The sequence below is a fragment of the Nansenia antarctica genome, assembly GCF_963989245.1.
Source record: "Nansenia antarctica genome assembly, chromosome: 3".
Classification (NCBI taxonomy): domain Eukaryota; kingdom Metazoa; phylum Chordata; class Actinopteri; order Argentiniformes; family Microstomatidae; genus Nansenia; species Nansenia antarctica.
The window spans coordinates 50,066,914-50,137,084 of NC_137688.1; the positions used below are offsets into that span (position 1 = coordinate 50,066,914).

The 70,171-nt window shown below is 45.2% G+C and overlaps 2 protein-coding genes across 2 annotated transcripts in view; both read right to left on the reverse strand.

The window, feature by feature from the left end:
* hivep1 (HIVEP zinc finger 1) overlaps nt 1–443 on the reverse strand; it is a gene marked incomplete at its 5' end in the record, with an annotated part of 50,899 nt that extends 50,456 nt beyond the window's left edge. Inside the window, one exon of the mRNA XM_080526803.1 lies at nt 404–443. Coding sequence (XP_080382929.1) covers nt 404–443 — 40 coding nt within the window. The remainder of the gene's footprint in view (nt 1–403) is intronic.
* A 35,006-nt stretch (nt 444–35,449) lies between these two features.
* tmem170b (transmembrane protein 170B) lies at nt 35,450–60,744 on the reverse strand (the record flags this gene model as incomplete). Its single annotated transcript, XM_080525901.1, has 3 exons — nt 35,450–35,580; nt 48,913–49,083; nt 60,579–60,744. 3 exons carry the CDS (start codon nt 60,742–60,744, stop codon nt 35,450–35,452), a joined length of 468 nt encoding a protein of 155 aa, XP_080382027.1.
* Nucleotides 60,745–70,171: the final 9,427 nt, after the last annotated feature.

A 70,171-nucleotide genomic window follows, 5' to 3' on the forward strand; every position in this document is an offset into this window, starting at 1 on the left:
CCCACCTCTTCCTAAATGATATTCCCTAAGTCTACTCCCTATTTGTTGTGAATTGTATGCCTGAGATTTACGTTTAAGTCATCTGTGTCTGATTGCTTTCTGTGTTCCTTGTCTTTGTCTTTATCTGTTCCTTTACCCGGGCTGCGCCCCGGGCCGATGTAAAAGTTGGATGGGGGGCGCATTATAAATAAAATGAACATTAACGTTAACATTAACATTAACATTTACCACTTGTGATGTACTCACTGAGGCGACTCAGGCGAGTGTCATAAACTATCCCGTGTTTCCACGTAAATGCTCGGTAAATAAACACCAGGTTAATACAGGCTGTAAAATAAACCCATACCGAGGTCTGCATTAAGAATACAGTAACATTTAACACTTTAAAAACATGTCGACTCACCTTTCAGATTTTTCGGATTGTTCTGCTTAGTGCGCGGCATCTTTCCCCTCCGGTTCAAAGATACATCTTCAGAAAAGTGGTAGAAGTTCTGACGCTGGTGGACCTCGAGAAGAGCCGACTAGATCCACACAGCCAGGAACACTCTGAGTTCATCTACGGACCACACAGCCACCCACCCACACACACAAACACACACACACACACCCAGATACACACAAACACACATACACAGGCACCCACCCACACACACACACACACACACACACACACACACACACAAAAGGGTCAGTCAGCTCAACACACGCACCAGATATCAATAAACATTAAGCAGGCCTTGTGATAAGTGCGGAGTCTCCCAACCTCTCACTTGGCAGGCACTGGAGATGACACTGCTGTTGTTGTGTCTGTCAGTCTAGCAGGTGTCTAGCTGTCTTACTGCTTATTTCAGTAGTCCAAACCCACACAAAAACAATGGCTCCTGTGCTGCACCATTCAAAAGCGTAATGATCTCCTTATAGTGCCCTGGCTGATAGCCTATTGTGGGTAGACACCGGATAGACACAGAGAGACTGAACATGAATGTTCTCTCCTTATAAATACAAGCCCCGCTCCATCAATCTCTAGTCAGATCTGAGCACTGAGGGGATGGTTGTTGTTTTTTGGTCATCAATTGAGTGACAGGTCTATGTCAGATACCCATGCCCTTCCCTTAGGCCTGACGAACACCGGTTTGGATGACGAAAGGTGCAGACAATAAGGCCCTGTGTCGGGCGTGCAGCCAGTGCTAGGGGCTGCTCGGGCTATCAGACTTATCTTCTTGTAAAAGTGAACACCCCATAGATCATAGCATCCTGGCAAACAGAGGAAAGGCCAGTGTGATCTCATTACGCTAGGGGAAACAGGTTCTCATTGTATCGTTATTGATGCCCTTTTTGCTGCGCGTGAGCGGAGACGCATTATAGGGCTTTATGCAAATGGTCGAGCTCTAAAAGAAACAACAGACAAAAAGGGGAATGTTCAAGCTAAATGTTAAAAAAACCTCAACCTTTCAAACCCACGGAAGAGCAGATGATACAGTAGGCTGCTTCATATGCATAATAACTATCAGCAAGAGTATTACAGCCCTCCCTACATGAACTGGCCTACTTCATATTCAACAAGCCTTTTTTTTTTACAATGATAAAAAAAAAAACTATTTGAGAGTTATCTCTGTGTACTTTTGCATAATCATGATCTTATCAAGGATAGGAGCCTAATCATCATAGCAATCAACCTCGTCTAATCCTTTGCACTGAGCATGTTGTGCTCCAAGATTCAGACATTGTTTCATTTGGTAATGTTATATAACAGTTACTACAAACTGTCTGCTTCTCCACCATACAGTGGTACATGTGCGCGCGACAGCAATGACATCATCTCGCTGTGGAATCGGCAGCATTAATGTACACAGCGCATGCACCAGGTCACAGAAACACAGTGAGGACGACGAAAGTCATTGATACAATCAAAGTCAAATATGTTTGAGCTACTACATCCTTCATACAATGAAAGAAAACTGCTGTTGCACAGGAGGCGTATGTAAGGAGAGAAATATTTGAGAAAACACCCTGAAACTGACATGTTGAGGATGCACAATGATGAGCTGAACAAATGATGCAGTGTCGGTCCCAGAGTGGAATGCAGACGCTGATGACTGACTCACGCTTCATTCACACCTCTAGAATGCCATACATGCAGCTTTTTCCAGCAACAACACAAGGTCAAAAAAATCACATCCAGTATTCCGAGATGGATATCCCAATGTGACTGTCATATATAATCAAACAGCCCGTGTCCTTACGAGTAATTATTAACTAATGATATTAAATAACCTGTCCATGTACTAAATGGTGGCTGCAAGTCACATCTGAACGTAAGTTTAATACCGCTCATGTACGCGTGAGTATCCACAAGCCGGGTTACATCATAGTTACTGCTAATTGTGAGGAGAAACAGTCTTACAAGAACAATGCAGAAATGCGTATTTCTATGCATGTAGCAACACATGAACGCGCTGTAACAGAGGGCGGAGTCAGGGAAAACCCCTGTCTCTGCAACAGGACTGGCACTTCCCTAATTCAACAAATATGCAGCATTATTTTTCAACACTTGGTCTGACATGTTTCCCATTACATAAGTAAACTGTCAAATCCTCCATATAGAACAGTCATAGATAAGCTTACCTACGAGCACGAAAGAGAAGCAAATTCTGTAGCCTACACGTTGCGTAGCAAGCAAGATCCGTGTAGCTAGACACATTACACACCACATCAGAATGCTGCAGACGTCCACACACCACAACACCGACTCTGGCAGGCAAAGACATAATACCCAACGGCGCTTCTAAAAAAGCCTGCTAACGTGGTACCAAAATGTAACATTCCCTCGTTGCAAACTAATTAGCACTGGCATTAATATGAAAGGTACAAAACGGTGAGGACATTGAGAAAAGAACAAGCCGAGGCTGTGCTAGAAACGTCCGACAGGCGTTGTACCCGAGCGCCCCAACCACTGACCAGCTAGAACACATCCCCGTGCAGCCCGGAGTGGCCGCGACAAACATCCACAAACTTAATTTATTCATACTTACAAGTGCAGTCTTAAAAATTGTAAGGGGTTTCTGGTGTTACACACCTTAACGGTAGGGGGGAAATGTCTGTTTTTTCCCCCTCTTCTGCCTCTCTCTCTCTCTCACTTTCTATTGCAGGAAACAGACAGGCCCACTGACGTCAACGGGGGTCCCGTCTCCGCCTCCCAAGTACAGGATGTCATATAGGGGAGGTACACGACGACCGCAACGGGACCGAATAAATGTGTAATTGTACTACTATCAGAGCCTTATTTTGTATTATTTTAATACCAATGTATTTAAACGGTATCTCGTCTTAGTCTAGTGCATAATTAGTACTCGTAGAAGTGTAACATTGTGTCCCTTTGAAGTGTCGTCCGTCGTACGCCCCCTTGAAGATCCCCCCTTTGCACATAGTTTAGGACTGACGGTTTTCCCGGAGGTTCCTTGTTGTCAGGTCACGTTGTGTCCCTCCACTACCGACTGGGCTTTCCCATGCAGAGCTCCCAATGCAACTGCAAACCCTATTTCAATGCCCAAAGAAGTTGTCTTTGGGTTTAAGAGCTTGACTGACACTGAGAATAATTTCAACAGTCAAGGTTTTCATAGGTTATGTAACACAAAACGTTAAATAAAGGTACAGGCGGTCTATATTTGAGTACAAAGAAGTTGCACGGAATTTGCAATGCCATTTCATTGACAGTTTGTTGATGATGGTGTCAGCCAAGTTACATTTCATATTATTTTGTTTTATGATTATTTGTCATTATTTAAAACCAACATGAGCAATTCATTTATGCACCTACATTGATCATATCTTCGCAACTTTAATGTAGGCCTATATGTTCAAATGCTTTGTGTTGTTTTGGGTTTCGCTGGAACCTGATACTTTTGCTATGAAAAAAATAATGTGTACTGTACAATATGTTTCCCTCTTGCATAGATTAATTTATATTCAGTAGACTCAAAGTAGAAATAGTTTAAATCACCAATCTTTGGAATTGCACAGTAGCACCTGCAACAGATCATTGGTGGTGCTAAGACCAGAGATGTATAGGTTGTTTTTTTAACCCTCATGTCTGTGTACCTCACATTATGACTGCTGTGAGTTCAGCTATGACACATCACCCCATGAAAAAGGTCATGATATATTTTTGCCAAGAAAACTGATAGAGCACTCTAATGAATGTGGGAGAGGTGACAGTGTTCCTCTGAGAAATAGATTCCTCACACAATAAGTGTTTATGAGATTGTGAATAGATACAGAATAGCATCACACTGAATTAATGCTTTGTTATCATGTTGCTGTTCTCAAGATGAGCTATTTTTGATAATATTGCTACAGATGCTATATAAAAAAAGAAAATCTGGACCAAATCGCAACTTCGAACATATTGACACCTATGCAAATGTCCCATCACTAACATACATTCATAAACATAAAATAAATTCAGATGTGATTCAGGATGTTAACAATGCATACAAGTTTAAATAATAATAATCTTGGTTTCATTGATTATCTCTTTACACAGATGATTACATTATGGTTAAATGTGACATTTAAATACTAAAATGATGTAATACTACTACTACTACTAATAATAATACTACTACTAATAATAATAATAATGTAGGAAGACACTTCTATGGTGAAAGCACTGTAACAAGAAGCCGATCAGATTTTGATTATATTTTTTCTGACACTACACCGGTGTGTTTTTAAATTTTATTTTATTTTTTATCCTATATTTAACAAGGGTAGTCATATTGAGACAGTAGCCTCTTTTTGCAAATGAGCCCTGGCCAAGAAAAGCAGCACTTAATTAAAAAAAGACACCACATACAGTATAAAAACATGCAATAGGCAACATAAAATAACAACAAACAAGCAACAGAAACAGTGAGCAGATACAGGCTATAAAAGATAACCTAAGCACATTTGCATGTACTGAATTGCACTGTGACTTGTCACCGTGCGTGGACACTGCTCCATATAAAGGTCCTCCTCTGACAACGGCCCACCATGGCTTCATAGGCTGCCTGCAGTGGGGCACCCCTGGGTGGCTCAGACACGCTGTATGAGTCACTCCATTCCACTGCCACTAACACACAAAATGGCACCGGCACAACCCCTGTCATGATACATGTGATTCCATTAGCGTCCATTAGAGTTTGTCTATCTATCTATCTATCTATCTATCTATCTGTCCGTCCATCTATCTATCTAACTATCTATCTATCTATCTATCCATCCATCCATCCATCCATCCAACTGCATCCATCCATCCATCCATCCATCTATCTATCATCCATCCATCCATTTATCTATCCATCCACCCATCCATCTATCTATCCATCCACCCATCCACCCATCCATCCATCCATCCATCCATCCATCCATCTGTCTATCTATCCATCAAGGTGCTGAAATATTCCTCAGAGATCAAAGTCAGTTCAAAGTCACTTAAATCACCTTTCTTCTCCTTTCTGATGCTTGGTTTGAACTTGAATTGAGTTGCCTAATATATGCTCTTGGGATAGCCTTCGTTGCCCTCATGCATCGTTGAGCCTTGGGCACCCTGTCGCCGGTTTGTGGTTTGTCCCTCCTCGGACCACTGTCAGTAGGTACTCACCACTGCTGACCGGGAGCACCCCACAAGCCTTGCCGTTTCAGAGATGCTCGTCTGGCCATAACAATTTCGTCTGGCCTTGTCAAAGTCACACAGGTCTTTACTCCTGCCCATTTCTCCTGCACCCAACACTTTATCAACTTCAAGAACTGACTGTTCACTTGCTGCCTAATATATCCTACCCCTTGACAAGACAATCAATGTTATTCACTTCACCTGTCAGTGGTCATAATGTTTTGGCTGATCGGTGTGTGTGTGTGTGTGTGTGTGTGTGTGTGTGTATGTATATATATATATATATATATATATATATATATATATATATATATACAGGTATATATACAGGTATATATATAAGCTAGGAGTGGAATAATAATGTAGCAGAAGATATTAAGTCAAATTGTACACACACTTACGCAACTCTCTAATTTTCTCTATGAGACATCAGCTTATTTGCATTCTCCACTGTCTTCACACCCACAGACAGAACATACTGTTTTTCATTGCAGAGAGAGAGAGAGAGAGAGAGAGAGAGAGAGAGAAAGAGAGAGAGAGAGAGAGAGAGAGAGAGAGAGAGAAAGAGAGAGAGAGAGAGAGCACATGAGGATATGATATAAAAACATGTTTACATCGCTACATTTTCTGCTGATTATTTTAGACAGTTTGAGCTACCTCAACATGACAGAAGTGTAAAGATTTGAAGCCTGTCGTTAAAGCCTCTGGCTCTGTTCTCCTCCCATCTTGGCAGTGCAAGAGTAGTTTGGATTTTACAGAACACTTCCACAGAGGAAGCTGGTGGAGGTAAACATTGGTGTGTTTGATACCATTCTTAATTGTATTCAATGCATTACAATGAACCCATCCTCCTATTTCTACCTCCACCACCCAACCTCCCCTGGAACGAGCTGTTTTGAGAACTCAGTCACTCACTCACTGCATTGCCTCTCCTATAACTTTACTTCTCAGTAGATCCTGGGTTTTCCTGGATTTTAACTACGCTATAAGAGGGAGGAAAAAAGGATTCTGCATGCCCCAGCAAACACCTCACCCTCTCCCAGATAGGCCTGAGTGTCAGCTTACAAGCCGGAGTCATCCAGTGTTTGATTTGATATCCCTTCCCGTATATTCTCTCTCTATGAGTCCTGATGTCCCCAGTCCACAAGGCAAACCTACCCGATGCCCCCACCCCCACCCCCACCCCTTCGCATTCCTATACATGGGCCATGTCATGTAAACTTGTGACAATAAAAACAATCATCTAGTCACATTACAAGTACGGATCTTGCTCAGCTGGCTCCACACAGCAATGTTAGCGAATGGCGGCAAGGCTATTTATAAACCTGGAGTGGTTTCAGAAAATAAGCACAGCTGCCCTCCAGAACTGTCCTGCTGAACAATGGCTTCTTATGTGGCTGAGTTGAGAGGACAGCACTTCTGGTTGGGACCGACACTAGCCTTTTTTTCACTTTCTGTTATGTTTTTCTTTCCATGATAAATAAATATTCATTGAATACAAGCCCTCATACAATCCCTGCATTCATAGGGGAATGCCTGCATACTTAATGTTTTTTTTTTAATTCACACATTGTTTCCCGTTGGCAGAGTAGTTTGGTGTCCTTATCAGAGTATTAGGACGTTGTACTTTTATGGGGGTTTTTAATAACATTTTTTACAGTGCTGTTGATAAGAGAGGAATTGCCCTCGCTTGAAAACCCTACATCATTATTTATTATTATTCCATATAATAATATGCATTGTGCAATTCTTCTTCCAGTGCCTAACCATACTATACAGATCTGAACACACACTGTATCACACCAGACAGTTTTTCTATTTAAATCCATTGATAAAATCGCGAAGCCAACAGCAGTTAGGGTCTGACTATAGTTCAGCGTTTTCAATTAGAGGTGCCATACGTAGCTTCTCAAACGCTCCTATTATTGTTAATTACAATGCCATAATGTACGCGCTGAAAGAGAGGGAACACATTGCGGAGCGCTTTGTTTACACTGCACCGTATGATGTTACATAACTGAGGCTGTTGCCCTGGAAACGCTCTGACTCCACAGCCCCCCCACCCGCCGCCCCAACCACCCAACACCCCCCCACACACACACACACACACACACACACACACACACACCCCGCTCATGCAAGGGAAGAGGACATTCTGTGGCCACATGACTGGGTAGATGATTTAATGCTCGCCGATAGACGCGGTTAATGAGATGGCTATCTCTGGTTTCCCCAAAATGTTATTCCTAGGAGAGCCTTTATATAGAGACCAGGAGCTGCCTACACTGTGATGGTTCCTGTGCTGCTGGTAAGCATGTTTAACACTCACACCAGAGGGAATCTAAGGGGGAGTCAATCAAATCCATGCTAAATGACAGATTTATCTTCCTATGGACTATTGATTCTAATGGACGGATACCGGTATATGGATGTATGCATTTTTGAGGGCATGTCATGTTGCCTTTTTGTGAGCCGTCTATTCAAATCAGGTCATTCCTTTTTGAACAGCAGTCCATTTCACAAGGGGAAAAACAGACTCCTGGGTTGGACCAATTTTAGAGGTAGAAATGTGAGGACTCAAAGCCCACACAAATAACATCATGATATCAATGGCAACAATGTGAGTGAGTCCTTTTTTCATTACTTTGTGTGTGTGTGTGTGTGTGTGTGTGTGTGTAATCCCCTCTCTAAGATGGACTCAAGGTCAGAGGCACTCCTGCCATCCTGAGCTGTACGATAACAACACCAGGATTGCCCACAGAAGAGCGGCTGTCTCTTTGTGTTCCAGGATGTAGCAACTGAGGATCCTCTCAGCTCTCAACGCAGCCTCAGTACTCAATTCATGTAGCCTACCATGTGACGCTTGTCCTTTACCATCTGCTCCTGTCTCTACATAAGTAGACGCTTCCACGTTGTATAACTACCAGTGCTGCGCGTATATACTTTGCCTTCCTAACAATCAATGGAATAATCAATTAAGTGCTTTTTTTTTGCCTGATATTTTCTTTTGTTGCTGGCCAGTTTCTGTTGTCAAAGAAAGCAATCAACTTTTCACTTAGCGATTATCGACGGCTATGCTCTCTTGATGGTTGTAGCTTGTTGCATCCATAAAAGCAATTTTGGGGGGGGGGGGGGGGGGTAAAAATCTTTAAAGTTAAAGGGTCTGCATTAGAGAGAAATGTGCAGGATTTTTACTGGACCTCAGAATCGACTGCTTGAAAAAGGTTGTCACAGAGAGAGAGGGTGGGGGGGGGGGGGGGGGCTGCCTGCCTAGAGGACCTGTCAGGTGTGTCCTTGTTATGCCTGATGGTATGGAGCTCCAGATAACATTTTGACAGGTTTATATGTGTTTGTGTGTGTTGCATATATATTTGCGTGTGGCTTTACAGACCTACCAATAACACTTAGAACACTGATAGCACATGCTACTGATTCACAAGGTCTTTCCTCTTGTCTCTGACAAGTACAAATCAAAATAACGGCCTCAAAGGCATTTACCAGGCACACAGACACAGGCGTTCTTGTCGACGGAATAGAGGGGAGGGAGGAGGATGAGGAGCGTGCACATGAAGTGTGCACGTGAAGCATATACCGAAGGCGTGACGGTTGGTTGGTCGTTGGATGGAACACACGGCATCCCCATGTGATCCATCATGGCTGTGTCGGTTCCAGTGAGATGTGCAGTGAATGCATGATGACAAGTCTACCTTATTTTGTCCCGGCACATCTGAACGTGCTTGGAATCCTCAGTGAATAAAGTGGTGGTGATATTGTTAAAACCACTGTATCTCCTGTCATGTTTTTGTGTTTTCATCAATAGTCCCACTACAACTGGTTTCTGTATATTCTATATTCACACTGTGTTAACACTGTGTAACCAGGGGAGGCTGGTGGAGGTAGAAATCATATACCATTCCTCTTTCCATTCTATGCATTACAATGAGCCCATTCTCAGATTTCTACCTCCACCAACCAACTGTCTCACTATCTCCTTAAGAACAATCGCCTTTAACGTTGGGCACTCTACTGAGACTGCTGCTCTCCTTACTGTCACAGAGGCTCTCCACTCTGCTCGAGCTTCCTCCCTATCCTTTGTTATTTTCCTGGACCTGTCTGCTGCATTCGATACAGTAAACCACCCGATCCTTCTCTCCACCCTCTCAGAACTGGGCATCTCTGGCTCTGCACTCTCCTGGTTTGCATCCTACCTGGCTGATCGGTCTTACCAGATGACATCAATGGATTGGAGTATCACTGTTCTGTCCTAGGGCCCTTACTGTTCTCCCTCTATACCACTGGGGTCCCCCAGGGCTCTGTCCTAGGGCCCTTACTGTTCTCCCTCTATACCAAATCTCTTGGCTCGGACATGACAGAAAATAGCAAATACTTTAATTAATTTTAAAAGCAAATGTTTTTAAAATTGAGAACCAACCAGAACATTTATTTTGATTTTTTTTATTTAGGTCCTATAATAGGCCCATCCAGCTCCCATCAACTCTCGGCTGTAATAGAAAAGACCTTCATTAAGACGACTGAAAAAGAAGAAATTATTATGCCCTAATACTAATCCCTAGTGAGAAAATCACTTTGCCCAGCATCAGCTTTAAGTAGAGCGTTTCTCGGAAAAGCATTGCTGCGGTAAACCCAGAATCTGTGTTCCAGTTGACCCAATGGTTGGACGCAGCTCTGCTCCATAAAACGAGCCTTGAGGAAAATAAATCCCCCTATTGACTGTCCCCATGTGACCTGACTGTAGTTGGGGGGGAGCAAACTAAAGAGAAAAGCAGGAGTTTTAGTGCCCTTCTTTCAACTGTGGCCAGATTTTTGGGGAAGTGCCCTACTTCTTTGGGGATTTTTGTTTTCAATTTAAGAGTCACTGCCATGGTCATGGTGCCAGTGGATTACTGGAGTCATGTAGTGTTTCCAACAGGCTACAGACCTGTTCAGCTGCTGACCAACCAACCAGCCAGGCCAGGGAAAAATGTTGAGCCAACGTTGAGCTGACGTTGTGCCAACGTTTCAGCAACATTACATAGAGGAATGTTGGATGAGAGAGACAAAACCTCGCCTAGGGCAGCAGAGAAGGAGACTGAGATCCTGCATGCTAAGTGTGTTTCGGGTAAAGCCTGAAATTGTGTCAACATTTCCAGTGACATTACTTGAGGAAAAAGCCAGCCTGGGTTCTTGGTAAGGCTAGTCCAGGACAAGTGTTCTACACTAGGAAGCCTGGAGAGGCTCTGCCCAGAGAAACACCATGAGAGCAGTCCTTGTTAGGTCCAATATGTAACATCCAAGCTTTGTAAAAGCTTCTTAATGGTTGTAATGATTGTGTTTAATCGGTAGCGATCAGGGAATTGAGGATGTTGTTGTTTGGAACTTCAAACAGAATTTCCTGGCCAGAGGTGTCAGATTTCCAACGAACTTACGCCTTGTTCCTTTTAAATAGTGAGAAAATGGCCATTATATTGTAGACAGGTAGCGATCAAGGAATTAGATCATTGTGATAATAAAGAACATTCAGTGAATGTTCAGTGAAGCGCTGTCCAAACAAAATGCTTTCTAAAATATGGTGTTGCGGTTGAGCACTGGCCAACATTTTAACGTTGTGTTTGTTTACAAGGATATGCACATATTTACATTCACATTTAAGAAACTACGTTTTACCTTCATGAAATGAAGCCCGCAAAAGTCCCACAAAATGGAAGACTACACAGTTAAGTCTCATTTGTTTTAAGTGTGTTGTGGTGGGGAAAAAAGCTCTGAAAAACTATCAATGGTCGTGGGCTTGTTCCAGCTCTTTACAGGCCAGCAGGGGCAGGTAATGATTTGAGTGAGGGATGACCTGTGGAAGCAAGCACATAACTATGTCATCAGAAACTCTGGTTTGTTGCCTGGCCAATCCCCCTTCGACCCATCACAGGGAAAAGAAAAGCCCTGCCCGGAGCATAGCTATCCTTGTAAGTAAGTAAGTAAGTAACGTTTATTTATATAGCACAATTTTACAACGACAAACAGCCGCCCAAAGTGCTTAACAGATAAAAAGATAAAACACTGGTAAAAGAGAAAACAAGATAAAATACAGATCAAAAACAGATAGAATAGATAAAATACACTAAAAACAAGGTGCAATACAAGTGCAGAAATAAAAGTGCAAAAAGTGCAGTGTCGCACACACGGGGAGCGGCATATTGGGCGGCCGCTCCCGAGGGCGGTATAGGAGTATTTCCGGACAAGGATCCGTCGCGCAACACCGCCCCCTGGGTGCCGGAATAACGGTGCTGGGCTCGAGGAGCCAGTCAGCTAGTCTGCCTGGCGGCCTCCTCTGGGACTGCCGGCCACGGGGTCGTGCGGCGGATCCTTCGCAATAGGCAGGGGATAATTGGATGCTAGGTTGGGTTCAATTGGCTACCAAATTGGGTGAAAAAGGGATAAAATCAGAAAAACAAAATAAAATTAAAAAGTGCAGTGTCGGGAGGCAGGCTCACCTCAGGTCAAAGGCCAGGGAGAAAAGATGTGTTTCCTTACCTCCACACACTTGTCTCTGTACAGAATGGGAGTGCTATGGGAGCTGCATTAGTAGGGAGTGAACAGTGGTAGTAGTGGGGTCAGATGTAGGGGTACTGGTGAATCATACATCAGCTGATTTATCGGTTTATGGGACACAGAACTTAATAATCCCCCCCTCCTTCTCCTCCTCCTTTCCCCCCTCCTTCTCCTCCTCCTTTTCCCCCTCCTTCTGCTCCTCCTCCTCCTCCTTCTGCTCCTGCTCCTCCTGCTCCTCCTCCTTTTCCCCCACCTTCTGCTTCTCCTTCTCCTCCTCCTGTTCCCACTCCTTCTGCTCCTCCTCCTCCTTATGCTCCATCTCCTCCACCTCCTCCCCCTCTCCCCTATAAATGGACTGAGCTTATATAGTGCCTTATTCCAAAGCACTTTACAATGGCCTCTCATTCACCCATTCACACACCCATTCACACCCCAATGGCGGCAAGCTACCATGCAAGTTGCCGGCCCGCTCATCTATTGATCACTCATCTTTATTGATCACTCATCTTTATTGATCACTCATCAAGGGCTCTGTTGGTAGTTATTAGTCACCAGGCTGTGCTATGCTATGCTGTGTTGTGCTGTGTTGTGTTGTGTTGTGCTGTGCTGTGCCATACTGTGTGTGCTGTGTTGTGCTGTGTTGTGTTGTGCTCTGTTGTGCTGTGCTGTGCTTTGCTATAATATAACCTTTATTTAACCAAGACAATTCTCATTGAGATTTAAAATCTCTTTTACAAGAGCGTCCTGACGAAGCACAATTTCGTAACATAAACCAAGCCTCTTGCCCCGATACGGACCAGGGGGTAGAGGAGGCTGAAAAGCCAGAGATATGCGTCACAAATGTACATCTGATAAGTATGTGTCAAAGGTGGTGTGATAAAATCAGCTGCTAGTGTAACAGGTTAAGGAATGAGTAGTATTTTTGTAACCTTTCATTTTATATTTTGTGGTTAGGTAAGTTTTATTTCACCAAAATCTGGTGTTGTTCATTGTGGTTTGTAGGTATTGGGAGATTTGTGTGTAGTTGCGCCCCTAGGGGGCAGTGGTGGCTATAGGTTGCATTTTCCGCGTTTCTCTCTCAGTCTATATTCTATAAGACGGAGAGAGGTACGTGTCTACAGCAGTGCAATGTAAACTTATAATCTACCTATCGTAACTTTAATTTGAGTGCACATGAGAAGTTGTACATGCATTTAAGGATGAGTGCACATAAATTATGTCATGTTGTATCGAAAACATTGGTGTTTTGAGCGTTTTAGAGACTTTAATTTAGCTAACCTCGTGGTTCATTTTTCTGTATGCTAGCGCTCATCACTGTGTCAGCTAGCGCTCGTCACTGTTCTCCGTGTCAGTTAGCTGAAATGCTTCTTTTGTTCTAGGTTGACTCGTGAAGAGAAGACACCTACATGGTTTGATGTTTCATGACAACATTATTTTTGTGTGCATTGTACAGGTATGTTGCTACTCCCAATACCAGGTTCAAAATGTAATGTGTTGAAATGTTTTCTTTTGTTAAATGTTCAATGGCACTGAACTCAGTCTAAATTCTATGACGGAGAGAGGTTGACTCGTGCTGAGAAGACACCTACATGTTTTGATGTTTCATTCCAACATTATTTTTGTGTACATTGTACAGATTAAAAGTACCTAAAGTACACATCAGCGTCCTGTCATCGGTCAGCACAGAACACAACGCAGGTAGTCGACTCGAGACAGACCGAGCAGGTTACAGTGGTGCCGTGACCCAGATATCTTCGCTCCAGATCATCGCCAGGGTGATCGCCGGTGGTTGCTGTGAAAAGTTGGAACCTCTTCGGAACGTTGATGAGTACTTGGTCCACTGTTGATGTGTATATCGTGTAACTCTTAAATGCCTCTATCTCACTTAGTATAATTTCACATTGTGATTTTTTTGTTGTTGATATTTGCATTTGTTAGTAATTCCTATATTATTACCATAGTCTAATACATCACAACTTTTACAAAAATGACTGATGGTAAGGATGTGCAGACACCTCTTAGCCGTGGAAACGCTGCTCTAGTAACCCTAGGAAGGGGCAGGCTAATGAGTAGGTTGGAGTGCACACCAGTTAAAGGTGCTGCTGCACTAGGCAAACCTGTACTCTCGTCCACAAACTTACACACTGACACATGCCTAGGTTAGAGGATTTTCCAGACATTGGGAGCGGTGTTAGTCCAGTGCGCGGCCCTGTATCCTCATACACTCACACGCACACAGATGAACATTCTCCACATCAGCCAATGTCTAGTCCTGATGCGAGTTCCTCAGACCTAGGGAATCTCATTACACAATTAGCATATGAAATAGGACAGAACATTGCTAGTCAACTAAACAGGTCTATTGGTAGCGCAGATAGCCAAACAACTCCTACTCCTACACCTAGCCTGAATTTAGGACATAGACATTCTGACTTGAACATGACTGGAGTAAAGTTAGTGATGAAGACAGATGTCAGAGACCCACCGTACTTCAGGGGAGATGGAACAGACAAACACACAGTACATGAGTGGGAAGAAATGATGAGCGTCTACCTGAATAAGAGGGGTGTCCCCCCACAAGAGTACTCCCAGGAGATAATGTCAAGACTAATGGGAAAGGCTAGAGACGTTGTTAAAGTTACCCTGCGTAGCATGCCATCGCTGCGGCCAGCTGAAAACACCAAGCTCATCTTTGATATCCTGAAACAACATTTCAGTGAGATAACCTACTCCTCAATGCCTCTAGCAGATTTTTATAACACTCTTCCTCTAGCTGGAGAAAGTCCCATGGACTACTGGATACGCTTGAATAAGGCTGTGGATGTCGCGGATGAGTGTCTGAGAAGGCAGGGGCGAAACATTGAGGACCCCTCTCATGAAGTCACAATGATGCTGGTGAAACACTGCCCTGACCCCGCTCTTGCAAGTGTCCTAAAGTACAAAACGTCAGAGAAGTGGACAGCAAATGAGATTCAGGAACACCTCATCGAACATCAGAGAGAGGTCAGAACAAAGTCCGAAGCCAAATCTTACCAGCCAAAGAACATTGGTGCACATGCTCAGACTTCAGCGATAGAGACAGTCACTGCTAACACAACCGACCTTATCTGCTACCCGAAGTCAATGGGGCCCTCATCCTCTCCTCAGACCGAGAGCGTCTGCGTCCAGTCTCTCATTGGCTTGTTGAACCGTGTGCTGGAGCAGAAGGCCCAAACAGCAGCAGTCGCTCCACCCAGCAGGGGGCCAGTAGCCATTGTTCAGAGTAGATGCAGAGTCTGTCAGTCTGCGGAACACTCAACTACTGTGCACTGTAGACAGGCAAACCTCTGTATGGGCTGTTACCAACCCGGCCACTGGAAGAGGGAGTGCCAACAGCGCCGGCCAAGATTTAACACTCATCCACAACCACAGCCACAGCTAGCTCAAGCACGGCCTGAACAAGAGCGAAGTGGAGCAGGTTTAAACTAGATGGCTCACATATGGAGAGGGGATGTGTGAGCGTTAAAGAATCGAACCTTGAAGAAGGTGAAGAATTAAAGGAGATGTATGTAAATGTTTGTAAAGCAAGGTCTGATGATTGTACAGTAATTGTTCAGAATATTCACACAGTTGAGACCTTCAGTGAGTTATTCCACGCACCAGTGACAGTTAACGGCCGCGCTCAGTTGCAAGGGCTCCTCGATACAGGGTCAATGGCCTGCACCATAAGTGAAGAGGCAGAGGAGAGACTGTTATCAGACAGCGTCCTGACCCAACAGCAAGAACTCCCACAGCGCATCATCCTTGTTGGCTGTGGAGGAGTACAGGTGAGCCCTAAGTGCATGTACGACATGGAATTGATGCTGTATGGGGTGAAGTGCACGGTCCCAGTCCTCGTGGTCGCTGGCCAGAAAGACGATATCATCGTAGGCACCAACATGCTGAAATATGTGCTGCACCAGCTGAAAAATGAGAACAACTACTGGACACTTATCCCGCGAAACACACAGGAGTCTTCAGATGACGAACAGTTTTTGGAGATGATGGCAAGTCTCACGAGATGGAGGGGTGAAGATGTGCCGGAAAAAGTAGGGACAGTGAAGCTAACCCAGGCGGTGACTCTCCTCCCCAAACAAGAGTACCTACTGTAGGGTAGACTGCCGAGTAATGTGCCCAAGTCACCTGGGAGCATGGTTATTGTGGAGCCTACCACCCAGGTGTGTGCCTCGGGGCATTATGGTGGGGAGAGTGGTCACACCAATGTGGGGAGATGGCTGGACCCCGATGAAAATCACGAACATCTCCGACAAACCACTCACCCTTAGAAGGAACAGCAAGCTGGCAGACGTCTCTCCTTGTGTCGCGGCTGAAGACTTCACACTGTTCCAGGGTTCCTCTCAGATTGACAATGGCTCTGTCAAAGTAACTGATGTGAAGAAGGACAACAACACTGACCTGAAAGACAGGCTGCAAAAGTCTGGGCTTGGAAACGTCGACATTGACAAATGTGAAGCGAGCCCCTCCACCAAGCTCCAACTCGTGGCATTGCTTGAGAAGTATCAAGATATATTCTCAAAGCACAATCTAGACTGTGGAGAAGCCAAGGGATTTGTGCATAGAATCCACCTCACTGACGACCGTCCCTTTCGTCTTCCGTATCGTAGAGTGCCGCCAGCACACTATCAAAAGCTGCGCCAAGTTCTCACAGAGATGGAAGAGCAGGGAATCATACGGAAATCAATGAGCGAATATGCTTCCCCACTCGTGATGGTTTGGAAGAAGAATGGAGATCTTCGTATATGCACAGATTTTCGATGGCTGAATGCGAGAACCACCAAGGATGCTCATCCTTTGCCTCATCAATCGGACTGCTTGGCTGCCCTTAGCGGTAACGCTGTTTTCAGCACCATGGACCTCACATCGGGTTTTTATAACATGTCCATGCACGAGGAGGACAAGAAATATACTGCCTTCACAACACCGCTAGGCCTACACGGGTATAATAGAATGCCGCAGGGACTTTGCAACAGTCCGGCGTCTTTCATGAGGATGATGCTGAGTATTTTTGGTGATCTAAGCTTTAGTAGTCTCTTGTGCTACTTGGATGACCTCCTGATTTTTGCCCCCGATGAACAGCAGGCCCTCAGCAGGTTGGAAGTTGTTTTCCAGAGATTGCGGGAGCACAACCTGAAGTTGAGTCCGAAGAAGTGCCACCTGTTAAGGAAGTCCGTGAAGTTCCTTGTGTAACAGGGTTATAAATTATATTTAAGTTATAGGTTGAAGTTCATCAAAATCGTTTGCTTTTTATCATTTGGTTAAGTGTTTTGAATTGATTTACCCATGGCTGCATACGGTGTGTAGTGCCCCTAGTGGTGGTTGGACTGGCCGCGTTTATTGTTATGACAAAGGCCACCGTAGATCACCCCTTTCATCTTTGTGAGCGGTTGAGATGGTGGGTTACATTTTGTGCTCCGGTCCCCGTTTTATATTTCCTTTGATAAAGAGTTGCCACTAATATAAACCAAATGTATTATTTGAGATTAATGTTTACCATTGGTTTTTATGCCATTACTTTTGAGTTATGTTTTGTTTATTTGTATTTTATGAATGGATAAAGTTGTGAGCTAACTAGCTAACAGCTAGTTAACGTGAGCTAAGATGGCGGCAATGTGGCGTGTTCTGAATGTTTTGTTTTGCTGACATGCAGGGGCGAGAGCTGTTTTGTGCTGGAGCCTAACATTAAATAACCATCATTTTGTTTGCACATTCAGGTATGTTGTATGTATGTTGTATCCATGGGTATGGTTTAGTCTTGTGTGTTATAATGATATGAATGGTATGATAACTAATAATTATTTGATGTTATGACAAAGGCAGAAGCCCTTTCGTCTTTGTGAGCGGTTGAGATGGGGCGAGAGCTGTTTTGTGCTGGAGCCTAACATTAAATAACCACCATTTTGTTTGCACATTCAGATAAATAAACAGCTTGAAAGTGAACCTGTGTGCCTGCCTGGTCTGTCCGGATTGTGAGGGGTTACACTCGGACACATTGTTGGCGGCGACGGTGTTGCAGTTGACCCGGAGAAGGTTGAGCTCATCGCCAACATGTCGAAGGGGGCTTTGATGGAAGATGATTGCTGCACTCCTTCAGTTCGCAGAGTGAAGTCGTTCCTGGGAATGGTATTTTATTACCAGCACTTCATACCAAATTGCTCCTCCATCGCAAAACCCCTGTTCGCCCTCACAGCTGGGCAGAAACGGAGAGGAAAGGCCGGAAAGTACACTCAGAATCCAGGAGTCTACAGAAAGCTCAGACCTGCAGACTGGACCCCTGACTGCGACTCTGCCTTCGCCAGCCTTAAGGAGAAGCTCCTGAACTGTGCGGTCCTCACCCATCCAGACTTCTCTAAGCCCCTGGTTCTGTCCATTGATGCGTCTCTCGACGGCCTTGGGGCAGTTCTGTCGCAGATACCAGAAGGGGAGACGAAGGCACGCCCGATCGCCTTTGCGAGCAAGACCCTTTCTGGCTCACAAAAAAGGTATCCTGCCCACCGCCTAGAATTCTTGGCACTCAAGTGGAGTGTTTGTGAAAAATTCAGCCACTGGTTAAAGGGCCACACTTTTAAAGTGTGGGCCGACAATAATCCTTTAACTTATATAATGACAAAACCAAAACTTGACGCTTGCGAACAAAGGTGGGTGGCAAAGCTTTCCCCATACACATTCAGTATCAAACACATTCCTGGAGTGAAGAACATTGTGGCGGATGCCCTAAGTAGAGATCCTTTTGCTAAGTCAGTGAGCCAAAGGCTGATCAGTGAGCCGTATGAAGGTCTTTTGGCTGAAGCAGAGGGAACAAAGGAGGAGAAAGTCCAGGATCTCTTCCGTTTAAAGGTCCAGTGTCTCCGGGCAGAAGATGCAGGTTGCTGTGTGACCAAGGACATCACTCAAGACGGGCTGACCGGCAGTCAAGAGCCATCGTATGTGAGATCTGCATGTGAAGCTCACATAGAGTGGGAAAAGGGAGCAGAGATAAGAGCGACGCAGTTTCTCAAGGCTTTTCCCCAGGCGGTGCCCTCGGAACAGGACACACTTCCAGCCCTCTCCATCGGCGAGCTTAGGCAAAGCCAGGAAATGTATCCAGTCATCAAGGAGGTCCTGCCGCTCATTCAGAGGGGTGAGCCACCACCTAGGCGAGGGAGAAGTAGGTTAGCTCCTACAGTCCAGACACTGTGCAAGCAGTGGCATCACCTAAAGGTCCAGGACGGAGTTTTATATAGGGTGACCAAAGAACCATTAAGCGGAGAAAAGAGGTTTCAGTTTGTGCTGCCTAATAGCTTGAAGGCCAAGGCTCTCGCTGGTGTGCATGATCTTGCTGGGCATCAAGGGCAAGCTAGAACAGCACATCTCGCCCGACAGCGCTTCTTCTGGCCGCAGATGGGAAGAGACATCAAGGAGTATGTGAAATGCTGCCAACGCTGTATCCTTGCAAAGACTCCTGAACCAGCTGCCCGGGCTCCCTTGGAGAGCATTCGCAAATCGGCACCCATGGAACTGGTGTGCATTGATTTTTGGAGTGCTGAGGACAGTAAACAAATATCTGTAGATGTGTTGGTCATAACAGACCACTTCACAAAATTGGCTCATGCGTTCCCCTGCGTCAACCAAACTGCAAAGCAAATAGCGAAGAAGTTATGGGATAATGTGTTCTGCATCTACGGTTTTCCAGAGCAAATACATTCCGATCAGGGAGCCAATTTTGAAAGTAAACTCATTGCCAAACTCCTCAGCCTCACAGGGATTACAAAGACACACACAACAGCATACCATCCCATGGGAAATGGGCAAACCGAAAGGTTCAATAGGACGCTTGGCAGTATGCTGCGTGCCCTACCGCTAGCAGCCAAACAACACTGGGCCCAACAGATACAGACCTTGACCTTTGCTTACAACGCCACCATTCATGAAACGACTGGATATCCTCCATTCTACTTGATGTACGGTCGAGTCCCTAGACTCCCGGTAGATATGGTCTTTAAACAAGTCCTGAAAGATCCAGTCGTGGTGAATTACAAGACTTATGCAGAGAAGCTGATGGCGAACCTCCATGTGGCTGCCGGCATAGCTCAGCAGCATGCGAGGAAAGAACAGCAACATCAAGCTGACGGCTACAACAAGAGAGTCCGTGGAACCCACTTGAACGTTGGCGACCGAGTTTTGTTGGCCAATAAAACGGAGAGAGGGAAAAGGAAACTAGCGGACAAGTGGGAGCCCATCATGTATACCATCATAGACCGGAAGCCTCAGACTCACGTTTACCGAATTAGGGATGAGAGTGGGAAGATCAAAGTCGTCCATCGGAACCTGATGTTGGACGTGAGCTTCTTACCTGTCCCAGAACAACGCAGAGAAGATGGAGATGCCTCAGATGTGGATAGTGAGTTCCAACCTCCGTCTGTTGATGCTTTGAGTGGCCTGGCAGTAGACTCTTCGGAGGACCGTACATGTTCGTGGTTGAATGCGTCATCTGATGCTGTGTGTGAGTCAATGGGAGACAATGATGAGTCCGAGGTGGAGAACGGGGGACCCCATTCTCTGTCCAGAGACTCTGCTCAACTGACACCCACGAGAACCCAGTCTAACAAGGTCAAAGGTCAAGAGGAAAAGGAAGACTCACCTGTGAGAGACTTACCTGGCTCCAGTGTGCCTCCTGCCTCGCACATGACCGATACTGACTCTGACTTCCCATCTGATGCTTCTGACTTAGGCCAAACCGAGTCCACTCATGTCACCTCACCTGTTACTATGACCAATAGTCAGACACCCACACAAGCACAGGGGCCTGAGACACAGGTAGTCAGGACACGTACAGGCAGGGTTGTTAAGGCAGTTAATCGCTTGATAGAGAACATGGCGCAAAAACCAATCGCTAAGGGTTTTGTTGAAGGGATCAATAGAAGGTCACTGTCCTTACGCACCTTGTTTTAGATAGAAGGGAAATACTTAAGTGCTGTGGTATGCTTCTTTTCTTTTATCACATGTAGTATGACTTGAGTAATGAGATGTTCATATATGGGAAGGGAAGTGTGCCAAGATATTATGTGGTGTAAAAGGCATCATATTCACTAGAAGAGGCAATAGTCTGATCAACTACTGTTTTTCTTTTCAACTTACTTTGTAAGTAGCTTCATATGCTGTATATGGGAAAGTCCCCAGGGTTATCTTGGACCAAGTGAACATGAGCCTTGTTTTCTATCTTTTGTTTCTTTTCCGACCCTCTACGTGTTGAAGGATTTTGGTTAAATTAAAGAGGGGTGAATGTAACAGGTTAAGGAATGAGTAGTCTTTTTGTAACCTTTCATTTGATATTTTGTGGTTAGGTAAGTTTTATTTCACCAAAAGCTGGTGTTGTTCATTGTGGTTTGTAGGTATTGGGAGATTTGTGTGTAGTTGCGCCCCTAGGGGGCAGTGGTGGCTATAGGTTGCATTTTCCGCGTTTCTCTCTCAGTCTATATTCTATAAAATGGAGAGAGGTACGTGTACGTGTCTACAGCAGTGCAATGTAAACTTATAATCTACCTATCATAACTTTAATTTGAGTGCACATGAGAAGTTGTACATGCATTTAAGAATGAGTGCACATACATTCTGTCATGTTGTATCGAAAACATTGGTGTTTTTAGCGTTTTAGAGACTTTAATTTAGCTAACCTCGTGGTTCATTTTTCTGTATGCTAGCGCTCATCACTGTGTCAGCTAGCGCTCGTCACTGTTCTCCGTGTCAGTTAGCTGAAATGCTTCTTTTGTGCTAGGTTGACTCGTGAAGAGAAGACACCTACATGGTTTGATGTTTCATGACAACATTATTTTTGTGTGCATTGTACAGGTATGTTGCTACTCCCAATACCAGGTTCAAAATGTAAACTAATGTGTTGAAATGTTTTCTTTTGTTAAATGTTAAATGGCACTGAACTCAGTCTAAAGTCTATGACGGAGAGAGGTTGACTCGTGCTGAGAAGACACCTACATGTTTTGATGTTTCATTCCAACATTATTTTTGTGTACATTGTACAGATTAAAAGTGCCTAAAGTACACATCAGCGTCCTGTCATCGGTCAGCACAGAACACAACGCAGGTAGTCGACTCGAGACAGACCGAGCAGGTTACACTAGCTTTAGAAAGTATGGCTCCAAGTTATCAGGACCTGCAGACGTTCTAGTGTTTAAACATTTGAGGGCTTTATGCACCTCTGAGACTGTAATCAGATAAAAAAACTGTAGGGGAATTCTCATGTTGAGAGAGTCAAAACAAGGAAGCAGACTTAGCAGAGGTAATGAAATGCTCATTAGAACAACCAAGCATTTTGGCCTTATCAGAGATGTTATGTGTCATTAACTATGCATGGAGGAAGCTCTATGCCATTTTTATTTCCAGCTAAAGGTTTAATAGTCTTCCAAAATTTCAAGGGATTGTTTCAATTGTTTGGCATTTTCAACGTTAGCAGAGGTTAATTTTCTCCCAATCAAAGTAAAACAGGTAGTGAAAAAACCCTTGTTCCATTACATGTTTCATGTTACGGTTTATAATGATGCATGGCTAGGTTCTGGACATTTTTGCATTTCTAATTGTGGCAACAACCCAGTTACTTCTGTATTCACTTGTGACATTTATTTGACAGGGACCATGCACATTAATCACCATTTCACTTTTCACATTCATGTAAATGTCCCAGAGTTAGCTAGATCTAATTTGTATCTGTGGTCCCTGGGCAGGTTACAAGCAACATAACATCACATATAACTCAAATAATGCTGAATATTGGTGCAAGTGGAACACAGCAATCTTTTAGAACTGGAGTGATGAATACTAGTCAGAAATAATAATGGAACTACCATAACATCTCCACTAAGTACATGGTCTCCTGTCTCCAATATGGTGCACTTGTTTTTAAAAATGTGTTTTTAGGGCATTTCTGCTTTATTTGTATAGAGTGTATAGAGACAGTAGAGAGTGACAGGAAGGATGAGCGAGAGAGAGGAGAGATGACATGCAGGATAGGTCGATGGCCAGAATCCAACCAGGGACCCTGCTATTACTTGGCATGCAACAGTATCTAGTATATTTCAGTATAGGGGAGGGATAGTGTGTGTCAGGGGATGAAAGACTGTCTCCTTCCATCTGTTTACTTCCTCACTCTCAGAGCGTCGTCTGACGGGGATCAAGGAATGTATTACGTCTTACAGTAGTATGTATTTGAAGAGGAAGTGAAACCGCCACTGTGTATGAATCTCTAAGCGAAGCCATTATGTGTGAGAGTGTGATTGTGTTGCGTTTGAAGTGAAACACCCTTGGTCAATACAGTATAATCCCTTCAGATTGACCATCTACAGTACAGTAACCGTATGAACTCTTTTGTGTTCACACCCCCACCTTTTCTCGAACTTCCTTTTTGGTATAGAGTAAATAAGTTTGCAAACTTTTTTTCTCCAAACAAACAACACAGGGTGTATACATGTATATGTATGAGGCTTATCCTTCTCCCAAATGTTATTGACTGCTGCATATGAATGAGGCAAACAAGATAGGGTCACGCTTGCTGATTTGTTTTTCCTATTACAACAAGACACATGGATATGCTCAAGAAATAATACACTATGTCAACTACAGTTCTCCTGCTTCAGACCACATGTCCTGTTGTTGCCTCAGTGGTCGTGAATCACTTGAGCCTGCAGTACAGTGGGGTACTGGGGATACATTATGTTCTCTATTTATTTTAATCAAAACCGAATGCTGACATGCAGGCACTCCCCATTGTACAGTAAAGTTTTAGCTACTCTCATCCCATGGCCACAACTGGCATGCACTCAGGTGTTTCATGTGTTTTCTATTACTCTTGATAGACAGATTAATACACAAACAAGGAATTGTGGAATGAAAACGTTGTGTTTAAGTCAGGGCCTGAACCACAGTACGTTTGGGTGTCTAGAGACAAAACAACACATTCAGATGAACGGTATGCAGTGCAGGTCATTAGCGAGATTGTATTCCTCTGTCTCATCAGCGTTCGAGAGAACTGGGGAAGATGAGAGACGATAGAACCAAATGTGAAGCTCTCTATCGCCCTCTGTGGGCTATTAGAGTAACGTCTCAGAGCCCAAATCTATTGGATTCTTCCTTTGTCCTTTTATGCAATATCATCCACCGTTGACCACCACGGCCTTACATCATCTCTATCTCGACTACAGGATGTGTTACTGCGTGCATGATACTAATCTGCTTGCCAGTATTGAAAACAACTGGTATGTGTCTGAAACCGCTGTGCCATTTAATCATGCTGTATTAGAGTTGAATTCTGTTCTCTCTTATGTAATCTATCCCCATTTGTTTTATAACTGCGGGATGAGGGATGGAAAATACAGTCTAGTATCTGGAAGACAGAATATGCTTCCATCAAAGATGCAGTCATTTGAATTGAGGGATGCTTGTTGAGGGACTGTAGGATGGGAACATCCGGATCAAATCTGGACTGTGTGTGTGCGTGTGTGTTGGGGAGGGGGATCTTTAGATTGAATCCCACTTTGATGAATTATACATGCCTCGCATTGCACCTCCTACGCTCAACCTTATGTAATGGCAGACGCGCGTGGATAGCGTATGTGTATGTGTGTGTGTGTGTGTGTGTGTGTGTGTGTGTGTGTGTGTGTGCGTGTGTGCGTGTGTGTGTGTGTGTGTGTGTGTGTGTGTGTAGTACAGACTGGGATTGAGGGAACGATGACTCATCCTCTTGCTCTTTGTTTTTACCCCCGCTGATATATCCAACAAAAGATGCATCCGACTCATAGAAGTATTTGTTTATCTGCCGACTCTGCCGTGTCGTCATAATGCCATTTCTATCCATAGCTGAGTGAGACCCTATCTCTAAATTTACCTGAGGGGAAGATATGATCTAATGTGACGGAAAACGGAATGAAGTAGAAGCCGCACACTCTAGTTCCAGATGCAAAAGTGTCTTTTTAATTGACAACGGTTTCGGCCGTAGCCTTTGTCCAGTCTTACAAAACAACATAGTGCATGGCAGCCATTAAATAGACAGGTAGGCTAGATTGAATAGGTAACACCTGTGAGGACAACTGGATATTGAAAACGCTCTCTGCTGGGTCCTATGCATTCCTTCGGTCACTCTTCTACACTAGCTGATACTGGAACCAACTGCAACCTCAACAGACAGGCTGCTATGATGTGATACACATGGGAGGCTGTTGGAAGTTGAAAATCGGAGGGCGGGCTCATTGTAGTGCATGAAATGGATGGAATAATGAATGATATGAACCGTCCTCCTCCATGATGTGGGAATCAGAGCATAGCCACACTGTTTGAGGTGGTAGCCTGCAGTCAGCATCAAGCCCACACCTGCTGGATGCACTGATCAGGTGCAGTGCAACCTTCTGGCCTCTGCCAACCAATCAACCAACACACAGACACACACACACACACACACACAAAAGACACGCACTCACACACAAAGGTGCACACACACACACACACACACACAAAGACACACACTCACACGAAGGTGTACAAACACACACACACACACACACACAAAAGACAGACTCACACACGAAGGTGCACAGCACACACACACACGCACACACACACACACACACACACACACACACGCACACACACACACACACACACACACACACACACACACACACACACAGTATCAGCCAAGCATAATAACAATGCTAATCTGCCTAGCTTCTTGACAAGCGCCAGTTAGAAAGGTCAGAGTCTGAGCTGAGGGAGTGATAGGGATGCCTGGGTTAAGAATGGTCTCCCCCGCTTTGAAAGCAAAACAGTACGGCAACAGCGGCTGGAATCAGCTGAGGCATCACAGTGGCTACTTATTAGCGAAGCCCCAGCGCTCCATCAAAATGTCAGCCCTATGTCGGGCAGGAAAGCTGGGGGCTTTGACAGCCAGATCTGGGGAGGGTTGGGGGGGGGGTAGGGGGGATTGGGTCCTTCCATTGTCACAGCCAAATGCCCTGCATCTTGTGGAATGCCATACCATCCTGGCTGCCCGCCCAGTGCATGCCCAGTGCATGCCTATGGCGTTCCACTATTCACTAGGCCACCCAGGCCTTCTGTACTCAGCACTCGAGTTGAGGCGGGATGAAATAAAAATGGTCAAAATCATCCCCCTTATAAACCTGCCATCCCCCCTTTCCATCCCTTGTGTCATTTTATCAATGAACGTGGTATTATTGCTATTTCAACATTTAGTTTTGCGCATGTTGAGTAAAATACTGTGGGCGAGGGGGGGGCACGCACACATGCAATGACATTTTTACCAAGTCACTGACACTGAAGTCACTGCCGCTATGGGGATGCTAAAATTGTCCCCAAATGATAAAATCCACCAACCCCCCTGACTTTCTTTTACAACTTGAGTACTGTTTTTACTGTATGGTTTGCATAACTGTCAAAGCCGAGCCAGAATAGAAGATCCAGGGTTTTTGAGGAACAGAGGAGGGACGCAGACTTAGTTACTTTTTTATGAACAGAATGCAATTTTGATGAGGTGGCGATGTAAATAGAGTGCAACATCTACATTTGGATGTAGAAACCCAGGAAATGCTCTGACATCTGTTGTGAATGTAGAACACACGCATTCCCAGCAGGAGGTCAACAGAGCGAGACGGAGAATGAAGTGAATAAAGTAATTGGGGGAGATATCAATTGGGATCCCTACAGCGTCTCTCTCTCTCTCTCTCTCTCACACACACACACACACACACACACACACACACACACACACACACACACACACACACACTAATACATACACACAATACCCCAACAGGACCATCAAGGGCCATCAACAATAAGCGATAAGAGTTCATTGAATATCCTAATAGGAGAAGAAATCAATTGGGATCCGCTACAGCGTCTCTCCCACCCAGCTAGCTAGATGCTGCCTCACCACTGCGACACTGTCTAGCCCAACGTACAATGCTTACAAACGGACGTCTACTGCATAGTAAAACAGAAGCATCCGCTCGTTAAAGAGATGACCATCTCGATTGGACTCGCCTGATTAAGTTAGGGTTAATGGTCCAGTATGTAGATTGGAGCCTTAATATAGTGCTCTCTTAAATGGCCATGATAAATCGATAGCCATCAAGGAATGAGATTGCATGATAAAGAATGTTTAAGTGGAGGGCACAGCAGCCAGAGAGGAGAACCCTAAGGTTGGTGGAGGAAGAAATCGGAGGATGGGCTCATTGTAATGCATGGGATGGAAGGAGGAATGGCATCAAAGACGTGTTTGATACCATTCCTTAATCCGTTCCATGCATTACAATGAGCCCGTCCTCCGATTTCTTCCTCCACCAGTCTCCCCTGGTTGGAACTGTCCATTATGCCACCAGTGCATGGCCCTCAGGGGACAGTGAAAATAAAGTTAAATCTTGTTTATCATGGTTCATAACTGGTTTGATTGACTGTTTATTGACTGCATGATTGATGGGGGTTGCTATGACTCACATATCCGTCCCTGCGGATGTGCAGATGAATCACTCCTACCTAGTCCCGCTGGATGCTGCTGGAGTACTGAGTACTGCCTGTACCAGAGCAGAACGATCAACGCACAGAGAATGACTCATACACTGCTGCCCCCTGGTGGATGTTTGCGGAACAAACATGACGAGAATTAAAATGCTGGCGACAGAATCCAGTCTCGAACAGCTCAATTCTCCATTATGAAGATCACTAGGTTGAGGTCTCTTCTCGAGAGTCTAAACATGTGCTCCTACTCCTGGGACAAGCCTAGGATAAATCAGGCAGGTTTTATAGCTTCTTGGCCTCCTCTGTCTAAACCGATTTCCCCGTTTTAATTGGGCTATCGTAATCAAATTCTGACACCTGGTGGCCAGTCAGAACGCACAGGAAACATATGGTGAGCAGAGCGCGATGCCGTGGACACACAGGCAGACACATGGTGACACATGACAGTGCCATCAATCAGTCCGCAAAGTCTCTCCGGCTCATTCCGAGGCCGTTTGAGGCCGATGATCCCGCCAGTGTCTCAGATTCAGAGACCGAGCCAAAAACAGGGGCGTCGTCCGACGCCTGCCTCACTGTCCCCGCACGCGACCGCCGGCGCTCCAGACAATAGTCCCCTCTCAGGCGCTGAGCATCAACAACAAAGGGAGACACACACACACATACACACACACACACACACACACACACACACACACACACACAACGCCCAGCAGGGGCGAGGATCCCGTATTGTTCACGGGGAAGGAGAGAGACGGAGGGAGTGTGTCGGAGAGAGAAGCCCAAAACAATGGAGGCGAAGACGAAGGCCATTTTTCATTCTGTCTATAAATAGGATCAGTGGAGTACAGACCGTAACTCATTCCCAGAGTGCATTGTGTTTGCGTAGTAGTCCCGGAGCCAGGCCCACTGCCAGGAAAGCACCTGAGGACCACCTATACTGTACAGCCCAGCTCACGGCTCATGTTAAACAGAACAGACCATTGTGTCTGAGCCACCCTACCTGTGTGAGTCGACCAGACTGGAGACGGTTCGATGACCCCTGACCACAGGCCAGCAGACAGGCCAGCAGACAGTCCCTGATGGGAGTCTGCAGTTGAAACACATGATGAGGCAGTAAAGATGTCTGGCTTGAAAGCAAGGTCAATAATTTCAAATGATCTGCTGGGTCAGTACAGTGTTGGTCAGATTCCAGCCATTGTCGAGGTGTTTTGTAGCCATCCCTCCTTGTCTGCACTCATACTTAACTCCTGAGTATTTCCTGGGGAGGAAACAATAACACAATAGGAACAAAGTGACTGGGTGGCCAACTTAATCAGAAGGCTAATCTTAAGAGTCATAAATTCCCTGATGTTTTGGTTAAAATGTTTGGATTGGTGTAGGGAACTGTCTTAAAGGTCGCTGTTACCAGTGGATGACTGTCGATGTCCAGTGTCTCAGCACTATTGCTGGTTGCACACCCCTGATCAATGTGATCACTCTTTAACCTTTCCACTACGACTTGCTTTGCAATACTACCTTTGCACATACCGTATTATTGCATATTGCACATACCTCTTTGATATATCTGTACATACCATACTGTACATAAGCTACCTTAACTGTATATACCTCTAAACTAGTGTACTGGCCATACTGTACCTATCACTATCATCGTCATATCATGTCCTTATATCACTATTTGCACTTCTGGTTAGATGCTAAACTGCATTTCGTTGTCTGGTACTTGTACTCTGCAATGACAATAACGTTGAATCTAATCTAATCTAAAGTATACTTTAGAGACACAAGCCAGTGGTGATGACACAATTGAAGAAAACCATGTCCTAAGTGAAAAGAAACCCATAAAAAGTGGAATAGATACTTTTCCCCCCATTTGAAATAATATAGATGACTTACAAATAAATGTTTGAATTTACTTCATTTGTGTGATAGGCAGGTCTGTTGAACCCCTACAGCAGGGGCACCTAGCAGTCTGTACAATAATAAACCTTTGTCTGGTGAAAGTGGTGTGTCACAGAAAGGTGACTTCAAGGTCAAACACATATTTTGGAAAATAGGAACACTGGACAAACTGGTAAGGGGTAGGGTTAGGTTAAAGGACAATGACTGTGACATGCTGAATTCCAGGACAAAGTATGAAACACAAAAACACAGGAAGGCAACATTGCGGGCGTCCTGTTTGGGAAAATGAAGTACAGAGCATCTGACAGGTGAACTACGGAATGTCACCGTGTCTCAGTGTTGAAACACACGCACACACACGCACACACTCACGCACACACACACACACACTCACAGTCAGAAATACACACACACACTCACACACACACACACTCACACACACACACACTCACACTCACACTCACACTCACACATCCACCCACACACACACTCACACAGTCAGAAATACACGAATCCACACTCACACACACACACACCGCTTGACCACACATTCCATGTGATTATATACACTGCTGCGGCCATTTACCATCTTGTGAAACATTTCCTGCCCCCGGCAGCGTGCCCAGACTGAGGGCCACAGAGCAACGACAACTGACCCTCTTATCAGCCCTGCTCAGCCAGTCTCCTACTGGTTAGAAAACAGCCCGTGTGTGGAGGAGATGCTTACTGGAAACCAGACGCAAGGCCGGGACGGCGGGACGCTGCCCTCCAGGCGGAGGAATAAAATAACAAAAACAAACACAACACACGGTGATAACGACTCAAGACCTTTGCAAGTTAACTGATTAAACCACCCCCCCTGCTTTCCTCCAGCCGTTATAGAAGGCCTCTGGGCATACACTCCATTACAGTGGAGAGGTTTGGATATAGGAGGATTTTATGCCTTGTGTAACTTGATTTGAGTCAACTTCTTTCCACTGACAAGGCACATTCCTCAAATAGCGACGGGACAGACAAATCGACCGTAGAAATAACCGATTGTCTTGACGTTTTTAAATTGTCTTTTGTTCTGACATGGAGCCTCCTAATCTAATCAAGGGTCTGTCATCGAAAACTTTCCCAAAATGTTGTGATTGTTCTTCTGCAGTCGCTGTGGTGATGTATCACGTACGAATACTTTTATTGGACAAAAAAGGGCTGTGCCACACAGCGCAGAAACAGTACGTTTCCTCAGACCCAGGGCGGCAACTTCATATCTATCAGCGGCACAGTTAAAAATGTATTTTACTGTATTTAGAGTACGTCTTCAGGAACTGCTTCTCTATATATAGCCTCTGTCTGAAAGGTTACTCTGCCAGTTGGAAGGCTATGGGGGTGAAGAAGCAGACATATATATATATATATATATATGACACAGACACACTCACACACACACAGACACACACAGAGACACACACACAGAGCACAGAGACACACAGAGCACAGACACACAGACACAGACTAGACTGATGATCCACACCAGAGTGTGTGTGTGTGCCTACGTGCCTGCATGTGCGTGGACATGGGATGGAGGCACTGCCCAATAGACAAGGCATCAATGGAAATGACAGACCTCATCCCCCAGAAACAATCATGGAGCCATGGAGAAACACAATGGTGGTTTCTGGGGAGGGAAAGGCTCTGTGTACCAGCCTGGCAGGGCACCTCCCTAACCTCCATAACTCCATAACCCTAGCCATTCTATACCTTCAAATAAAAACATGAAAACAGCACTTTGCAAAACATTTTTTTTATTTCACCTGACTGCTGAATATGTACAGGAGAACATTTGTACATAAATAGGCAAGTTATAAACATCAGCGGTTTGCTGGTACAAAATTTAAAAAAAGAACATATCATACATTATGTACAGTTACATGTGCCACTTTCTGTTTGCACGCCATTGTCTGTGTACGGGATTGTCCAAATGCTCTCGCGCGTTTTCAGAGTTTGCATTGCGCATGCAGTCGCTGGGGGGCGGGGGGATAGACTTGTCCGTGGAGTGTATGTGACACTTTTACAATATTAGGCTGAGGGGGGAAGCATTGGTTATAAGCTGATGAGAGCGACAGGATTATTGAACTGGGCATCTCAATGGGTGGTCTGGTCAGATGGTGGCATTTCAAACTGTATGTGTGTGTGTGTGTGTGGGGGGGGGGGTGATATCACCAGCTGCAGGTTGTCCCTTTAGGTATTGCAGTACACACAGTGTCATCTACCCACATAGAATTACGTAATCGCATAGAGCCAAAAACAGACAACTCATTCCTACTTGTTAAACTCAAAACATTTAGATTCATGGCACGTGTGTTCATTAGCGCTCCAAAATATGGTTGATTTATTTGATAGATACCTCTTATGGATATCAAACTATTCTCTGTGGCGTGCGTTTGTTATGTTTAATTATGTAATATGCTAGTACATCTCATGATACACATACCTCTGATAAATACTTTGTTTTTACAGTAGCAGAATGCATTTATGTCACATGATGCAAGGGCACTGATCTGACCAATGAAAGCTATGCTTTGTCTCTTAACAGTGTTAAGAATAGTGCTTGGAGCTTTTGTTGGCAGAAAAGCCATTCTGAACACCTTGTAGTAATAAATAAAAAAAGGTTTAAACCACATTATGTAAGACATCGCTCAGTGACCTGGCATATGACATCATCCTCGGACACACAGTGTCAGCTAGTGTCACCTATGACAAGGCCCTTACCCTTTTTGCTCAAGACTCGAGAAAAGCGCTTTCGGGGCTGCAATGACTTTTGCAGGCCTCTTATGAAAGAAAATAAGTTAATACATGTTATAATACTCACATACACAATCACACAGACACATATAGTACAACAACAACAGCAACAACACTCAAAGTCACAATTCCTACTCACCATATGCAGCAACTGTCAAACACAGTTTCACTCACAAACAGAAACATCAAGATAATGTTGCCATGACGACAGGGTAGCCATCAGCAACAACTTATATTTGGTCCCTGAATTAGAGCCAAAAGATTCTGATGATCGAAACACTGAGTGTATTAATAGCAATACACTGAGAATTCAGTGGTTGATCTGCTCTGGGTCAGTAGCAGTTTGTGAATATGATTCATTATCATTCGTTTAATTAGTAAAATGGCCACAGTACACAGAGAGCTTTGCAAGTGACAAATGTAATATTTTCCAGGGAGATTTTTACACATATGCATATAATCTAACTGTAGAGTATCATACTCTCAAAAAGGGACTGTATATAATAAATTCCACAGGCATATCTTCAATACAAAATTCGCAATCATCCCTCTTTACTCAGCACACTGCTGCCCCCTTGTGTTCAGTCAGTACTGAAGGTGAGTAGTGTTAATTACATAAGATATGAAAAAACAAACATGGGCATTTGCCTTCATCACTAAAAAGTTTCACTTCACACAATTTGGGTCACGAACCGGAGACATCAATGCTTGGCCATTGTGCAAATAATGGGTCTGGAACTAAAATATTAAACAAAAATAGTATTTACTCAGCAATAATAACAATCACAAAAGCAATTAATCCTTTATAAATAAAGCTACCGTGTGAGAAGAACTTTGGCATAAAAAATGAACCCTTTCCACCAGGGTTTGGTGCAGTGGTGTTCGCCCTTAGTTTATAGGAGGCTGGGGCGTCCTGTTTTATTTTTTTTAACGGACGGTCATGATTTACTGACCAATTAAAATGATTGTAGGGATGGTTAGTTAGGTAAGTTGCTGATTAAAATGTGTTAATAAAAGGTAAACAATCTGTGGACCTCCAATACAGAGGGTAAATCCGCCTGTGTGGTCTAGTGGGAGTCAGACCTTTTCTTATTTAGACAGTTGGTTCAAAAGGAGGGCATAAACACATTCATTATAGTTAGAATCCCTCAGGTCCTACTAAACAACACTGCCGCTGCGCTCCTCCTTCCTCGGATACACCAAAATAACTGCAGCAGCGGCGGTGCTTCTCAAACCTGGTTCTCAGGAACCACTGTATATACTGGTTTGGATGGGTCGCCCCTGGGACCAGTATCATCACACATTGGGCTAAAAAGAAGGCAGATCATTTTCAGTGCAATATGCAATTAAGTCGGATTTTTAAAAAAAAAAACAAATAACAACAATACACACAGGATTGGCTGTTTCAGCAGCAGCAGTATGTCATGTGTGTCTGACTCTCGCTGGAGATGGCTCGGACAACACCATGACCACAACAGCCTAGTCAGGGCTGCATTCTAACCTCTTACAGTAAATCTGTTTGCAGCTAGAGTGCCACCAAAGGAGACACGTCCCTATGACTTTTATGACAGTTTATAGAGAATACCATCAATGATAAACCTGTCACAACGGTCACAAAGATAGTCCCTAACCATGCTTCTATGGCCAGAGCTCCTATTGCCTGTGAGGATGTTAGACAGAGAAACCGGAGGACAGGCTCATTGTAAATGCATGGAACGATGAGACGAACGCATGGATGAGTTTTTCTAGACCAGCCAATGCCAAGAAAGGCTGTATTTTGGGAATGCTTCTGGAAACAAACGGTTTTGAATGGTATCCATCACATCAATACCATTCCTCAATCCGTTCCATGTGTTACAATGAGCCCGTCCTCCGATTTCTACCTCCACCAGCCTCCTCTGGATTGCACGATAAGATAGGAAGGATACTGGCCATCTCCACGGCAACCTTGAACTGCAACATACAACGTATCTCGACAGCTCTCGCTACAAGGGGAATTTCCGACATTTAGAAAGTGCAAAGCTTAAGCCATTCATCATTTCTTTCTCTCTCTTAGAAGAACTCACTATTGGGGGTGTTGAAGGATAAAATAAACACTGCTGCAGTGCAGTTAACGACTTTACAAGAAGGAATGGTTCGGATATCCAAGTTCAGACGACCCAGTGTGGTGCGTTTCGTGGGTTCGGAAGGAAGTTCTGTTCTGTTGACGCTTTTATTGTTCGGTGGTCAAATTTGGAATGACGGTCTTTCTTCAAAGATCGATTTCTGTTCGCGTGATGGTCCGCAAAAGTCTACCGGCAATCCACGAACCGTAAGCTCATTGCTCAATTAAACAGAGGTTGTTGTTTTCTATTTTTCCTTTGAAAAAATGTGCGGTTAACCCACCTCACAAGTGCAACAGAAACCCGGTCAAGAGGACATTCCGATCACTACATTGGGGTTAAGTCAAAGTCTGTTGGCACATTGACTCACAACTAACAATCCCGGGTTAACACCAAAAACATTGGCTTTCTTTCAGTCCAGGACATGGTACAGCATCACTGTATCACTTGATGGAAGCCAGAGTAATGGTAGAACACAACTCTGGACAGAGCCTGTGTAGACAGAGTGTAGACTCACCACCAGATGATGGTGCCACCTGGTGGTGAGTCTAAAGAACTGCGCTTTGACATGGAGAAGGTGAGGCCTGCATAGAGGTCCCTGGTCATGGGGTTGCAGCAGTGACAGAGGGGGGGGCACTCTTCCGTATCCATCCCCAAATGTCTGGAACGTGTGGGTGTGAGACAGCCTCTCGGTTCTCGTACTGTATTTCTCTTCCCGCCAAAATAGGACATGCAGTGGATCCTCCTATCACCACCCCAGGCTCCTCTGCCCTCGGCTCCGCTGCTAAGTCTGTCCCTCCCTCTCTCTCTCTTCCGCTCTCCTCACCTCTCCTATCTGTCTGCCTGCCTGTCTGTCCGTCCATCCGTCAGTGAGTCTGTCCGCATAGGAGAGTGTGTTTTCCCTTCAAAGGGTGGCCAGGATGCGGGAGAAGGAAATTACGACAGAGATGGTGGTCTGGCCGACCCCGAACACCAGGGCCTGTAGGGGGGCCATGTCCTTCCCTGCCACGCGGTACACCCCCGCCACCGCCGCACCTGGTGAGAGACACACACACACACACACACACACACACACACACATACATACATGAACATACAGTAGGATGGAACACACATAGGGGCACCAGTTTTGTTTGCGCGAGCCCGACGACGCTGCTGCACACAGGTAAAAATATCCAGGATCCAGCAGCGTCGTCGGGCTCGCGCAAACAAACCCGGCGAAACTTTTACTTGCTCCGGGCAAGCAGGCAAGCGTTACTGTCGAACCCTGACATATATGCACGCACACACACACACACACACACACACACACACACACACACACAGATCTTTAAGAAGAGCACAAACAAAACGATACAGTACAATGAACACAGACAGAACATGCCTCATATAACACAGCAAGCACACGTCGCTTAGTCAAGGCCCATCAACTTTATTGACATCATATGTTACTCCATTCCAACATTTCAATTCAAAGAAAAAGCAACCCTCTTTATGGTCCTCCTCCCCTCCTATCCGTACAGTACAACTGCCCAAAGAGAGTCACGGTCCCTCCTGTGGGGCTGTCAGCAGTGTTGGGAGATGGCTGTGTGAAGCCTGTACGTACAGTACTGCCGCGTGTGTGTGTGTGTGTCTCCTCAGCCGATGGGGGTGTGATGGCGTGCCTCAGCCCACCTACTGCCTTTACTCGTCACTCTCTCCCCATGTGTTAGTCACGCCTCTCGACACGATATGCTCTTATGGCCATCGCCATGGAAACTGACAGTAAAGAAGAGCTTAAAGAGCATCAAATATCTGTCTCTCTCTCTCTCTCTCTCTCTCTGTCTGTCTCTCGTTATCATCGTTATCAAGACCCAAAGATGCAAACAAACATATAGGTGATATACCTGTATTGTCTCAATTTACTCCTATATGGGGCAATGAGCAATTTACACTGGGTAGAAAAGATGGATGATTTAGGTCATGGAATATAAACGGTGTTAAGAAAATGATGGATCTATATGTAGACGGAGTGCTGCTTTCTTTTGAGCAATTGTGTCAGAAATATCAAATTCCTAAAAAACACTTCTTAAAATATTTACAGTTAAAAAGCTATATGTCATCAAAATATAAACAGATAATGTGTATACCACCTCTATCAAAACTCGAGGAAATTTACGCTTGTAAATTTGGAAGAGAAGGGCCACGTATGGCACATAGTAACGAATCAACACGTCCTCGAGCCCAGCACCGTTATTCCGGCACCCCGGGGGCGCTGTTGCGCGACGGATGCTTGTCCGGAAATAGTCCTATACCGCCCTCTGGAGCGGCCGCTCAATATGCCGCTCCCTGTGTGCCTCGGCCATATCCGGGTCTGGCGAGACCGGGATTCGATCCCAGTCCCCGGTGGGCAGCTTGCACTAGTGGCTAGTGCTTAGACCGCTACGCCACCGCGGGGCTAGGGGTACTCCATCTCTGAGCAGATTCTGCTGTGTAATGTCACTGTCACTGAAGTCTTGGATCTTCACCGTGCCTGTTCCTTCAGTGAAGTGGAAATGGTGTTTCCTCTTGATCCCCACCACCTTTCTGAGGTGAGGGCTGAGGAAGCTCATCCAGTCGTAGGTTGGTACGATGACCTCCCCACTTTCAGTGCCACAGATCTGTGCAACATTGACATGTGAGGACTGCTCAACCACATGGACAATGTCGCTGATGCAGTCCACCTTTGTTTTTTTGAAGAGGCGCTTCACCAAGCCGAAGCACCAGTCGCAACTGAACTTGGTGTGTCCAGTGAGCAGGAAAGACAGTGTGATTTGTTTGTGCCGTCCAGTCAGAACCCGCCACATCAGGTACCACATCATGCAGGAGTTTTTGTTTTGTCCATCGCAGTTGTCTGCATGGAGATGCACATGGGTTTCTCCCAGCCCATAGTTTTCAAAAAAGTAGTGCAGCATGGATACCACACAGTTGGCACCCTTGCTTGTCTGGCAGCTCTCATCAAGGAGAAAGTTCACCTGCTTGGGGAACGCCTCACAAGCAACCCCAAAAAGGCCACACTTACGGGGACATTTGAAATACACAGGGCCGGGCTGCAAAGGATTGGAGGGGAAATGAACTTGCTGTGCAAAATCAAAACTGTAGTGCATTTTGCCAGAGAAGCTGCAGGGTGGATGGGGCCCCATATCGGCACCAGGAGGCACCTCTTGCTTGACTTCCTTACACAATTTCTGGTAGAGGGATCTCTCCATGGTAGCCCTCCGAGAGTGCTCCTCCATCTCATGCACAGCCTCACTCTTCTCACTGTCAGGAAGATTTGCTGCACGGGCCAGTTTTGCCACTCCTGACTGACAGTACCAGCAGAGATCAGTGGCCGGACGCATGGTGGTGACAAATGGCACTAACTGCTGCCATAGCTTCCTAAAGGTTCTGTAGGAAACCACTCGTCTACCAGCACCCTCAGCTGCTAAGCAGTAGTGGTTGTATACTGTCTTCTTGCTGCAGTTGGTCGGCAGGAGTTTCAAATCTGATTTCCAGTGCCTCGGTGTGCGCCCCGGAAGGACTATAGCATTGGCCTCTGCATAGTTTAGTACGAAGTCCACAACAGCTCTCGTATCCTCAAACTTTAAGGCATTGGCAGGGAGCCTTTTCTTAGATTTGTGGACCCGTGCTTCTACTCCAGCTGCCTTGTAATGTTTTATTAATGCATTGAGTTTGTCCTGCCCAATGCAGTGAAGGAATTTAAATACATCTCTGCAGATCCTGTAGCCATGATAATAATAGTCTGTGTGTTGAGCCTTGCGCTCTGTTTGGTCCTTCTTCTTAGATCGAATGGTGTGATTTGATAAATGCATTCCGCAAGAAAGTTTAGACAGGATCACAATGTCAAGCTCTTCGTGGGACAGACTTATATGTTGGAGGCGGACATGAAGGAGCTCTTCTTGAAGAAATCTGGTGTGACAGGGTTGACCCTCATTCAATTTACAATGGCATACGCAGTCAGCATCAGAGTAGTCAGCATTGCCCACATCTCCAGGATCAACAGGGAAAATCTGATCAGCCAGGTTCTCAATGGTAGGATGTGACTCTGTGAAAATAAAAATAATGTAATATAAAGTTTTTATATTACTCATATTACTCAGATTATGCCACCAGGAGGTTTGCTTCCTAAGCATCAGTGGTGTAGTGTAGTGTTTTCTAGTGGGTATACTGTGATTTTCCCCTCCCAGCCTCATATCGTTCATTTTGGAACGCCATAAAAATAAGTCTGCGCTCCCTGTCTAACGTTATATCTAACATTATGTAGTATATTTCTGTAGTATGTATGATCTATGTATGAATATGTGGTATGTTTTAGACACACACACATGCCAGGGCATGCAGGGACACAGATGACCAGCAGGGACCTTTGGGGGGTGGGCAGGGACACACATGCACGCTGGCCCCTCCCCTCTGGAGGGGAAAGGGGAGAGAGGGACACAGAGAGCCCTCTTCCCACCCTGATGTCCATGGAGAACGCATGTAATGTATGAATCTGCCTGTAACTAATTAAAGTGTCTTAAACTAACTGTTCTTTGATTCATAATCAATAAGAATACACGACAGTAAATGGCGAGCAAGCGACGGAGTTAATATAACTTAATTTACAGTATTGTGCGGACTCTTCAATTCGACGAAGAAGGCAGATTTTCTGCAGAAATCTCTCTCTAGTCGATTGGTGTGTTTAAAATAGGCTGTAAATCTCAGATAAGTTATAGTCAAAAGAATCTGTGTAACGGTAATCTTGTTGGAATAGAAGCAAACTTTTCATAAATCTTTGATGGGTGGTGAGAGCCGGACTTGGAAGCCCGTTTTTTGTAAAATATAGTGTTTAATGGTATGTGATTTGTTTGTACGGTATTGGAATATCGTGTGTGTGTCTGTGTAAGATTCGGTGAGGTTGTGTTTATGTGTTGGAGTGTGGGTGGATTATGAAGTCTATTTTGTAAGATATGTGAAAGAGCATTATTGTAGCAGTGAAGAACATATGAGCAGAGCTGTGGACGCCATTACTCTTTGTCTGTGTGAGAGGACGCCGTTGTGTGGGCGGCCATTTGCAGTGTGTCGGAGAGTCCATTCTTAGACGCCATTTTTATGAGGGAAACGTGACGCCATTTGCAGTGTGTCAGAGAGTCCATTCTTAGACGCCATTTGCAGTGTGTCAGAGAGTCCATTCTTAGACGCCATTTTTCTTTGTCCTTGGGGAAGGACACGCACAGAGGCCATCTTTGTGAGGGAAGCGTGAACGTAGAATATTTGAATGAGATAAATAGTGGTTTAACTGGATTGAAAGATATTGCTGTGTCGTGAAAAGTAGTTGTGTTAAAGAGATTGTTTTAAGCAGGCCCCAATACGGCCGTGGGCTTTCAAGAACAATAAAGCCCTTCCCTCTTTCTGCTTTGCAAAAAGCGCAGACACACAGTGGAACATTCCTTTAGAAGGGAACCTGAGTTTGATAGATCTCGGTACTCATCTCTTAAAGATAACGATAAAACCATACACATAGACTAGTATTGATAGAGAAAAGATAGAGATATGGTGAATTGATCTCGGGGTATTTTAAATAGTTTAGAGTTACGGTTAAAACATTCATAGCCTTGGCTAAGAGTTGGCGCATGCGCAATCGATGCGCGTTAGCCGGAGCACAGCTCCATCTGCTGGTCGAAATACGACAATACATTTTAAAACACTAAATCCTCAGGGAGATACAGCTGAGGTCGATGAAACAGTCCGATACATTAATAAATAGATGGTTAAATGATTGTTCTATATTAAATTACTTTAATTAATTTAATTAATTACTTATCAGTTGAATTAATTATTCAGATCATTCATTTTCTGTTTCCCAAAACAATTGATTGATTCCATAAGTTTTAAATCAATGTATATGATGATATAGTGAATAATTCTAACTAATCATTCATTCCTTTCACTTAACAAGTCGATTTCCTTACAGATTGTAATGAATAATTAATCATTTTATTCCTTCCCAATGACAAGTCGATTTCTTTACAGGTTGTGATTAATATTTGTAATTTACATCTTTTATTTTAGTTAGGTCATTTCCACAGTGTTTGATTAAGGAATAGCAGAATAGTACATATTTGATAGTTGAGCAGTAAAAGGGTTTTTGTGGATCAGTGAATACTTAGGTGTGACCAGCTTTTGTGATTTAATAATTGTGTTGACCAGAACTGTAATTAGTATTGAATGAGTAATTAAGTGACACATTCATAAACAATTAGGAAACACATTTAAGTATAAAGTACTTACACAGCTATTAGATTTAAGTTAATACTGCACTGACATACACAAGAGGCAAGTCTGTTATTCTGAAGTTGCAGGGTTTTTTGTGGGGATGGTCAATACAGTTATATTGGACTAGCATTTGTTTAGCAAACAAGACAAAATAAGGTGGGTTGTAAGAAGCGTACACCTTATCTAATATAGAATATTGTCAGCATATTGAGCTAAGTAGAATGGGGTCGAATTCCACGAAGCTGTTAAAAGATATTAGTGAACATCGTGGAATGTTGGCTACGTTATCCCCTATGGCTGTAGTGGAAAAAATGAATCCTCTTGTTAGGGAAATTAGCAAAATGTCTACGAAATGGAATAGCCGTTGGGCATACATTGAACAGCCGTGGCCGAAAGAGGGCAGCATTAATTTACAATTAATTGCAACATTGGAAATACTTATCAATGGGCACAAAGCACATCAAAGAGGAAAGATTAGATCAGAGAAACGCAAGTTAGAGTTAGCTATTTTAGATCTATTTAAGGTAGAGGGACAGAAAATAGCTCAGTGTCCTGCCCCCAGTCCCCCTCCCTATGCTAAGGCACTGGAGGATCATTCCCAGAAGAAGAAGAAGGAGCCAAGGGGAAAAGGGGACGACAGGAGTGACGAGGAAGATGACAGCGAAGATGGCAGTGCAGACTCAAGTGATGACGACAATGCAGATGGAGGCTACAACGCGCAGGGCAGGAAGATGATAGCCACAGCCGAAAGGAAAGGTGGGAGAAGACGCCCGGAGAAAGAGGGAGATTGTCACCGAATGTCATCAAATACATTAAAGAACTGTCCAGTGCTGATTCGGGGTAACAAGATGGAATATCATCCGTGGCATCATACAGATTTGTCTGAAGTGATCGAGAAACTCCCAGTTCTTCAAGAGGGAGGACATTCGTGGACGCGACAGGTTGACGTGATACTGACAGGAACGCAGGCCGCGATGGGAGACCTGAAAAGACTCTTAGCTTTTATTGCAGGATTGGATACAATGCAGGAAATATTGATGAAGGCAGGACTTCATAGATATATCAATACATCAGTTTATGATCCAGAGCTCTTCGCAGCAAACAGAGGCAGGCTGTGGAAAGCAATCAGAGAGACCTACCCTACTCACATTCACCCAGACAATATCATTGTGAAGCCACTGGGGGGGGATGAGAATCCCAGGGGTTATATTGCCCGTATGCACTCTCAATGGAGAAGTGTGACAGGGAAAGACGCTGAAGATAACCCCTTAGAAAAATCCATAATCAGGGAAAAAATACAAGAAGGGCTTCCTACCCCAGTTAAGGATAAGCTAGCAGAAGTGGTGGGGCTACGACACATGAACAAAGCTGTTTATATAGACCACGTATCTCATCAAGTTGAGTTATATCGAAAGAACATTCAGATACAGAAGGCACGAGACGAAGAATCCCTCAGAATATTGACTCATTTGCAATTGACTGAAAGCGAGAGAAACATAGAGGGAGTGCAGGCTTTAGCCCCACAGCAACAGCCACCTGGAGTGCAGACTGCTACTTACCAGTCCTACTCACAGGGGCCACAAGGGGGGTATCCTGCTACTTACCAGTCCTACCCACAGGGGCCACAAGGGGGGTATCCATACCCACAAGGGCCACCAGGGGTGCAAGCGGTTCCATACCAGAGGTACACACAGCCTGGCCAAGGACCACCACCAGGGGGATGGACAGCAGCAGGGAAGGAGATGCTAGAACCATGCCAATGTGACCAGAATGGACATCTAGCCTGTGCCTGCTGCAACAGGCCCCAGGGGGGCGCAGGGGGGAGCCAAGGAGGAGGATATTGGCCCCCTACTACACCTGCTCCAGGAGTGATGAACCCTTACGGAGGCCCAGCAGCTGGCCTATAGGGGTGCCCGGAAGATCCGAGTGGGAGGTGCCAGCTGGTGGTGACACAGAAGCCTGAAGGCGCCACGCACCTCCCTATGTCTAGAGAATATGTGAAGACAATCGGATTTGAGGGAATTAAACAGCTGATTCCTACAACTGAGCTTGTAGACTTAGAGTACAAGGGACAGAGAGCAACTCTGTCAACACTTGTGTCAGAACACACGCCAACAGGGCTGCTAGGGAGAGATGCTCTATGCCAATTGAACTGTACAGTAAAATGCACACCTGACAGCGGTGCTCAGGTTCCATCGACAGCCAAAGTGATTAAGCATAGAACAGACCTACAAGCTTTGCCTTTAAAGGGAGCTGATATAGAATATTGGGTTGATGGGTCTTGTTACGGGGTAGGAGAAACGTTGTGCGCTGGGTATTCCTTAGTTAAAGCACAGAATTCAAAGTTTATTGTAGAACAGGCTGAGGCAGTTCCTCAGCCTTGCTCGGCTCAGTTGGCTGAGTTGATTGCCCTCACAGAAGCATGCAACTTGGGAACCGGACGGAGAGTGACAGTGTACACCGACTCTGCCTATGCACATAATGTTTGTCATTTTAATGGAGCTGTATGGAGGGGGCGGGGTTTTAAGAGAACTGATGGTACGCCTATACAGCATCACGCACAGATCATGAAGCTGTTACAAGCCATGATGAAGCCAAAGGAATTAGCTATAGTGAAGTGTGCCACACACAGGTCTGACTCATCACATGTCACACAAGGTAACAGGGCTGCAGAAGATGCAGCCAAAGCCATTACAGGAGCAGACAAGGCAGGTAAAGGTCTTCTGGTCACACATGAAAAGCAATTACAGGGCATGGTCACACTTGAGGATTTATTGATGTTACAGAGTAGAGTAACTACGTTAGACAAGAGCGTTTGGCTAGCAAGGGGGGCAAGTCAGGATGACACAGGTCTGTGGAGGAATCATGAGGGGTTGGTTGTAGCACCCTCAGATTTATTAGGCATGTTAATACAGGAAGCTCATGGATTAGCACATGTGGCTAGGGGGGAGGTAAGACGCAAGATCACCAAGAAATATGGGTTTTGGAGTCCATATTTGATGGAACAGATTGACCATGCTTTAGGTCAATGTGGGGTCTGTTGGAGAAACAACATCAGAGTGGGTACACCAGTGGTGTCTGGGCATATCCCTACCCCAATAGGGCCACGGGTGGTGGACAGGGGGGTGGATGTACAGAGTAGGCAGGATGTTGTGCCAACAGGTGCCGAGGTCCCCAGAGAACCTGAGAAGGAGGAGCTACGAGGAGATGCTGTGGTGTTGCCAGAGCCAGTGGCAATGCCAGTGTTACAGCCAGTGACATTACCGGCAGTGCCTGAAACCGAGGGGACAGCGGAAAGCTGTCCAGATGCCAATGAACCAGAAACCAACGAAGCAGAGAGTGTTGACAGTCTGGAGGTCCAGCCTGGGGGTGTCCAAAGCCTGGACACCTGTGCTACTGGGGATGCTGGCGAGTGCCTGCACCATGCTTCAGATGATGCTGAGGGCGACTCCCCAGACCTTGATCAGCGTGGGAGGGGACCAGGCGGCTGCCTTAACCTCAATGACACTGACGGACGACGACCAGTTAGGAAAAGATTAAAGACTATGAATAGGGTAGTGAAGCAGCAGATCAAAGGGAACGACGGGAATGGACAGCAGATGATAGCATGGCTGGAAACGGTCTTAGGGGCATGGGAAACTTATTTTGCCAAGATAGGAGCACCTATTATAGCAGACATGATTTTTGACTTTCTTAGAAGGCAGGGCCTCATTGACTGTTTTTGGAAAATCAGTCACTCAGTCCACGTTAATGAACTTTTCAGAAGACTAGTCCTCACCTGAGGTGAAGATCTATGCATTAATGCATTCCCTTTGTCCTATGCTTACTGTTGGTGAATTATGTGTTATGATAACTGAATGTCATTATTTGTGTATTGTTTGTTTGTTTCTATATCGTGTGATTGAGGTCAGTTGAGAAGTGATGTGGTGGTTATACAAAGCTAGGAGAGAGGTTCTGTTCCTAGCGCAACGAAAATGGAAAGCTCCTGACTATGGGAGTGTTATCAATCTGAGACAGCGGTAAAGGCTGTTCTCCAACTGGGTACAAGTGCTAGTAACCTCTGACCCCGACGCTTCAAGGACAAAGAAAACATCGGTCGTTGGAAGTTTCTGTATTGATTTGTGCATGATAAACTGTGTTTAGTTTAATTGTGATTGTTATTTTCAAAGTTCTTTTTATTATTGGTTGTTTTCTATTTTTTGTTTATGATATCTTTGGTTCCTGATACTGGTCCTGGGTTGGTCTGTGTTATTGTGCTTCTTGTGTTGTGTGTTGGTGTAGTTTTTCTGTCTGTTGTTGTTTATTTTTTAATTTTTAATTTTATTTTAAAAAAAAAAAAAAAAAAAATTTTTTTTTTGAGTTAGTTTGTGGGGTTTTGTGTTTTTGTTTTTGTTTTATGGTGGTTTAGTTTCGGAACACCCTCTGGGTGGTCCGAGGGGGGATGTGTAGTATATTTCTGTAGTATGTATGATCTATGTATGAATATGTGGTATGTTTTAGACACACACACATGCCAGGGCATGCAGGGACACAGATGACCAGCAGGGACCTTTGGGGGGTGGGCAGGGACACACATGCACGCTGGCCCCTCCCCTCTGGAGGGGAAAGGGGAGAGAGGGACACAGAGAGCCCTCTTCCCACCCTGATGTCCATGGAGAACGCATGTAATGTATGAATCTGCCTGTAACTAATTAAAGTGTCTTAAACTAACTGTTCTTTGATTCATAATCAATAAGAATACACGACAATTACATGTTAGCACAGCACAGTGTTTTATCTGTACAGTATAGTAGTGGATAGTGTACATAGCCTTTATTTATGTAAACCAGCTCCTTTCCCTTCTTGTTTTTTTTCTTCTTTTTTTTTCTTTCCTAGCACCAGGGGAGCCCCCCCCCTCCCAAATGTCGTTGTTTGGTACCTGTACTATATCAATGACAATAAAGACCATTCATTCATTCATTCATTCATATAAGATTCAAGATTCAAGATTGCTTTATTGTCTGTCACAGAGTGACAGAAATTCTCCTTTGACAGGCTTTGTGCAGTTCATGAATACGTTATCCACATTAAAAACACACATAGGTCACATACATACAATAAAAACAGACAGATATAACAGTGTTTATAAAATGTAGTGCCTATTAAAAAAGTCTAGTCATTTAAAAATAATAGTAAGAAAAACAGTGTGCTTCCTATTTTAAAATGTTCAGGGCGGTGGTTGCAGTGGGAATGAATTATTTTTTATATGTGTTTTTCCGGGCCAGTGGAGTTCTATAACGGCGACCTGATGGAAGTGGCTGAAATGATTGGTGGAGGGGGTGAGAGGGGTCCTGTGTGATTTGTGTGGCTTTTCTGATTAGTGACCGGTTGTAGATTTCAGACAGGGGAGTTTGAGGTGAGCCGATGATTTTACTTGCAGGCTGATCTGTGCATGATAGTGCTGCATTTTGACATATTTCATGGTACATTTGATGGTACATGACACTATAGCCAAAAGTCAAGTGCTTCGTAACACAGACGGGGTGAATTTTATGAATGAAAGTGTGAAAGTGGGTGTACGGAAATCCTTGGCCTTTCCTAGTGGGTATACGGCGTAGTCCTGCGTATCACGTAGACTACACCACTGCTAAGCATCTTGACTCAGACTATGAATTAGCTATGTAGTAGCTAAGTTTCTTATCAAGAGTAGGCTACATAGGTATTGAACATCATTTTATTATCATTATCATTATTATTATTATTGTTATTATTATTGTTTAAAACTTACAACTGTCTTACCTTGCTCTTCATCTTCATCCTCTTCAGGAGGCACATCAAGGTGTGGTCTCTTAGGAGGACCACCTTCACCATCACTCTCACTTGACTCACTACCACTAGTGTCATCCCCCTCAGATTGAGGAGTAGTAGTGGTAAAATAATTATCAATTACTTCTCTCAACTCGTCTGCCCGAGCTATATTGCTCATATTCATATGAGCTAATTCATTGATACAACGTGAAATGTAATCTTGTGAGGCTGCCATCTCTCTCTCTCTCATCTAGGCTACTTTGACAGGTCAAGAAGCTGACTGTCAAATTTTCGCAGGGGTTGACCACCCCCAGCAACAATACACGTCACAGCCCACTTTCTCTTGTCTCTTGTCTTACTCCATTGGATAGGTGAAAAGTAAACAGGAAATGTTTTAGTAACATGTGAGAATGGATTTGTGTTGTGGATGGATAGCTGACCAGATCGACAGCTATGTGTAACGTTAACTAACTTCAGTCATAGTAAGTGACGATTTTCTACAGTCTTTATGCAGCACGCCTGTTCAGCCGTAATTATCCTATGGTTAGTTTGACTGCTTGTGATGCGGTGTTAGTCTGCTCGCCTCGTCGGTATGCGAGTGACAGATCCATTTGTGTGTCTTCTAGTTAAGATTTTATTACTTTATGCTTATTGTGAGCATCAGTAAACTGGCAATAACACAGGTGGAAGTATAGTCTCTCCTTTCGCTCATGTGTGCGTGCGTTGCTTAACTGAGAATGAGACACGTTCAACGTGACGTTGTTTCGCTAACAAACTACCCACCACAAAAACATAAAAATAAGTACTTTCTCTTTTGTTTTCTTAAAATGTTTATTCACCATAATGTAGTATGGAGTTCAAAGTACTAGAATACCACATAATATCAAAATCGCTGAAATTTCCATCTTTTTTTGCTCTTTGCCACAAACGAACGCCAGCGACATCCGGCGGGTTTTCCCAGGCCACCACACATATGTCTGCTAACATCCCAGACGTTTGTGTTAAGTGTGTAGATGAGAAAGGTACTCTATTTCACTGTCTATGGGAGTGTCCGAAGATCCAACATTTCTGGAAAGATGTTATAAAATGTTTGTCTGAGATATTTAATGCCAAAATACTGTTAAACGTAAAACTTGTGTGCTTGGAATATATCCGGAGGACTTTATACAGACATCAAAACAGACCAAACTTCTGGACTTTGGACTCCTTCAAGCCAGGAGAGCCATAGCACTATGCTGGAAGAGTATGGACGCTCCATCATTGAGAATGTGGAAGAGGGGGCACTTGGAATGTATTGGTCTGGAAAGATTAACCTACATTATTAAAGGCAAGCGGAAAGACTTTGACAAGCTGTGGGAACCATACATGAAGAACATGTAGGATAGAATACTTTATACAAAGTGGAGGAAAGTTTTGTTTTTGTTTTGTTTTTTATTCAATCCAAAATGTATGCAGGTTGTGTGTCTATGTTTGTGATCTTTGTTATTGTATGTTTCTCTTTCTTTGTCTTTTGTTGTTTTTTCTTTGATATATAAAAATGATAATAAAAATATTGCAAAAAAAAAAGAATCAAGACCCAAAGATACTCATCTTGTTTCGGGGCCACGGTACAATCAGGAAGGAAGGCGAGGGAGTGATTAGAAGCTCAGAGTGTTGACGCCTGGATACGTCTGCCTCAGTGTACCCTCAACCCTCTCTCAACCACTCCCACTTCGCCAAGGTATTCCCAGCCAGCCCTACCTCTCACTAGCTCACGCCACGCACAGTCAATAACAGTCTGCCCACTCTCCCTCTCCCTCTCCCCCTCCCTCCCTCCCTCCCTCTCTCTCTACCTCTCTCTCTACCTCTCTCCCTCCCTCTTCCTCTCTCCCTCCCTCTCCCTCTCTCCCTCCCTCTCCCTCTGCCAGCTCCACATTAATAATAAAGTGTCTTTCTATTTTTGGCCTGGGCTCACATCTGTGATTGAGTGTGATTCATCCGGCGGTGTCCTCGGGAGCTTCTGTCCTTTGCTCAGAGGGCTTACGTACATCTATTTACACGTCTATTTCTAGATACTACTGTACAAACGGTCTCTACTGGAACTTATGAAATAAGATATCTCAGGGACAAAGGTGTTGTGTATGTGTGGGGAGAGGACAATGGGTTAGACCGCCAGAGAGATGGAGAGGTATGCAGATCGATAAACAGGCAGGCAGGCAGACAGGCAGACAGACAGACAGACAGACACACAGACACACAGACACACACACACACACACACACACACACAGACACAGACACACACACACCCCCCCAGACCCAGACTTACTGGTGATGACCCCCCCGGCGAGGGAGGCCAGGAAGCCCACGCTGACCATGACCAGGGTGATGAGGCGGCCCCTCCTGTGGCGCTGCAGCATGACCAACATGAGCAGGCCCACCGCCCCGTGGACGAAGAGGGAGGAGAAGAGACACCAGAGGAACACCCAGTACCACATCTCTGACAGAGGGGGGGGGACACACACAGACACACGTGGTTAGAGATAATAATAATAATAATAATAATAATAATAATACATTAGACTTATATAGCGCTTTTCTAGACACTCAAAGACGGTTTACAAACTGAGAAGATCAAGTAGTAATACAAAATAATAAATAAAAAGTATAGGGGCCTAACTAAGGTACTGCTGGGGACACATGGGAAGGGGAGGGGGAGGGGGTTAACTGGTGAAGGCAAGTTTGAAGAGGTGGGTTTTGAGGGCCTGTTTAAATGTTGGCGGGGTGTTCAGGCCTGTCTGATGTGGTTGGGGAGGGATACGGTGGCAATGAGACGGAGATACGGTGGCAGAACCAGAAACACCTGCCAGATGGTACGGTCCATTGAGATGGTACGGTCCATTCCCACAGTGTTGGAACATACACAGGTAAGAGGAGCGGTAAGAGGAGCGGTAAGAGTTCTGAACCAGAACTAGCACACTGCCTCTGAAAAACACAAACAGTCGAGTGGTTTGGATGTGTGGAAAAGCGACCCCCTGCAAGATGCTACAGTATGAACGCTGTTTAAAAAAACGCATACCGTGGCGTGGTTAGACACACCAGATGTGAATCAGCTACCACAGTGAGGTGGTTGCAACGTACAGAAGTCAGTGGGGTTGTTACGGTGGTTAGAACGAGCTGTGGATCAACATATTTAACGAGGTGCTGGGAAACAGAGAGGTCTCAACATGGGAACAGACAGAGGTTGAACTTCATGGGAATAGACACGATATTGACACACAAACTGCACACTTATCTGAATCTAGAACAGACACATTATGTGAATTATGTGAACCCATGCCAGGTACAGTAGTACTGACCACATTATTAACAGTATAACACCTAATAAAAGAGCCGCCTCAGGGGTCTTGCATCGTCCCAGTGCCAAAGAAGGGACGGCCCAGCACCCCAAACGACTACAGACCTGTCGCCCTGACACCACAGGTCATGAAGATCCTGGAGAGGCTAGTGCTGCAACACCTTAAGCCCCAGGTGAAGGACTTCCTGGACCCCCGGCAGTTTGCATACCAGGAGAGCATGGGGGTGGAGGATGCCATCATTTACATGCTGCACAGGGCCTACACACACCTGGAGAGGCCACAGAGCATGGTGAGGACCATGTTCTTCGACTTCTCCAGTGCATTTAACACTATCAAGCCATCACTGCTGGCTGACAAACTAGCAGTGATGTGTGTGGAGGACTCCCTGACGGCTTGGATCCACAACTACCTCACAGACAGACGTCAGTATGTGAGACTGCAGGGCTGTCAGTCTGAGGTGGTGGTGTGCAACACCGGTGCCCCCCAGGGAACTGTTCTGTCACCCTTTCTCTTCACCCTCTATACCTCCGACTTCCAGTTTAGCTCCGACCAGTGCCACCTGCAGAAGTTTTCAGATGACTCCTCTATCGTCGGTTACATCACAGACGACAGGGATGAGGAGTACAGGGCCCTGGTGGAGAGCTTTGTGCAGTGGTGCGACACCAACTACCTTTTGCTTAACACCAGCAAAACAAAGGAGTTGGTGGTGGACTTTAGGAGGAAGAGAAGGACCCCAGCCCCCATCACCATCAAGGGGGTGGAAGTCGAGAGGGTGGACTCCTACAGGTACCTGGGAGTACAAATTAATAACAAACTGGACTGGACTGACAACACTGAGGCTCTTCTCAGGAAAGGGCAGAGCAGACTGTTTTTCCTGAGAAAGCTGAGGTCTTTCGGTGTCTGCAACAAGCTGCTGCGAATGTTTTATCAGTCGGTGGTTGCCAGCGTTCTGTTCTTCGCCGTGGCCTGCTGGGGTGGAAACATCTGTGCCAGGGATGCTGCGAAGCTAAACAAACTGGTGAAGAAGGCCAGCTCTGTGGTGGGGACCGGGCTGGACAGCCTAGAGGTGGTGGCAGAACAGAGGATGGGGAAAAAACTGACGGCCATGCTGGCCAATCCCTCCCACCCGATGTACTGCGAGCTGGCGGGGATGAGGAGCAAGTTCAGCCACAGATTTGTTCTCCCCCGTCAAAGTACAAAAAGATTTGGACAGTCCTTTGTTCCAGCTGCACTCCGACTCTACAACCAGGCCCTGCAGGGTGGGGGAGACCTGGAGCTGGAACTTTGGAACTTGGAACTTTTTACTTATTGAGCCTGCACTGCACTGTTTTATGTATTTTATTGAATGTTTTTCTGTCTGCCCTAACTGAGCTGCTTGACAACAAAATGTCCCCATTGGGGACAATAAAGGTTTTCAATCAAGTCAAATGTCAAAATGTACAATGCTAAGCTGCTATTTACACACAACGACCACTAGTTAGCCGCTTGTAAATTAGCCTTCCTACACAGAAAAATATAGCTTTATATTATTTATAAAGCAAAATAGCTTTATATTAGCTTATCCTGATGTGATTTTTGAAAATGTAAGGATACTGGGTGGTAGAACGCACAAATCTAGGAAAAGTCATGAAAGGAGGGTCCTGAAATTTGATCGAGTGCAAAGATATAAAAATTAAAAATAAATAAAAATTAGCCCTCATGGCTGATTAAGTCTTTAATTAGGCAGGGTGTCCTAGTGAGACTGAGGTCTCATTTGCGGAGGAGCCCTGGTCTGCCCTATGTACTGTATGCAATATAATCAATTAAAACATGTCCATTCCTTGGATGGCAGATCCTTTATCAAGGTTTTAAACTGACAATGTGACATAACAGAATCTAATTTTAGTTTGTTTTGAAGGTCATTCCATGTACTTGGCACAGACACTAAAGGCCAATTTACGGACAATCACCGTGGAACTTTGAGGGGTTGGCTATGCTTGGAACCTGGTTTGGTACTCTGCAGGACCTTGCCTGCCATAAAAGCAACAATGTAAGGGAATTGTAAAATAAATAAAATGCTTTATAGTATCAAATCTAATCATAATCCCTTCTTGAAGCCAAAGACTTCAAAACCACAAACTGACATAAAAACACAACGGTTGGTGCGGAAACTATCCCTTGAAATGAACCAATGAGCAGAGTGATGACCCCAGTCTGGTGGTTTTAGAGCCCTGGCATTGCCTGGATAATCCTCCTCCTATTCCCAAAGGTGCAGCAGGACAGAAAACATGCGTTTTAATGCGTTAATCATCACTCCAAATGTCCAAGGATTTTACAATGGATTTTGTTTAATTTGGGCTCCTTTCAGGGTAGAAATATGCACATCTTTGTAATCAATATTTAGGGGATTATGAGAAAAGCGTACATTTAGTGTTGTCCTCATTCGGCACCAGCTTAGGATCAATAAGCAATGTTTGAATAGAATCTAAACACTGCTGAAGGACAAGAACGGCCTGCTGAGCTGGGGGGGCCACAGGAGTAGACAACAGACTCATCAGCATAAAGATGAGGTTTACAATTGTTCAAGGACAAACCCAACATTATTTATGTATGACTTAAAAGCTGAAGTATGCTGTTTCTTATCCAGAGAGATCGCAACGTCTTTTATAATTGGGGGAGCAGCAGAGATGCTGTTATGTCCAGACCCACAAAACTGACTGATGTGCGTTTAAAAAAGCAATTTATTCATAGAAAGGACCGCATCTGAGAATTGATCGGGGACATTATTTTTGGCTAAGTGAGAAAGTCTTGAAATAGTAATGATTCCATTGGCTAGGATCACCCCACTTATGAAGAGGGAGTACTGTGCATTGGCCGCCTTCCACACTTGGGGAATGGTACCACAGAGAATTGTATATGAGCCAGAGGTTCAGCTATTAAAAGGGCAGACAGCTGCAGGGGATATACGGATCAAGCACGGCCGCTGCTCCTGTAGACCTTTAACATCAGTTTTACACCAAAACAACTACAACTACTTCCCTGGTAGAAACACAACGGACTAGGAACTAACAGACCTCGTTAGCCAGAGAGGAAATGACTGTGCTATCAGTCTGATCGGGCAGCAAAGATCATAATGCATATTCTATTTTATTTTTTTTACTAAACCAACAATGCGGTCAGATCAGATGTACTAACAGTGTATCAATGAAACAAACACAACCACAAAGCTGAAGCTGATTCGGTTCGAAAACACAAAGCATTTACCAGATCATATCTGAGAGAGATGCAGAGAGCTCTGAGCATTTGCACACATCAGAGAGCCAGGAATGCTTTCAATGGAGAGACACCTTTAGCCTGGGCCCATCGAAAAGGCAGCCAAGCATGGTAATAGGCCCCCTCTGTTGGCGGAGTTCCAGTATACAGTAGATGGGCTAGCCGGGCGTTGGAGATTAGATTGGTAACACCTCACATCCAGAATCCAATATGGAGGCTTTACAGAGGGTTTAAAAGCATTTTCGAAGCTAACTGAACATTAATCTCTCAGATATCCTCGCCACCTTGCTTTGAAAGTCATGATGCTAGAAGAGCCATTTAGCAACCAGAGACTGGGGGGGTAGCCAGGGAGTTCAACTGTTATGGTCCAAATTTGTATTCACTTTTTATCACTGGCTATGAACACAACTGTCTGCCAGTGTGTCACTCCCCTTGCTACCACTGTTACACATTAACACAAAGAAAAACCCAGAAATGATACGAAAAATGGATACATTCCAATGTTCATATTCCTCAAACAGCTCAACAAACACTTATATCTGAAAACACACATCAGTCATTACATCATACCCAGCCACCACATCACATCATACCATCACATCACACCATCACACCATCACATCACACCATCACACCATCACATCATACCCAGCCATCATCATACCCAGCCATCATCATCACATAGTAACTGATTTCTTGGGGAGCAGAACACAGCTCTATGGAGGAGGAATTGGGGTAGGGCCCAATTGTAGGTCCTGAGAGCCCAGCTGAGCTCCTTCTTCACATTCCCTACCTCCTCATCCATCCATTTCTCCTCCCCCCCCCGCCTATTTTCCTCTTTTCCTAGGCCACAGGCTCCCAGAGACAACCTTGCATAAAGATCGCTGGCTCCATCACACTCAGCCCAGCCAGGGGCCATCTTGGCATCGCTGGCACAGAGTGTGCAGGGCGGGTTGGGCATGAGACCAAGCAAGGGAAGGCGTTTGGTTCAGGACTTCAGATCATGATGCTCTGGCACAATCTAACAGATGTAGGCCTACAGCAAACGTCCTCCCCTACCCCCGAAGCACCGTATCACTCACATATCACTCACATACAAACTGAACCCGGGAGGGAACTCTTTAGTGTACATCCATTAAACCGTGTTCACACAATCCACGAGTGTCCACCTCCCGTATTGATCCAGCCATCAGCTGTCACGGTGGGCTGGGGGAGACGTTACGGGGGACGGGGGGGATGGGGGGAGTAGGGACACATGGGTCTTTGTGCTGCATGGCCTCCACATACAGGGAACCCACAGAGCTAATTCGACGGGGCCACAATGCAGCCCCTGTCCCTGGCTCCCCGTCTCTCCATCACTGGCCTGGCAGGGGAGAGAGATGTCAGGGGGAGACTGCTGGGATGGGACGGTAGAGCGGAGTTCAGTAGGGGAGTAGGAGAGGGAGGGGGAGAGAGAGAGAGGGGGGTAAAGAGGGGGGATACAGTAGGGAGATAGAGAGAGAGAAAGAGAGAGAAAGAGAGAAAAGTGGTAGCTGACAGTAGGGAGACAGTGAGAGTGAGAGAATGAGAGAAAGCGACAGAGAGAGAGAGAGAGAGGGGTAAAGAGGGGGATACAGTAGGGAGATAGAGAGAGAAAGAGAGAGAGAGAAGTGGTAGCTTACAGTAGGGAGACAGTGAGAGTGAGAGAATGAGAGAAAGCGACAAAGAGAGAGAGAGAGAGAGAGAGAGAGAGAGAGAGAGAGAGAGAGAGAGAGAGAATGGGAGGGGAGCAGACCAGACCGGAGTGCCAATGGCAGCCACACAGGATTCCACACACTCCCCGGGGGTGCTAGCCAGGCGCCTGCCGCCCCAACCTCAGCCTGGCTGGGTTTACAGGACGCTCCGTACGGAGCCACGGAGGGACCATCCTCACACACACCACACTCCTCACACACCACACTCCTCACACCGCACTCCTCACACACCACTCCTCACACACACCACTCCTCACACACACCACTCCTCACACACACCACTCCTCACACACACCACTCCTCACACACACACTCCTCACACACCACTCCTCACACACACACTCCTCACACACACCACTCCTCACACACACACACTCCTCACACACCACTCCTCACACACACCACTCCTCACACACCACTCCTCACACACCACTCCTCACACACCACTCCTCACACACACCACTCCTCACACACACCACTCCTCACACACACACTCCTCACACACACCACTCCTCACACACACCACTCCTCACACACACCACTCCTCACACACACCACTCCTCACACACACCACTCCTCACACACACACTCCTCACACACCACTCCTCACACACACACTCCTCACACACACCACTCCTCACACACACACACTCCTCACACACCACTCCTCACACACACCACTCCTCACACACCACTCCTCACACACACCACTCCTCACACACCACTCCTCACACACCACTCCTCACACACACCACTCCTCACACACACCACTCCTCACACACACACTCCTCACACACACCACTCCTCACACACACCACTCCTCACACACACACTCCTCACACACACCACTCCTCACACACACCACTCCTCACACAGCACAACAACAACACAGCCTGGTCTCTAGGTGGCAAACCCTCCCTGAATTGTACAGCTTGCAGCATACCAAGAGTGGGGGTTGGGGGGAGGGGGGCATATGTAGACATACAGGCAGGGGCTACAGGGTGAGTTGAGGGTGTCTGTAATACAAGTGCTGTGTCATCTTCAGCGATGATCCCCCCCCCCCCCCCTTACATGCCCACATGCGTGCTCACAGACAGACACACACACACACACACACACACACACACACACACACACACACACACAGTCATGAGACAGGCAGCATTAATGTCTGTTAATCCCTTATCACGAACCTCAGTCAGCAGTCACACAGCATAACAGGGCAGTAGAGAGTAGTAGTTCCTGATGATGTTAAAAGCTGGTTTGAAGCCACACTATTGTCAGTCATTTAATAATAATGTTTCCATTCCACTGACGGGAGTGGAGTTTTCACTACGGGACATCTGAGCACATGGAGCTGTCATGAAAAAGGCACTAGTCTCTCTCTCTCCTTCCCAGGGAAACCTTAGATATGCCGGTTGTACTCCAGTAGGTAGAGACTAAGCACAGACAGGCATGCTGGAGTGGATCTGCCCTGTAGATGCCTGGGCCTTAAGGGACCAAAGGGACTAGAGATCCCTGAGCTGAGGAGGGAGGGGAGGGGGGAGCAGGGGGGGAGCCGACCTCATCCGCTCTATGCCAGGCTTAGAGAGGGGATTGATAGCCCTATCCTCTGAACGCCAGAGAGAGGGAGGGAGAGAGAAAGAGAGGGAGAGAGAGAGAGAGAGAGAGAGAGAGAGAGAGAGAGAGAGAGAGAGAGAGAGAGAGAGAGAGGGAGAGACAGAGAGGGAGGGAGAGAGAGAGAAAGATGGAGAGAGAGAGAGAAAGAGAGGGAGGGAGAGACAGAGAGAGAGAGAGAGAGAGGGAGGGAGAGACAGACAGACAGAGAGAGAGGGAGAGACAGACAGACAGACAGACAGACAGAGAGAGAGAGAGAGAGAGAGAGAGAGGGAGAGGGAGGGAGGGAGGGAGGGAGGGAGAGACAGACAGACAGACAGAGAGGGAGAGAGAGAGAGAGGGAGGGAGAGGGGGAGGTAGAGACAGACAGACAGACAGACAGAGAGAGAGGAGGATGGAGCAGGTGTTCATGTCAGACTTTGCTGCCCCAGGACATACAGCCCAGTATCTTATGTGTGAATCTGTGGAGATAAACAGAGAGGGGTCATGGAGCATTGGATTGAGTGGATAACAGGTGATAGTAGTGGTGTGGACTCTCAGTGAAGCCAGCCGGATAAATTACCTGATCGTCATTTGCAAAAGAAAATACCTGGTTTGAAGTTTGAAGTTGAATGTTACATCCCTTATACCCCAAGATATCACCCCAAGTATAAGAAAGTAAAATTTTTACATTTACATTTAAATTTTTGGCATTTAGCAGACGCCTTATTCCAAAGCGACTTACAATCAATACATTTGAATACCAAGCATGTGAATCAGCAATCCACCATTCGTTGCAGGAAGAGTAATCTAGCTTGGGCCCGGGGCCACTGATAGAAGGAAAAACCTTCTCCCTATCGCCTTCTACTAAATTTTTTTATTTTTTTTATTTTTTTACTGGAGAAACTGAGAAACAGTACAAGGGGGGCAATAGAAGTTCTTAGGGACACAGTAGAGGGGAAAGCGGGTGTCTTTAGGAGACGTAGTGGTGAGGGTCAGAAGATGTCTCAGGAGGAGCAGTTAAGATGTAACCTGAAGAGATGGGTCTTCAGTCTACGACGGAAGATGGGTAGTGACTCTGCTGTTCTGACAGCCGTGGGGAGCTCATTCCACCAGCGGGGAGCCAGTGTTGTGAAGAGACGTGATCGGGCAGCCCGACTGCTGTGTAGAGGAGGTGGGGCCAGTCGGCCAGCCGAGGTGTGTAGAGGAGGTGGGGCCAGTCGGCCAGCCGAGGTGGAGGAGCGGAGTGAGCGGGCAGGGGTTTGGGGGGTTACCATTTCCTTCAGGTATTGCAGGGGCTGTCCCTTTAGCTGCCTGGTATGCAAGCACCAGGGTCTTGAATCTGATGCGAGCTGCTATCGGGAGCCAGTGCAGGGTGCGAAGGAGAGGGGTGACATGCGAGTATTTGGGGAGGTTGAATACCAGCCGGGCAGCAGCATTCTGGATGAGCTGCAGAGGTCTAATGGCTGAAGCGGGGAGCCCAGCCAGAAGTACATTGCAGTAATCCAGGCGGGAGATGACCAGTGCCTGGGTCAAGAGTTTTTAGGCTTCAGTTCCGCAACATTGCAGCAACAGGGTTAGAATCAAGCAACACATGAGGTTAGAGTTAGACTGATATGGATGTTCTTTGCTATTCATAGCTTTCATGTGACGTCACAGCATAGTGGAAACGCCCACCTGACGGGCAAAAGGCACTTTTTGCGGGCAAAACCCATGGGCAAAACCCACTTTTTGCGGGTTAGGATAATAATTCCAACGTGTCCGGATAGAGGAGAAGACATGGAATCCAACACTTTTTGAATGGAGTCGATCCTCCACTCCTATCACCGTGGACACAGCAAGGAGCGAATTCCCGGATAGAAATATTCCCTCGCCCCGCTGACAGCGGGAGTAGCGGTAGTTTCGTCCAGCAGCGGGTGAACGCCCGGTTGATCGAGTTTCATATTAAAAGTATATCTTCTCGGGGTGTCAGCGCGGTGGTTAAGGGCTCAAAATGACCGTATACTGATGGTGAATTTAGCAATAATAGTTACTATTATAGTATTGTGTTTGTACCACCTCCATAACCGGTGTTATTCACAGGCAAAGCCGGTCAAGGAGGCACCCTTTGCGGGTCAATAACTTTGATTCACCGGGGGTTAGGATAATAATTCCAATGTGTCCGGATAGAGGAGAAGCCAGGGAATCCAAAACTTTTTGAATGGTGTCAATCCTACTCTCCTATCACCATCGTGTATCTTGATAGTTCTTCATGGGTGAGGTGGTCTAAATAGTAGGCAGCCGGTAAATTGCATCCACTCGCCATGTTGAGCGATGTTGCTATGATACTTTTTGCCCGTCAGGTTGGTGGTTGCTAGGGAAGAAACCACGTGACTGAAAGCTATGAATAGTCAACCAACGGTAGAGAACATGGTCAATAGTCAACCAATAGGTTCCCCCCCCATGATAGAAAAACAAGAAAAACATGTTTTTGTGGTCTGCTGAGAAATGATAAAGAGGAAATGAAAAGTGAAACTATTGACATAAACAGAGAACATTTCACAACCCACAGGAAATGCTGCTGAACACACAGGAAATGCCATTTTGTTCTCGCAATCAGCTGAGGCCTGTAAGGTATGACTGTATGACTCTACTGTATGGTGCTTGTTTCAGGAGCCCATCACTACTACTCGCTCCATCGAACAGAATATGTGGCTTGTTTGATCACGTGACTGCTAAACCACTGGGTTGTTGTGATGCGGTGTCAGATGTCAGAGATCCACCAGCCCTGCCAAAGACTATGCTGTCACTCCCCGGTCCCCCCCCCCCCTCGATTGCCGCAACCGTGCTTCTTCAAACTCCTGCATGGGAGTCACTTCCCTGCCGAGTCAGCAGGATTTTACAACATCTTGTTTTTTCTTCATGTGTTGCTCCCTTACAGGAAGTCTGCTTGACTCACAAAACCCTCCAAATACCAGCTATGACCATATACGTACATCTTTCTCTGCTCTGCATGAGAGGAATTCCAATTATGGGAAGAATCAGCATATCTTGTGTTTAGATTACATTGCCATGTCCTGTTGTTCTTCTATAACCATTACAGCATTTCCACCCATTCAAAATCACAAGACCCTGTAAGCCTAGAGTACAATGACCGATGTCCTAGGATGACCATGTTACCACTGTATGGTAATAACAATAACAGTAGCCTGTTGAGAACGTTGAGAATGATGAATTGGAGGGACTGGTTTTAGCCTGCATGGTCTCTGCTTGATCTTGATCTTAATGGGGACTGTCTGTCACTAAAGCTGTGTTTGCTTTATTTAACTAATAGGCATACTGTACTCACAATAGGCTACAGGCCTTTGATTGGGAAGTTTCCCATTGCTGTGCAGCACAGACACAGCGATGGAACATTTACATTACGCACAGTGAAGTGTAAATGTCGGTGTCTCGGATGTGACATATTTCTAGAGCATCCCAGACAGTCTATTATTCAGTAGTTGGAGAGGATGACACTAATGACTAATTACTAATTATTACTCAAACGCAAGACAAAGGAAGGGGTGTGTGTCGCTGAAACAGAGCTGACAACACTTCGTTTATGGTGCCGTGAAGCGCATTCACGCAGCAGAAAGATAAATTAGCCGCATATTGTTTATTTATTCGTTGACTCCGAGCGCCGTAGCGGCACAGAGGAGTGGAATTGTGTGTTAAGTGTTGCTTTTCACATCATTTATTTTCCTAGGGCGCAGCAAAATATTATTTGACTGATAAGGCCATGCCGGATGCATGCCCGTTGAGAAGTGCAGTATGGAAATCTACTGACCAAACACCACGGGGCAGATATCGGTGGATACCGGTAGATTTCTGTGTGCCTTTAAAAATGGACGCGCACGGTTGGCCGTATCGCCCGTTCCCATCCCACTGTACAGTAGGTTAGTAGGATAACGGCCGGCCCAGTGCGTAAGACCGGCAATTTGGTGAGCCAAGCCGCCACACACAGTGGATGAAACGCTGCCAACGGCCGGCACAGCATGGGTGTAGGCTACAGTATATTCATAATGTGGGCATACCTGTGAAGTGTTGCAGCGTCGTGCCTTGCACCCAAAGGCTCAGCACTTGCTGTACCGATAGATTAAGAGAATAATCCTTGTTCGTGTTCATGTTTCTGCCGCCGCTGCCGCCCGGGTTCGCGCCCCTCTTTGTCAAATGGCTGTAGGTGGCTTTTGACGAAGACATCGAGGAGACCGGGGTGGTATGAGGAGGCTTTTCCCCCGGCGCGCTCCACTCTACCGGTGCCTCTGTTTCGGCTTTACGTCCGTCTCCGCGCTGGGAAAGGAAGGACCACTCACTCGTCTGCTCATTCTTGGTCGCAGCGGCGGCTGTTTGGAGGCCATGATGGGGATGGCGGCGCGGGCGCAGCGCACACAGTCGTCCTACATCGGCTCGCCTCTCTACGTCACGTTTAAAGGGCCATTCACCATTTAAAGGGGAGTGTAGAGTACGATTACGAATTACCGCTTTATGATATTGTAGCCGAGTATGAACGGGAAACAAAAGATGCGTGACGAGTGATGAGATAATTCACGCTGACAACGTGGTTAATTATTTGGCACTATCAGGGGAAATTGTTGCGTGTCAACAAGCAAAATGTGGGCATTGCGAGTTGTTTTAGGTCGACTATTGTAGCCTGCACATATGGACGTTCATTTGATACATCTTAGATGTAGCCTAAAGTTTTAGACTGGTCAAAACAAATCTGTATTTGTATCGGCTAATGTGCACTAGAATGATGCATTATCCTCCAGGGCGTTGTCCGTGACGTGTTGTCGATGCAGGCTCTGTCCATGGTGCTGATTCGCTCCCGACGCGTCAATCCTAAAACACCCGACCGACCAGACGGCCCTTTATCGAGTGTGTCACATAGGGTGTTACACGGCTGTTAGCCTACGGTCATCATTTTAATAATATAGCAGACAGATGATGGTTTCTGCATTCATATGCACTGTGGGACTAAACGAGTATACTATGATGTATTATGGGCACAAAGCATTTGGTTAGGTTTTGAATATAAATCCATTTCGTAGCCGATGATAGGGTTTGAGATCATATTTTACATGTTCATCACAATATTTGATTTGTTATTATAAAATTAAGAGGAACTCACTCATGTGAACTGTCTCATGTGAACAACAAAACTAAATGCATAAGCCACCTAGGTTGTACAACACTTTCTACAGTAATTAAAATATCATTTGGTATTTTCAGGGAAAGGATAGGTATATTTTATTTTCTTAGTGGGTTTCATTTTTGCAAATGTCTTCGCTGCCCCTTCTGTATTACAGTCATGACTTGATTAACACAGTAAGCTAAAGTAGCTAAAAACCACACACACACACACGCACGCACGCACGCACACACACACACACACACACACACACACACACACACACACACACACACACACACAAGAAAGAAATCTGTTTCATGAGGCCAACTTGAATTACTCAGCTTCAACAGATTAAAGAAAACTGTGTAAAGGCACATTGTTTAAATTTCATAGTCTGATGGTTGTTTCACAGGTTGAGAGACAGAGAAAGAGGGGAGGTGCTGGGAGAGAGAGAGAGAGAGAGAGAGAGAGAGAGAGAGAGAGAGAGAGAGAGAGAGAGAGAGAGAGAGAGAGAGAGAGAGAGAGAGTGTTATGGTCTCTGAGTGTTCTGGAACTATTCTCCAAGGGTGAAGTATTTTCAGATATGTCCCAGTTAAAGGTATTACAACGTGGAAATGTCTGACATCTGACACCCCAGGAGCATACCTTCAGTATTTCATCAGAGATGCAGCCTGTAGAGTCAGGTGATGAAGGAGCTGAATAACATTTGAGGAATGGATGCTGTGTCAATAGGATCGCTTTATCACAACGAGCTCCAGCTTTTTAAAGTGCTTGCACCTGTTGTTTTCTGAAGGTAATAAAACACAATATGAAACATTTGTTTCAGTTTTTTGATCTTACAATTTTATTTCCTCTATAAACCCATATTTACCATTCCATGTTTTTATGTTCTATTCCACTCCAAAAATAACAGGTGCAAATATTTCATTTTCACTGGCCTTAAGTCTGAATCCGAAACAGCCTTGGCATCATAAAACATGTGGGGAAAAAAGAAAGAGAGATGGAAAGAAACGCATCTATTTTTTAGTCTTTGATTTCATTTCATCCTCACCAAAGTATTGCTATGCACCAATCACATTTCCCAACCAAGTGCAATAGTTGTGAAAGTGGTTTAAAGTTCCAGCGTGCCTGTGTCAAAACTCTGCTATATTTCATTGTATAGGCAACTGTACAACGACAATAAAGTCTATTCTTCTATGGCCATCTCTGGCTCTAGAACCCTGGGCTCCCCAGCTCTGGATTCTAGAACCCTGGGCTCCCCACCTCTGGATTCTAGAACCCTGGGCTCCCCTGCTCTGGCTTCTAGAACCCTGGGCTCTCCACCTCTGGATTCTAGAACCCTGGGCTCATCAGCTCTGGCTTCTAGAACCCTGGGCTCCCCACCTCTGGCTTCTAGAACCCTGGGGTCACCACCTCTGGCTTCTAGAACCCTTGGCTCACCACCTCTGGCTTCTAGAACCCTTGGCTCACCACCTCTGGCTTCTAGAACCCTTGGCTCACCACCTCTGGATTCTAGAACCCTGGATTCTCCACCTCAGGCTTCTAGAACTCTGGGCTCCTCGGCTCTGGCTTTGTTGTGGCTCAGAGGCGGGCCTTTGAAGTTGTGTGTCTCTCATCCCCCACTATAAACCACTCAACACTCCCCTCAAATTATCCCATGTGACCTCAGCTCTTTATAACAAATGATCTGTAATAACAGACTAGATCACGTTACGTAACGAAGCCTGACACAGTAACATTACACAGGTCTCCTTATTGTTTTCGTCTGTGATATCAAGTATTTGCACAGGCGTTGAATGCCTGGAAGGCTGTCTGACTCACACACAATGTAGTGAGGGGGGATTTGACTTTGGGGATTACTGTCAATGATGCACAGGTCTTTGGTTCCACCTGTCTGCTGAACTTGAGAGTCCTGAGTAGCATCGTGAAATAGGGTCAAATGTCATGTGTGGGTGGGGTAGATGAAGGGGTAGCAGTAGCCATTTCAGAGGTTAGCCCAGCCCCGTGTCATAGGGATACCTTTGGGCAGTATAGGTCAGATTAGTGGGATGAAAGGACCCTTTGACTTTCCCACAGCTTGGCCTACCTTTGATACCAAACTATCACTGTGAAAACCTGAATGGATGTGATCTTTGTGTGTGAAATTAAAATACTGTGATAGTCAAAAGGCCAAAGTGTTTGATGTACAAGGGGCGTAAGTCAGTGGAGGCTGGTGGAAGTAGAAATCGGAGGACAGGCTCATTGGAATGCTTGGAATCAAACACACTTCCATTGCTCATTCCACTCCATGTCTTCCAATGAGCCTGTCCTCCCATTTCTACCTCCACTAGCCTCCACTGGCATAAGTGACATGAATTTTACAGGAGAGCAATTATAAAATGTTGATTCTGATTGTGATGCATCATTGTTTATACCCTCGTTTTTTATGATCTTTTATTACTTGATATATCTCATCAAGAGCTTTATATTTATATATAAAACTATTTCGCCCCCAAAATGTCACTTACACCCATGGTTCTGACGGCCTCATTGAACTCACTTACGCCCACACCATGTTCTGTAATGTTGCTAGGGGTTGTTAATCCTAGAATGGCATTTTTAGCGTCATAATTATATTTTGATGCTCCGAAAAATTCATCACTGTGCGGTGATTAGAACATCTTCTGTAGAAAAAAAACAACAAGTTATTTGCATATCAAATACGGCCAGCCCGTTTTCTTTTTCATGAAATTGGATTTAATGAAGCATTGGCAGAATGCAAAACATAGGTCACATAGAAATAGGACATAACAATATTTAATGAGATCTACCCAAAAGGGCAACTGCCAGATTAAAATGTAAATCATTCCCCTTTGAAAACAATTCACGTAATGTCTTGTTATGGATTTGACATGTCCTTCCTAAATCGGCCAGCAGATGGTGCCAGACTCCAGTTTTCCTGTCTCTTTCTACACGGAAAGACTCGCAGTAGTTTTCCACAGAGAGCCTGGACCAGCAAGCACTCCCTTTCCTGCTTGACTGTTTGGTGACTGACTGCACCAAATGTTAGATAAATATTGCAGCACTGTGTTTTGCTCTACAGATTTTCAATTATGTTATACATTGTGATACGGTTAAACCAACAGTTAAATCTGTATAATATTGATATCTTTCCTAGTGGCTCACTCACAAGCCTAGATCAGAGAGAATCTTTATCCATTATTCATTGACCTGTGATGTTTTTCAAAACATATCCAATCTATAAAGGTAGATGTAGAAGTGGACAGAAATCCCATTTTCCAGTGAATCCCATTTTCCCATGAGAAGCACGCCCTGTTGTTTTTGTCTAAAACAGGGGGATTTCTGGGGGTAACCTGAGAAGTCACTATGTCCTGTACAGATTCTCAGCACCATTGTGCCCAGCCGCAGAGTCAGCCCGGGGTACTGTATGGACCCGCAGCATTTTGGACCTATTATGCGAAGCGTTTTTGATCTCTTTCAATGTGAGCCCTTTGTTTTTGCTGATGTAATTCAATCTGCAAGGTGAGATCTTGCCTAAAATGCTTTCACTCACACTTACCTATTCACATCCGGGTGCTGTGGTCTCTCTCATTCTTTCTCTTCTCTCTCTCTCTCTCTCTCTCTCTCTCTCTCTCTCTCTCTCTCTCTCTCTCTCTCTCTCTCTCTCTCTCTCTCTCTCTCTCTCTCTCTCTCTCTCTCTCTCTCTCTCTCTCTCTCTCTCTCTCTCTCTCTCTCTCTGTGTGTCTCTCTTTCCCCTCCAGGCGGATGGCCGTGACACAGGTGAGTCATCAGCAGAGCCTCTTCATCTGGGTAACGTCCCTGTCACTGCGAAAACCTCAACTGGAACCAAACGACAGAAGGTTGAGTCAAGATCCTGCAGTCTGTTAACACACAACATTTTAATCTTTTCATTCGTTTTCTCTTATCTGTTTATGGTGGCTTTATCCAAGGCTTTATTTACCAGTGAAGTTCACAGGGATCAATCAAAGAAATGTTCATACGCACCCGCATATGGGATTGTGTGTTAAAGTCATGTGTGTTAAAGTGGTTTGTTATGTGATGGTAGTAAAAATAAGACAATGTAAAGGTAAAACAGACTTTTACACAGAGCCAGTGTTCTCTTTTGTGTGGAGCACTACTATCTATCTCCCTCAGGATGGAGGCAGGCTGTACGACAGTACGAGGCAGGCTGCTCACCTTTGATCATGTTCAAAAGGCAGGTGTCCGTGAGTTCCCCCCAGTAAATCACAGGTGGAGGTACAACAGCGTTTGATGTGGTGTTAACGTCCTACTGAGGGAGCAAATCAGATCATCATTTTCCTCTGTGGCTCTCGTATGAAAACAGGCACCTGCTCCCCAGAGACCCGTACTTGGCCTGGTTCTGTTCCCCACACCTGCCGCTGACAAACACCGCCTCCCAGAACGCACTAGGGCAAGCCCATCATCTGCCCTCTCTTTGGCCCCATAAATACTATCCAGCCACGTCTACTGTACAGTGTACACATATCCATCTGTTTTCATTGATGTATGTTATCTATATCTATGCCTCTGTTGATTTGCATACGGTTACTCATGACCAATGTTTGCCTAGCAATCAGATGGCATATGGTAATCCTAAGTGAGGCCCACCTGTGTACAGTACTTGACTGTATTGTGTGAAAATGGTAAGGTGGATAAAGCCCAGCAAAGCATATAAGGACCCAGGGAAGCTGTCACTATCTTATCAGAGGCTAGTGGAGGTAGAAATCGGAGGACAGGCTCATTGTATGCATGGAATGGAATGAGAAAATGTTATCACGTGTTTGATACCATTCCTCTTTATATTCCATGCGTTAAAATGAGCCTGTCCTCCGATTTCTACCTCCACTAGCCTCTGATAAGATAGTGACACTGGACACTTGATGGAGTATAGGGGTGTGGCTATGATTAAAAGGATTCCATTCCCATAAGTAGGGTGTCACATCAAAAAGAGTCCCCCACCACTGACACGAACTGTCCACAGTGGGAACCATTACACACACTAGGTCCAGCTTCAGGCACTGTGCTGCCTCCAATGAAAGGAAACCAAACCCTACTACTGTAATTGTTCTGCTGGGGCCTGAGACTATAGCGTGCATTGGAAATGACTCAGAGAGGACGGGCTCCTTCATGTCCCAGCGTGTGTGTAAATCCAGTCTTTCATTGAGTGAATTGTTCACCTGAGGGCATAGATTTTCCAGAGGTGCATTTCCAGAACAGTCAATCTCGATCATTGTCAAACGAATAATAGTACAGCTCATCACGTAGTCCAGCCATATAATCTTCTATCATATAACATTGTAGTCTCATGACTTTACAATACAAATTGCTTTATGATAATGAGGCCACAATGACACACTATGTGAAATAGGTGGTTGTTTTTGACAGTTAACTTTTATGCCATTTCCAGTAAACCCTAAAATAGACAATGAACCTCAGTTTCTCTTTGACTTAGCCTTACAACAAGGGTGGGGGAGGGATGGAAAGGGACCAAAGCTATGTGGGGATTGTAAACCGGCTACAGGCAGGATTTTCCCAGAAACATAAAAGTTTCCAACCTTTTGAGTCAATCCTCCCACAATCAGCCGAAGCCATCCAGTCGGAGCAGGCCTATCAGTGTCTGGGATCTGGACTTAGACGAGATACAAGAGATTCAGGAGAGGACGCACACACACACACACACACACACACACACACACACACAGAGACTATTACGACATAATTGACTGAATTTTGTGAGTCTATGGCGTTTCTTTTTAAGGAGTCAGTGAAGTTTGTGGTAAGCACGAGTTGTTGAAAATAAAGGTGGCCTTAGGGAATCGGTGGACTGCATCATTTTAAAGCAGATGGTTTTTTGAAGCAAACGGCCTTGGACCGTCAAATCTCTCTTACTGATAAGATAAGAAGAAGTAGCCACCTCTTTGCTGCAGGTACAGGTGATTGTAATACAGTTAGAGGCCAAAAATACAATCGCAGAACCTATAGATAGTCAGTTAAGGATGAATCACTCATCTTATCACAGCCCGGGTGAGGTGGGAGGATGTGGGCAGGCTCCATCGCTCTCTAAACCAAATAAAAGCCCACTCAGTCTGGGCTTTGTGACCAGGGTTACCCTCATCATCGCATAGATTGGATGCGACGTAGTCACTTTACTGTTCGTCTAATTACCTCACTAGTCTCTATGGCTAGACAGTCACTGATAAGATCTGAGGGATGCTTATCAGAGCAAAATGGCTTCCATTGGTCATTACTTCCTGTTAGGGATGGGGTCCCACTCCCCACTGCGGTCCCTAGGTGTCTGCCTCTGGCTGTCCACAGTGCCGCCTCAATCACAGACTTGTCACCTGCACCTGTGTGTAACTGTCACTGATGTAATAATAATAATAATAATAATAATACATTCGTCTTATATAGAGCTTTTCTAGACACTCAAAGACGCTTTACAAACTGAAAAGATCGAGTAGTAATAATAAAAAGAAACAAAAGGTAAATAGAAGAAAGTATAGGGGCCTAATTAAGGTAGTGCTGGGGACACATGGGAAGGGGAGGGGGAGAGGGTTAACTGGTGAAGAGGTGGGTTTTGAGGGCCTGTTTAAATGTTGGGAGGGTGTTGGCCTGTCTGATGTGGTTGGGGAGGGCGTTCCAGAGGGACGGGGCTGTGGCTGAAAAGGCCCTATCACCCCAGGTCTGGCGCTTGGTCCTGGTGGTCTTGAGGGTGATTTGGTCGTCAGACCTGAGGCAACGGGTGGGGGTGTAGAGGGGGACGAGGTCGGCAAGGTAGTACCCTCACTTCCCTTCACTCCTTGATCAGTCTTCACCGTGTGTTCACTGTTTCTTAGTCACTTGGAGAACGTAAGCTCGTTGAATATACGAGTACTGTTTTTGGAGACTGTGTTGTGTGTTCTCCCCCTTTCTTTTGGAGCTCTGTGTTTGTATCCTGTTTTGTCTGCACTTCATTAAGTTAGATCCTGTTGTTTGGCTCCACTACCTACTCATCTGTCTCCCTTCATCTGCGTCGCACCTGGGTCTGCTTACTATACCAAGATGTTACAACATCCTGTCATCACAAAAATGTTATATAAAAAAAACAAACGTTATTTATTCCTCAAGAGGAAACGATGTAGGCTGGAGTGCAGATAGGTAAAGACAACATATAACAATAAACATAGGACATGATCACAACAATAATACACAAAAGACAAGACATTATAACAAGCCAGCAGAGAGAGAATTCTGGTAACATTTTACTACACTATGGGTAACACTTATTAGGCATTAATTTGTAGTTTAGAAGTGTTTAATAAATTGCTAATTGGGCAATTTTGGGGTTGTAGTATCCATTTATTTGATCTCCCTAACATCACGGCCAACCTTGCCCCCAATGGTAGTGTGTGTGTGTGTGTGTGTGTGTGTGTGTGTGTGTGTGTGTGTGTGTATGTGTGTATGTGTGTATGTGTGTGTCTTGAGAGGCTGGGTAAGAAGCAAACACTTCCTGTTGAGCTCATAGAACTTGATTTTACAATCCCTTATGATAAAATGAATATTGAAAGATATTCATGAATATTTGAAGCTACATTACAGTATCTGTTTAAGTGTGCCGCCATGTATATAAGTGTATATACATCCTCTATACCAATAACATAAAAACCAATGTCATTCTATCCTATGACACACACTCTATCTATAGTCAGTATGACCGTGTTCATCTGAATGCATGAACACATGAAGACTGTGCGAGTCACCCTTTAGATCAGAGCTGCCGGTCAGACTAAACAAAGACCCTGGCGGCGGAACTCTGATGTCATCCACTAGAGGCATGTATTTCCGTTAGCGCCCTCCATTCACATGTCACTGTCCTATTCATTGACAAACACACAACCTATACATGTCCAACATACGTGACTGTAGAGCACCGTAGCAGAGCACAACAGACCACCTGACAAAGCCTGGTAGCCACTCCACGTACTCCTCCCATGTGAACCCACTGACCTGGTTGAAACGGGTTCTAGTCACACAATAACTACTTGAGCTCCACGCACCTCATAGGGAATGATAACATAAGCCTGTGTGTGAATGGTGTGTGAACATACACACACACACACACACACACACACACACACACTCACACACACACAAGATAAGATTTCAATGGTGTTTACCTGTCAACACAGGGGAACACTAGTGGTGGTAACACATTACACACATTCATGATCTAATCTCTCACACCTTCTTCCTCACATTTACTCATTTACTGATCCCGTCCGCTTTCTTTTCATGACCGGCCAATTTAATCAGAGAGGAAGCCTAGGATCAGGTGTGTGTTTTCACTCCAGGTGAGACAAAGGCTTCGTTTGACAATGGTGTTTCTTTGAATTCAACAGGAGAAAATATAATCCGCTATCAATTGTGTAATATAATTGATATGCTACAAAGCAAGGTTAGAGATAGTGGTGTTAATAAATTATTGGCAATGACAGC